Source organism: Gossypium arboreum, chromosome 1, assembly GCF_025698485.1.
Source record: "Gossypium arboreum isolate Shixiya-1 chromosome 1, ASM2569848v2, whole genome shotgun sequence".
Lineage (NCBI taxonomy): Eukaryota > Viridiplantae > Streptophyta > Magnoliopsida > Malvales > Malvaceae > Gossypium > Gossypium arboreum.
In genome coordinates, this window is record NC_069070.1 from 71,820,941 (window position 1) to 71,893,029 (window position 72,089).

The window sequence follows — 72,089 nt, forward strand, 5'->3', positions numbered from 1 at the left end:
GACCATCCTTTGTTGAAGGTCATGTACCTTCCGGTTTGTGTAAACTTGGATAGCCATGCGAAAATGGCTTATATACGTTTTAGCATAGAACTATAATCGTTTGTATGTTGACCCTTATGAGGTATGGAATTATTTTGAAACGATTAGCCATTGGAATGGTTAATCATGATCACGCTTTGTGCTATGTATGTAAAAAGGGCCAATTGAATCATGGAAAGTATGAAATAGGTAAAGCCTACTAAAGGCAGATGCTGACAGCAGCAGTGACGTGGATGTGAAAAATCACTAAAAATAGTAGGAATGGTATTAAATAGCAAATAAATTATGTAAGTGTACCTTGATGAATCTACTTTCATATGGAAGAAACGAAATGGTCATATGAGTTATAAGCTAACAGATTTTAAAGTTCTTGTGAAATAGGGCCAGAACGGTTTCTGGATCCCCTGTTCCAACTTTGGAAAATCATTGTAAATTAACCAGAGATAATTAGGAGTCATTCCATATATATGTAGATTCCTCTCTGAGTCTAGTTTCTATAGAAACAAACGGCATTAGTATTGAAGCCCTGTACAGGGAGATATCCAATTCGTAACGCACAAAGGTCAGTGTAGTCGATCCCTACAACAGGCGAGACTTTAACTAATAAACTGTACTAATTGGCTCGACCAAAAATTCTAGAAAAAAATATGTAGATGGACATATGAGTCTAGTTTCAGGAAAAATTTACGGAACTGATTTTCGAGTTGTAAAACTCAAGTTATGAATTTTGGAGCGACTAGTACTCAGATTGGCAGCTTGTCTGAAAATTGTCAATAAGTGGGTTGAAGTCTGTTAACACCTCGCGTTCGACTCGTGACGGTCTCGGGTTCGGGTGTTACAATTTTATTGGTATCGAGCTACGGTTTAGTCGATTCTAGGACTACCGTAATGCGTTTGGGTCTAGCTATACATGCCATTTTATGTGATTATATGATAGTGTGGTGATTTCGACGTTTGAACTTGTGTTTATTTATAGTAATGGATCCCGATCCCAACCGAAGCGATAGTGATGATGTGGAGAGTGTGGCGCTGCTCCAAGACAAGGGACAGCGCGGCGGACTCTCAACCTGTTGCTAGCAATCCGAATGACGAGGCTAGACAAGCCTTTTATAAGCGTGATGAATGATTGGTTCAACCAATACATTCGAACTAATACTACTGTTCCACAACCTCCATTCCCAACAAACACATTTCAAGACCTACAATGCCTCCGGTAATTGACCAAATAAGGTCGAATAAGCCCCATTGATAGAATCCAAAACATGGGGCTACTGAATTTAAAGCTACGGATAGTGATGATGCCGAGCAAGTCAATTTTGGTTGGACAACACGATCCGGGTACTCGATGAGCTATCTTGTACACCGATGAATGCCTAAAGTGTACCATCTCCTTGCTACGTGATTACGCCTACTATTGGTGGAGTACTCGACTTACATTGTGCCCTTGAACAAGTAACTTGGGAGTTCTTCCAAACCGAGTTTGGAAAAAGTATATCGATCGAGATTTATGGACCAAAAGCGAAAGGAATTTCTCGAACTTAAACAAGGTTCCATGTCGGTTCATCGACTATGAGCGAAATTCGTGAGGCTTAGCCGTCTGGCGAGAATGCATTTCTTGAAAGGCGTGATGTGTAAACGCTCGAAGATGGGTGAATGATGAGATAAAGGCTGTATGTTGGCATTTTGGAAATCGAGAGTTTGTGACTCTCGTCGAGCGGCGATGCAAAGCCGAGGAGTTTAGTATGGAGAAAAGGAAAGCGGAAGCGGGAGCAAGGAGTTTCGTAAGAGGTATCGGGAAGCCCTTCCAACATCATCAAAGAAACTTAGAGATGGCTTAGGCCGATCTAGAGACACCGGGCTTTTCTAGGCGAGATCGCGATCGACCCCTGTGACCACGAATCACTTGATCGCCGAGTGGGAATGATCGACGAGAGAGGACGGAGTGCCGAGATTGTGGCAAATGGCATTTTGGAAGTCTGTAGATTCCGTGACCGCTCTGTTACAAGTGTGGATCAGTTGACCACTTCATCAAAGATTGCCCGAGGTTGTGCGAGCAGAATGTAGATCGGAGTGGGAAACCGGGTACTACCACCGCTTCGAGGTAGACCATCCGGAAATACGGGCAAGGCTAGTGGTGGTCGAGAGGATCTAGAGATCTGCGACCAGATCCGAGGCTCGGCGCTCAGCTAGGACTTATGCTATCTGGCAGACGCGAGGATGCCTCCTCGCCGGATGTTATTACTGGTACTTTCACTCTCTTTGATACTAATGTGATTGCTTTGATTGACCCCGGTTCTACTCATTCTTATATATGCGAAACCTTAGCATCCAAGAAGACTTTGCCTATTGAGTCTCTTGAGTTCGTAATTCGGTGTCAAATCCTTTGGGTCGTTATGTTTGGTCGACAAAGTGTGTAAGAAATGCCCCTAGTAATTCGAGGTACATTTTCCCGGACTTGATGCTTTTGCCGTTCGATGAATTTGATGTTATTCTTGGGTTGGATTGGTTGACCGTGCATGATGCGGTTGTGAATTGCAAAAGCAAGACTATTGATTTGAGATGCAAACAACGAGATGATCCGAGTTGAGTCTACGAACTTGAAGGGTTGCCGGTGTAATATCATCAATGTTGGCCCGAAATATGTAAGAAAAGGGTGTGAAGCATACCTTGCGTATGTACTTGATGATAAGGAGTTAGGAATAGAACCCAAATCATCTGCGGTGGTTTGTGAATACCGGACGTTTTTCCGAAGAATTGCGGGTTTGCCACTGTTCGGAGATAGAGTTTGGCATTGAGCTTGTACAGGACCACACCGATTTCGATAGCTCCATATCGTATGGCACCAACGGAATTAAAGGAGTTGAAAGCTCGGTTGCAAGAGTTGATGGATAGAGGTTTTGCTCGCTTCGAGTTTTTCACCTTGGGGTGCACCGGTGTTGTTTGTGAAAAGAAGGGCGGAACCATGAGGTTGTGCATCGACTATCGTCGACTTAATAAAGTGACAATAAAGAACAAGTATCCGTTACCACGTATCGATGATTTGTTCGATCAAGCGAAGAACCTCGGTGTTCTCAAAAATAGATTTGAGATCGGGCTATTATCGCCATGAATCCGAGATTCGGACATACCCAAAACCGCCTTGAGCGAGATATGGTCACTACGAGTTCTTAGTGATGCCGTTTGGGCTCACTAATGCCTCGCGGTATTTATGGATTTGATGAATCGGATCTTGAGATCATATTTGGATCGGTTCGTAGTTGTGTTCATCGACGACATCTTGGTCTATTCAAGAGATGAGACCGAACATGCGAGCACCGAGATTAGTGTTGCAAATTTTACGGGATAAGCGGTTATATGCTAAGTTTAGCAAGTGTGAGTTACGGTTAAGAGGTTAGCTTCTTGGGTCACGTGGTATCTGCGACGGGTATTCGAGTCGACCCAAGCAAAATTTCAGCCATACTTAACTGGAAACCTCCAAGAAATATTACTGAGGTTCGGAGCTTTTTGGGACTTGCCGGTTACTACCGACGGTTTGTAAAAGGATTCTCGATGATAGCCACACCCATGACGAAACTGCTTCAGAAAGATGTCAAGTTTGAATGGACGGAAAAGTGTCAGAAAAGTTTTGACCAATTGAAAACTCATTTGACGGAAGCTCCAGTACTAGTACAGCCCGAATCTGGCAAAGAGTTTGTCATCTATAGTGACGCCTCCCTACTTGGGTTAGGTTGCGTATTGATGCAAGAAGGTCGAGTTGTGGCCTATCGTCGAGACAATTAAAGCCACATGAGAAAAATTATCCGACCCATGATCTCGAATTGGTCGCCATCGTATTCGCCTTAAAGATATGGCGACATTACTTATTTGGTGAGAAGTGCCATGTGTTCGGATCACAAAGTCTCAAATATTTGATGACTCAAAGAGACTTAAATCTGCGACAAAGACGTTGGCTCGGTTGTTAAAGGATTATGAGCTGGTCATTGACTATCACGGGAAAGGCTAATGTGGTTGCGGATGCCTTAAGCCGAAATCGCTTTTTTGCTTCTGACGATGAATGTACACTTGTCTATCCTACCCGACAATGTGTTAGTAGCCGAATTAAAGGCCAAACCATTGTTGACTCATCAAATTCGTGAAGCTCGAGAAAGTTGATGAGGAGTTGCGTGCAAAACGGGTGAGTGTGTTACGAACAAGGAATCGGAGTTTCAAATTGATGATGACGATTGTTTGAGGTTCGAAGTCGTTTGTGTGTTCCAAATAATTGAACTTATTTCGATAATTCGAGCGAAGCTCATTGTAGCCGAATGGCAATCCACCGGGAGTACGAAGATGTACAATGAGTTGAAGCGTCGGTTTTGGTGGCATGGTATGAAGCGAGACATCTCCGACTTTGTTGCAAGATGTTTAATATGTCAACAAGTGAAAGCGGAGCATCAAGTGCCTTGAGGTTACTTCACCGATCACGATACCCGAGTGGAAATGGGATCGAGTCACAATGGACTTTGTGTCCGGATTGCCGTTGTCGACAAGTAAGAAGGATGCAATTTGGGTTATTATTGATAGACTAACTAAGTCGGCTCACTTTATCCTCGTATGTATGGATTTTCATTGGATAAACTAGCTGAATTATGCGTTTCTCAGTTGTGAGATTACACGGGTACCGATTTACATTGTGTCGGATAGAGATCCGAGGTTCACCTCGCGATTTTGGAAGAAATTACAAGAAGCATTGGGCACCAAGTTGCATTTCAGACCGCCTTTCACCCCCAAACCGATGGTCAATCCGAGCGTATAATTCGAGATACTTGAGGATATGTTGAGATGTTGCATCCTCGAGTTCGGTGGTTCGTGGGAGCGGTACCTACCTTTGATTGAATTCGCACAACAATAGTTTTCAATCAAGTATTAAGATGGCGCTTTACGAGGCTTTGTACAGGCGTAAATGCCGTACACCATTGTTTTGGACCGAGCTCGGTGAGAACAAAATTTTGGAGTGGATTTGATTAAAGATCTTGAATGAAAGTAAAAGTAATCCGTGAAAATCGAAGATAGCCTCCGATCGTCGAAATCGTATGCGGATTTGAAGCGAAAGGACATTGAGTATCGGTGGGAGATAAAGTGTTTCTTAAAGTTTCGCCGTGGAAAAAGATACTCAGATTCTACCGTAAGGGCAAGTTGAGCCGAGATTCATTGGGCCGCATCTGAAATCTCCGAACGAGTTGGCCCGGGCGCGTATCGTTTGATCTTGCCCCCGAACTTGAAAAGATTCACAACGTCTTCCATGTTTCAATGCTTGACGCTATAGATCTGATCCGTCGCACGTAATTAGTCCATCGAGGTTGAAATTCAAGCCGATATGAGTTATGAAGAAGAACCGATTCGTATCCTAGCTCGTGAAATGAAAGAGTTGCGAAACAAAAGGGTTCCGCTAGTGAAAGTGTTATGGCTCAAACACGGATAGAAGAAGCTACTTGGGAACCCGAGAACTCTATGAAAGAGCAATATCCAAACCTATTTACGGTAAGATTTTCGGGACGAAAATTTCTAAAGTGGGGAGAGTTGTGACGCCTTAAAACGACCCTAGTCGAAATGTGGTTTCGGGACCACAAAACCAAGGCATAAAAATAATTTAATATTTATTTTATTGCCTATAATGTGTGTTAACTCATGTGTGATATTTTTATGCTTTGATTTAGAATTATAGATGTGAATTTCACTAGAAAGGACCTAGTAATAAACTTTGAAAGTATGAGGGAAATGTGTGATGACTAATTAAAGGATGCATGCAAAACAATGGACTTGCATGTCAAATTTCCCCCATAGCTAGTGGCCGCCATGACAAGGATTTATGGGCAAAAATCATGTCACGAAACATGTTTGGTAAATGGGTTATGATGGAAAGAATAAAATAAGGGTATGGAATAAACAATTAATGTTAGTAGATGAGAAACAAAAAAAAAAGTGTCCATCTTCCTCCATAGCTTGGCCGAATGTCCTAAAGGAAGAAAGAAAAATTTTGTTCATCTCTTTTCACTCTCTTGTTGGCGAAAATACTAAGGTTAAGGAAGGAGTTTTGCTTCATACTTGGTTTGGAAGAGGATTAGGAAGAGGTTGGCTAAACTTGCATCAAGATTAAGGTATGTTTGAGGTTCATGCATGTTTTTAGTTGCTAGCTTAATGTTCTTGTTAGCCCATGGTTCAAATCCTTGTTATGTCATGGGAATGAAATTCGGCCAAAGTGAATGTGGTGTTAATGCCATTGCATGTTAAATGACAAGCTTGAAAGTGATACATGTGATGGAGGATTGAAGATTCTTAGATTTTCTTTTAGCATTTTTTTTGAATGAGATACTAAGTTCTTTGTTTCACCATGACCAAATTGAAATGGTGTGGTGTTGTGGTATTCGGCCATGATATATCCATAAGTATAATTCATGCATGTTGCATGGTAAGTAAGATTTAAGCTTTGGAAATGTGTATATATTTGGATATAAGCCATTTGAGAATTCGGCCCTTGCACCTACATGAATATATGTTTGCACATGATGGATTGGTATGACATATATACTAATTCAAAGTGTATATTTGCTTGTGATGATGTGTTGATTATGAAGTAAATAAGAGATGTGCAATGAATTACGATATGTAATGTGTTAGTAGTAAAATGTATGCTGTTTTTTTGTGTGGTATTAAGTGTATATTCGCCACATGAGGGGTAATTAGTGTGCATGCATTCGGTTTGAGGCAAGCATATTGATGCCTATTCTTGGCTTAGAAAATTGGCTAAGAGGAATATTAACTAATGTGTTGAGTTCGATTTATGATTTCGTACATATGCAACTTTGATGCCTAATGTATATAAGGGCCAAGTACTTTGAACTTCACGTTGATGTTTGAATGTATTGAATTGCTTGTTGTGATGTAAAAATGTGCATGACCATTGTGTATTTGAGCTAAAGGATGGCCATATGACCATTTACACTCCTTGTCATATTCGGCCATAAGCTATCATGATGAGATTTTAATAAGTTAAATTTGTGTGAATTAGCTCAAGAGCAAAGGGGAGCTAAATCCGATAAAGGGAAGGAAAAAGTAGTTGAATAGCCGTCGAAATCGCTCGACAACATCCAAGGTAAGTCTTCGAGTGATGACCCTACTTGAATTATATCAAAATTATGCTCCTTGTTTGTGTGGCCATAGAGCCGAAATAGTAAAGGTTGATAGATATTTTGTGTTAGAGCTTTAGTAACGAAAATGAACTATGGACGTGTCTTGAATATTGATATATATGTAAGTGAACATTGGAGATATATCCGGGCTAAGACCCGAAGGCATTCGTGCGAGTTGATATATCCGGGCTAAGACCCGAAGGCATTCGTGCGAGTTGATATATCCGGGCTAAGACCAAGGCATTCGTATGCGAGTTGATATATCCGGGCTAAGACCCGAAGGCCTTTGTGCAAGTCACCAAATCCGGGTTATGACCCGAAGGCAATCGTGCGAGTCGCTATATCCGGTTAAATCCCGAAAGTATGTGATTCGGAAGTGAGCAATGTTGCTGTGAAAATTCCAGCAATGAGGTATGTTTGTATGTACTTGTACTAATTGAATTCTTACAAGTAAGTATGCGCTAAGTTGATAAACGAGCTACGGCCTTGGGCTAAGTTGTTCTTTTGTGTATGAACATAAGGGTCGGTGATGTGAAATAAGTATGAGTATGGGAATGTGAATTAGTAAAGTGGTTTAATTAGCCATGTGAATAAAATACCTTAGTCAAAGCTGATTTCATTGCTTGAGACTTACTAAGCATTAAAATGCTTACCCGTTGCTTTGGCTCTCTGTTTTATAGGTTTATTTCGTTAGCTATCGGATTCGGGATCAAAGAAGTCGAAGTCATCCACACTATCGAAGCCCCATTTTGGTACAAATTTTGGTTGAACTTTGAAATGGCATGTATAGGACCATCCTTTGTTGAAGGTCATGTACCTTCGGTTTGTGTAAACTTGGATAGCCATGCGAAAATGGCTTATATCGTTTTAGCATAGAACTATAATCGTTTGTATGTTGACCCTTATGAGGTATGGAATTATTTTGAAACGATTAGCCATTGGAATGGTTAATCATGATCACGCTTTGTGCTATGTATGTAAAAAGGGCCAATTGAATCATGGAAAGTATGAAATAGGTAAAGCCTACTAAAGGCAGATGCTGACAGCAGCAGTGACGTGGATGTGAAAAATCACTAAAAATAGTAGGAATGGTATTAAATAGCAAATAAATTATGTAAGTGTACCTTGATGAATCTACTTTCATATGGAAGAAACGAAATGGTCATATGAGTTATAAGCTAACAGATTTTAAAGTTCTTGTGAAATAGGGCCAGAACGGTTTCTGGATCCCCTGTTCCAACTTTGGAAAATCATTGTAAATTAACCAGAGATAATTAGGAGTCATTCCATATATGTGTAGATTCCTCTCTGAGTCTAGTTTCTATAGAAACAAACGGCATTAGTATTGAAGCCCTGTACAGGGAGATATCCAATTCGTAACGCACAAAGGTCAGTGTAGTCGATCCCTACAACAGGCGAGACTTTAACTAATAAACTGTACTAATTGGCTCGACCAAAATTCTAGAAAAAATATGTAGATGGACATATGAGTCTAGTTTCAGGAAAAATTTACGGAACTGATTTTCGAGTTGTAAAACTCAAGTTATGAATTTTGGAGCGACTAGTACTCAGATTGGCAGCTTGTCTGAAAATTGTCAATAAGTGGGTTGAAGTCTGTTAACACCTCGCGTTCGACTCCGGCGACGGTCTCGGGTTCGGGGTGTTACAATATTCATTTAGTTGCACCATTTAGAAGCATTCCATACCAATTTCATGCATAATCAAATTTGTTACCATAACTTCAAATTATACAATCATGACTATAGTTATCTTAAGCCATTTAGTCATCCTTTATCTTTTAGCATCTAGTCCATAATTTATCATACATTCACCAAGCAATAACATATCACATCATCAATGCATTAACACATACATGCATGAACAATTAGACATTACAACCTGATAATCAATTATGAGCCATATCATATGGCTATTACAAAATGGATCATTAACATCATAGACCTTTACAATTTGTCCAAATAGCATGACACATATCACAAAATAACCAAGTCCCTTGTACATGCCATACTCAAAATAACAATTTCACTATACCCAATATTCTTTTAATACTGTGATCGAATACTCCGACAACTTTCGATCCCCGAGCTAGCTTGGTAGAACTAAAAAGGATAGAAAGAAAAGGGGATAAGCATTAAAGCTTAGTAAGTCCACATGCAAATAATATGCAATAATAGTAAGCAATTAACATGCAAAGACATGATAACATATACATAGAGATAATTCATCATTTAAACTTTTTGACTTACTTATCATATGTGCACATATACTTTCTAATCATAAATCATTCTTTATCAAGGCATTATTCATAGGTTTAGCGTACATACCTATACTCATCATAGTATATCATATAACCATACATCTTTAACATGCCCTCCTCGGAACTTTCATCATATCCATTGCATTACCTGTTGAACACTCAGAATACTATTGGATACGCGGAAAACTTGCACATAACCACCACATATACATATGCAGCCAAAGCTACCTTATAACATATACTCACAAGCTTGCTCATAAAAGCTATCGGTCAAGGTGTAGCTATACGGGTTGCTCACACAAGCTATCAGGAATCTGACCAACTAAAGGATTGCCTAGCCATAGGCAAGACACACAAGACCATTGGCCGGAACCCAAGTACATGTATTGCATCCATAATAGACTCGGACCAACTCAACAAGCTCGGATGCTCGCATCCACAATGAACTCAGACCAATTCACCGAGCTCGGATGCATCATACATACCATGAACCCGAAGCAACTCAACGAGTTCAGATTTCTAAATTCCTAGTGACATGTCACTTGTATCCTAGACTATTCCTAAGGTTCAAACGTGATTTTCCTCACTTGCACAAGGCATACTTTGTTGTACTTGCTCGTGATGTCGTATGTAACGGCCATAATATCATTTATTCTTTCATAACAACCAATAAGCATGTAAGTCAAAATAACAATAATGTAACACCCCTTACCCGTGTTCTAAGCCGGAACAGGGTACAAGACATTACTGGAACATAATACATGCAAACGTACGTAATCATGACATAGAATATTTTTTTTAAAACATACATTTTCATGTCCTATAACATGAACATTATTAGTTAACATCAACGGGCATATACAAAATGAACTATTAAATTTTGAAGACCAACAGTTTAGGCCAATTTAATTATGACATATAACAAAAATAACCAAGTCATCTATACATGCCATAACTCCAAAATAATGTTTACAAAATACCAAAAAGTATTGATAGTGCGGATGAATCTCCGACGATCTCTGAATCCCGAGCTGGTCTAGTGACACTATAAAACAAGAGAGAGAAAAGAGAGTAAGCGTAAAGCTTAGTAAGTAAGTACGTAAGTGATATACAATTTATCAACATATTTCTCAAAATAAAACAATCATAATAGTACATAATCTCATGTTCAGGTCAAGCTATTTTCTTGAGTCACTGTCACAAAATCATTTATATCTAGAGTTATGAAACTCCAAATTTAAATCCGTTAATTTCTCCAAAACCTAGACTTATATAATTTCTTACCATAAAAATTTCAGAATTTTTAGTTTAGCCAATTAGTACAGTTTATTCATTAAAATTTTCCCTTTTTCACTGTCTAACAGTTCCGACCTCTTCTTACTAAAAATTAAATATCTCGTAGTATAGAACTCGGATAATGTTCCTGATTGTTTCTATTAAAATTAACTCATCAAGTATTCTAGAAATATAAATTATAGCCCATAATTATTTTTCTACAATATTTAAAAATTTTTCCAAATCAGAACAGGGGATCTCAAATTCATTCTGACACTGTCTCAAAAAAAATTATAATATCACATAATATAGAATTCTTTTGCTCCTCTTGTTTCTTTTATATGAAAACAGACTCATTAACCTTTAATTCCATAATTTATTTGAAATTTAATTCAAATTACATAATTTTTGGTGAATTTTCAAAGTTACACAACTACTGCTGCCCAACACTGTTTTACTACTAAAATTCACTCTTACATAATTTCACTTAATCCATTTTGTCTTATCGAAGTTCACTCAAATATCGAGCATATTGCTCAAAATTTCCTTAAACATATACCTGCACTTATTCATCATATAATCATGTTCACATGTATTTTTACTTAATCGATTTTCCCGTTGAACTCTTCGGAATAATAACTGATACTCAGTTGCCTGCACATGTTTTCACATTTGTAGCCAAAGCTATCTGGTACGCATAGTAGCCTACACTTAGTACTACAGATGCGACCAATTACCCGGTACATGTAGTAGCCTGCACTTAGTACTACACACGTGACCTAACCATATGATACACGTAGTAGCCTGCACTTAGTGCTACACACGTGATCGAAGTTATATGGTACGCATAGTAGCCTGCACTTAGTACTACACATGCGACCAATAATCCGGTACACGTAGTAGCTTTCACATTGTACTACACACGTGACCTCACAATAGATTATTTGTATCGTTTGTATTCCAAAGGCTCAACTGGGAAATTCCTCACTTTCCAACATGTTACAATTTATTCATAGTCCTTTTTCAATTTGCAATTTTCAACAAATAATTATTCTATAGGCAGCCACATTTCATATGATAACAAAATATAATAAAATAAAAAGAATCGATAAATTATTTACATACAAACTTACCTTGGTGCAAAATATAGAAATGTTACAATTTAGTCCAAAATCTTTTCTTTTCCCCGATCAAGATCGATTCTACGTCTTTCTTGATTATGGAGCTTGGAAGCTTGAAACAAACCCTAGCTATGAAAAACCCTTGAAATTTCGGCCTAATGAAGAAGATGAATAAATTTTTCCTTGATTTTTCCCTTTTTAATTCATTTATTAACTAAATGACCAAAATGCCCTTTTTACTAAACTTTCAATTTTTATCCATGTAAGCCTATTTTTGTCCAAAATCATAGAAATTGGTCACATTGCTATTTAAGGACTTATAATTAATATTCTAAAGCAATTTCATGCTAAAAGCTTCTAGAATGCAAGTTTTGCAACTTATTCAATTTAGTCCCTAATTTCGAATTGGACACTTTAGGCATAAAATTTCTTCACGAAATTTTCACACAATCATGCAACCACATCATAGACCTCAAAATAATTATAAAATAATTAGTTCTATCTCGGATTTGTAGTTTCAAAACCACTATTCTGTTGAGGCCCTAAATCGGGCTATCACAACTCTCCCCCCTTTAGGGATTTTCGTCCCCGAAAATCTTACCAGTAAAGAGGTTTGGGTACTATTTTCTCATGGCTTCCTCCGGTTCCTTGTAGCCTCTTCTACTCCGTGTCTATGCCACAATACTTTCACTAAGGCTATACTTTTATTTTTCAACTGTTTAACTTCCCGAGCCAAAATCTTTATTGGTTCCTCATCATAGGTCATATCCGGTCGAAGCTCAATCTCTGTCAGAGGAATCACATGTGAAGGATCAGAATGGTAACGTCGCAACATTGACACATGAAGCACATTATGAATCTTTTCCAACTCGGTTGGCAAAGCTAACCGATATGCCACTGGTCCAATTCTTTCAATAACCTCATACGGCCCAATGAAACGCGGATTTAACTTGCCTTTTCAGCCAAATCTTAGAATTTTCTTCCATGGAAATACTTTCAGAAACACTTTATCACCCACTTGGAACTCGATCTCTTTTCTTTTCAAATCTGCGTATGACTTTTGTCAATTTGAAGTAGCTTTCAGACAATCACGAATTACTTTCACTTTCTCTTCGGTTTCTCTAATCAAATCAACTCCGTGAATCTGTTTCTCACTAAGCTCGGTCCAATACAAAGGAGTCTGACACTTGCAACCATACAATGCTTCGTACGGTGCCATCTGTATACTCGATTGAAAACTTTTGTTATAGGCAAACTCGACCAAAGGTAGATATTTCTCCCAACTGCCCTCAAATTCTAAAACACAACATCAGAGCATATCTTCGAGTACCTGAATTACCCTTTCGGATTGACCGTCAGTTTATGGATGAAATGCGGTACTAAAATTCAATTTCGTACCCAAAGCTTCTTGCAACTTTTTCCAAAACCTCAAAGTAAATCTCGGATCTCTATCCGAAATAATAGACATAGGTACTCTGTGTAATCTCACAATTTCAGAAATATATAATTCAGCCAACTTATCAAGTGAGTAATCGGTACATACTAGTATAAAGTGAGCCAATTCTGTTAATCTATTAACCACAACCCAGACGGCATTTTTCTTTTTCGGATTCAGAGGCAAACCTGTCAAAAAATCCATCGTGATTCTATCCTATTTCCACTCGGGAACCATCATTGGTTGAAGTAAACCTGAAAGTACTTGGTGTTCAGCTTTCACTTCCTGACAAATTAAGCATCTCGATACAAACTCAGAAATATCTCTCCAATGTACTTTCTTCAAGTTGTTGTACATTTTCGTACTACCGGGATGAACTAACAAACAACCACTGTGTGCCTCATGTAAAATCTTTTGAATCAATTCAGCATCTTTCGGTACACATACTCATTCACGGAACATTAAGCAATCATCAGGTCCGATTCAAAAATCTGATTTACAACCCGATTCACACTGAGCTCGCTTGGCTTGCAATTCACTGTCATTCTTCTGAGCTTTACAAATTTGCTGAAGAAATAATGGCCTAGCCCTCAATGTAACACCCCGTACCCGAGACCGTGGCCGGAGTCGAACACGAGGTGCTAACAGACATAATATATTTATTTTCACAGTCCATTTAAAAAATTCCAGATAGCTGGCTAACTGTGTCACTGTCACCTTAAAAATCATATCTTGAGTTCCACAACTCGAAAATCAGTTTCGTGATTTTTCCCTGAAACTAGACTCATATATACATCTACAAATTGTTTTCTAGAATTTTTGGTAAGGCCAATTAGTACAGTTTATTAGTTAAATTCTCCCATGTTACAGGGATCAACTACACTGACCTTCGCGTATTACGACTTGGATATCTCCCTGTACAGGGCTTCAATACTGATGCCGTTTGTTTCTATAGAAACTAGGCTCAAATAGGAATCTATACATATATGGCATGAATCCTAATTATCTCTGGTTAATTTATAATGAATTTCCAAAGTCGGAACAGGGAATCCAGAAACCGTTCTGGCCCTGTTTGACAAAAACCTAAATATCTCTTAACATACAACTCATATGACCGTTTCGTTTCTTCCATATGAAAGTAGATTCATCAAGGTTCATTTACATAATTTATTCACTATTTAATTCCATTCCTCCTATTTTTAGTGATTTTTCACATCCACATCGCTGCTGCTGTCAGCATCTGCCTTTAAGGTAGACTTTACCTATTTCATAGTTTCCATGATTCAATTAGCCCTTTTTGCATACATAGCACAAAGTATAATCATGATTAACCATTCCAATGGCTAATTGTTTCCAAACATTTCCATACCTCTTAGTGATCAACATACAAAACGATTATAGTACTATGCTAAAAGCATTATATAAGCCATTTTCGCATGGCTATCCAAATTTACACAAAATCCATGGGTACATGACCAACAACAAAAGGGTAGTCCTATACATGCCATTTCAAAGTTCAACCAAAATTGTACCAAAAGGGGCTTTGATAGTGTGGGAGACTTGACTTCCAAAATCCCGAGTCCGATGGTGACGAGGCAAAATCTATAAACAGAGAAACAAAGAAACGGAGTAAGCAATTTATGCTTAGTAAGTTTTGAGCAAGGGATTCCATCACAACAAAAGCATAGCATTCATATAGCTAAACGGATAATTTCATATGCAAAAATTCTCAATATCATACTTACTTCACATTACCAACCCTTATGTTCATACACAAAAGATCTACTTAGCCAAAGGCCGGTAGCTCGTTTATCAACTGAGCGAATACTTATTTGTAAGGGCTCAACTAATTCAAAGCACATACGAAACATACCTCATTGTTGGGATTTCACAAGCGTATTAACTGAAATTTTTACAGCAAGTTCATTCATTCCCGAATCACGTACCTTCGGAGTTTAACCGGACATAGCTACTCGTTCAAATACCTTCGGGACATAGCCCGGTTATAGTAGCTCGCACAAATGCCTTTGGGACTTAACACGGATTTAGTAACTCGCACAAATGCCTTCGGATCTTAGTCCGGATTTAGTAACTCGCACAAATGCCTTCGGATCTTAGTCCGGATATAGCCACTCGCACAAATGCCTTCGGATCTTAGTCCGGATTTAGTCACTTAGCACAAAGCCTTCGGGACTTAGCCCGGACATCATTCGAAGAACCATGCACACATATATCAATAAATCATGACACTTCCATATTTCATTTTCATTACCAAAGCTCAACACAAGACACTTATCATATTTACAATTTCGGCTCAATAGCCACATACAAAGAGCATGATTTTGATTTACTTAAGACATAATCTAATCGAATCATAATTTAAGTTCCGTTACTCGAAAACTTACCTCGGATGTTGTCGAATGATTCCGATGGCTATTCGACCACTTTTTCCTTCCCTTTATCGGATTTAGTTCCCCTTTGCTCTTGAGCTTAATTTAACAAATAAATTGATTTAATCATTTGAGCATCGAAAGAGGAACTCAAGGTACTTAGCCCACATATATTCATTAGACATTAAAGTCACATATGTACGGAATCATGAATCAAACTCAACACATTAGTTAGTACTCTCCTTAGCGAATTTTCTAAGTCAAGATAAAGCCTTCAACATGCTTACCTATGGCGAACAACACATCAACCTATGTACTCATTCATGTCGCCGATTATGCATGTCTATGTTGAGGCCAATTATATACTCAATACCACACACAAATGACATACCTTTTACTAACTAATGCATTACATATTATAACTCAATACATTATCCATCATGTACTCCATAACCAAACACCATCATATGTAAGTATATACCTTGAGATATTGTATATGTCATACCAATACGTCATGTGCAAACATATATATATATATATATATATGTGCAAGAGCCGAATCTCAAAATTGATTATAACTAAACATGAACATAAATCCAAAACACAAATCTTACCTACCATGCAATAAGCATAAATCATACTTATGGATATACCATGGCCGAATACATCACAACACCATACCATTTCAATTTTGGTCATGGTTAAACAAAGAACTTAATGTCTCACTCAAAATGCTAAAAGAAAATCCAAGAGTCATCAATCCACCATCACATGTATCATTATCAAGCTTCATATTTAGCATGCAATGGCATTAACACAAAATCCACCTTGGCCGAATATCATCCCCATGACGTAGCAAAGATTTGAACCATGGGCTAATTAGAACTCAAGCTAGCAACTAAAAACATGCATGAATCTCATGGCACAACCTCAAACATACCTTAATCTAGATACGAGTATGGCCAAACCTCTTCCTAATCCTCTTCCAAACCAAACATGAGCAAGAACTCCTTCCTTCTTCCTTAGAATTTTCGGCCAAAAGAAATGAAAAAGGATGAACAAATTTTTTTTTCTCTTTTCTTCAACTCACGGCAATGGGGGGAAACACTCACACCATTCTTTTTTTTTTTCCCATTTCTTTATTACCCATACTCCTTATTTTATTTTTTTCCTAACATACACCATTGTCACAACATGTTTTATGACATGTTTTGCCCATCACTCTTTGTCATGGCGGCCACTAGCAATTAGGGGAAATTTGACATGCAAGTCCTCCCTTTTGATTACATGCACTATTAGGTCCTTATAGATTAGCCTATCACATTTCAAAAGTGTCACACAAGTCCTACTAACTGAATTCACATGCAATCGACTAAATCGAAGCTTGAAATTTTCACACATTCATAATTACATATTCTAGAAAATAAATATTACGTTCAAACATTTCGGTGACTCGGTTTAGCGGTCCCGAAACCACTTCCCGACTAGGGTCAATTTTGGGCTGTCACACTCAACTAGGCCAAAATCGAACCATCATCAGACATAGCCAAATTTGTACCCATAGCTCTCAAAGCAACTAAGGATTTTCTACTCAAGGCATCTGCGACTACATTCGCCTTCCCGGTATGATAGTCAATTATTAGCTCATAATCTTTTAATAGTTCAAGCCATCTCCGTTGTCGTAAATTCAAATCCTTTTGATTCATTATATATTTCACACTTTTATGATCAATAAAGATTGTGCATTTCTCACCATACAAATAATGATGTCAAATCTTCAGAGCAAAGACAATGGCGGCCAATTCTAGATCGTGCATCGGGTAATTCTTCTCATGCAGTTTCAACTATCTTGAGGCATAAGCTACGACTTTACCTTCTTGCATCAACACACATCCAAGACTAATTGATGACGCATCACTATAGATCACAAACTCTTTTTCGACTCGAGTTGCACTAACACTGGTGCTTCGGTCAATCGCGCTTTCAACTTCTCAAAACTTTGTTGACACTCTTCAGTCCAATCGAACTTAACATTCTTTTACAGCAACTTAGTCATAGGAGAGGCAATCATTGAAAATTCCTAGACAAAGTGTCAATAATATCCAAGTAAGCCCAAAAAGCTTCTAACCTCGGATATATCCTTTGAAGGTTTCCAATCAACAATCGTTGAAACTTTGCTCGGATCGACCCGAATACCATCACCCAAAACTATATACCCTAAAAATCTGACTTCATGAAGCCAAAATTCACTTTTATTGAATTTACCAAACAATTTCTTTTCTCTTAAAATCTGTAATACTGTTCTTAAGTGTTCAGCATGCTCGGACTCATCTCGAGAATAAATCAGAATATCATCTATGAACACAACCACAAACCTATCCAAGTACGGCTGAAAGATTCAGTTCATCAAATCCATAAAGATAGTTGGAGCATTAGTTAAATCGAAAGGCATCACAAGAAATTCATAGTGTCCAAACCTCGTCCTGAAAGTGGTTTTTGGCACATCCGACTCTTTAACTCTTAACTGATAGTAACCGGATCTCAAATCGATCTTTGAAAACACTGTCGTCCCTTTCAACTGGTCGAACAAATCTCAATTCTCAGCAACGGATACTTGTTCTTTATAGTCACCTTGTTGAGCTATTGATAATCAAGACAAAGTCTCATAGATCCGTCCTTTTTCTTTACAAACAACACGGGAGCACCTCAGGGATAGAAACTCGGTCTCACAAAACCCTTATCTATTAACTCTTGCAACTGAGCCTTTAATTCTTTCATTTCAGTCGGAGCCATTCTGTATGGAGAAATTGAAATTGGTGCAGTTCCAGGTAACAAATCAATGGTAAACTCTACCTCTCTGATCGAAGGCAACCTAGGCAATTCTTCTGGAAATACATCCGGGAATTCACAGACTACCGGCACTGATTCGAGCTTCGACTCAAACATCTTGGTATTCAATACATATGCAAAGTAAGCTTCACACCCCTTTCTTATATATCGCTGAGCAGACATGTGCGAAATCACCATAGGCAATTTATTTGATTCATCTATTTCAACCCAAAGAATTTCACCATTTTCACATTTCAACTCAAGGGTTTTCTGTTTGCAATTTACTTTGGCATCATGTAATGTCAACCAGTCCATACCCAGAATAACATCAAACTCATCAAATGGTAACAACATCAGATTAGCCGGAAAACAGTGACCTTGAATCATCAAAGGACAATTTTTTCAAACCCTATTTACTAACACATATTTGCCTAAAGGGTTTGACACTTTAATCACAAATTCAGTAAATTCTATAGGCAAGATCTTACTAGATACTAAATTTGCACAAACATAAGAATGAGTAGATCCAGGATCAATCAATGCAATAACAACAGTATCATAAAGAGAAAATGTACCGGTGATCACATCGGGAGATGACGCCTCTTCACGGGCACTTATGGCATAAGCTCTAGCAAGTGCTCTAGCTTCTGGTCTTCCAGTTGAATCCTTCATCACACTTCTACTGCTAGTTCCACTTCCAGTATTTCTCGGAGGTCTACCTCTATTAGCAGTACTAGTCTGTCTGACACTTTGAAATTTTTCTTCTTCAACCCTTTTTTGGGCAATCCTTAATATAATGTTCTCGATAACCACACTTGAAACAAGCCCAGCTAATCACCCAACACTCACCAAAATGTTGCTTGCCACAATGTTGACACTCGGGTCTATTAGATCTGACATTACCCACACTTGCCATTGAAGTAGCTTGAGCTTTAGAACCCGAATATGATCTCCCATGATCTCGGTGCGGATATCTAGCTGAAACAGTTAATCGAGGATTCATTTCTTTAGACTTCTTTGACTAGGATTAGAATGACTTACTCATTGGCCTCTTTCTTACATCTCTGGCTTCACTTACAGCTTTTCTCTTTTTTGTTGTCCAGTTCTTCGGCTTTACAAGCTCAATCGACCAATACTACAAACTCTTTCAACTCTAAGATCCCAACTAACAGCATGATGTCTTCATTTAACCCATCCTCGAACCTCTTACACATAATAGCTTCGGTAGACACACACTCCTGGGCATACTTTCTGAGTCTAACAAATTCACGTTCATATTCTACCACAGACGTTTTACCTTGCTTCAGCTCGAGGAACTCTTTTCGTTTTTGATCAATGAACCACTGGCTTATGTATTTCTTTCTAAACTCATCTTGGAAAAAATCTCATGTAACCCTTTCTTTTAGAACCACAGATACCAATGTCTTCCACCAATGATATGTTGAATCTCTCAGTAAAGATATAACACATTTTAAACATTCTTCGGGAGTGCAAGAGAGTTCATCAAATACCCTGATAGAATTCTCAAGCCAAAAATCTGCTTCCTCGGGATCATCATCTATACTAGACCTGAATTCTTCAGCCCCTTGCTTCCAAATTTTATTAGCTGGGGGCTTACTCAACTTACCATTTCGGCACCTTGAGGAACTGCGGGAACCGATTGGGGCATAGGAGGGGGTGAAGGAGGCCGAGCATTCAGATTTGCTCAAACAAATTCTGTATAATAATTACTCATCATACGGAGAAAGGCTTCCCGAGCCCCATCTCCCTGATCATGTGTCTCAGGCCTACTCTCAACTGGCGCAGTCTCTTGTGTGGGAGTCGGCACATTACTTTCTACATCATCAGCTATAGCTTAGTCGGGATCCATTTACTATATGAAAATACAATTTAAATTGTCAAGAGTCATCACACTATCACAATATATTTATGGCATGTATAGATAGACTTCCACACAGATCGTAGATCTGAGAATCGCCTAAACCTTAACTCTGATACCAATAAAAATGTAACACCCCTTACCAGTGTTCTAAGCCGGAACAGGGTACGAGACATTACCGGAACATAATACATGCAAATGTACGAAATCATGACATAGAATATTTTTTTTAAACATACATTTTCATGTCCTATAACCTGAACATTATTAGTTAACATCAACAGGAATATACAAAAGGAACTATTAAATTTTGAAGACCAACATTTTAGGCCAATTTAATTATGACATATAACAAAAATAACCAAGTCACCTATACATGCCATAACTCCAAAATAATGTTTACAAAATACCAAAAAGTATTGATAGTGCAGATGAATCTCCGACGATCTCCGAATCCCGAGCTTGCCTAGTGACATTATAAGACAAGAGAAAGAAAAGAGAGTAAGTGTAATGCTTAGTAAGTAAGTACGTAAGTGATATACAATTTATCAACATATTTTTCAAAATAAAACAATCATAATAGTACATAATCTCATGTTTAGGTCAAGTTGTTTTTTTGAGTCATTGTGACAAAATCATTTATATCTAGAGTTATGGAACTCCAAATTTAAATCCGTTAATTTTTAAAAAAACTACACTCATATAATTTCTTACCATAAAAATTTCAGAATCTTTGGTTTAGCCAATTAGTACAGTTTATTCATTAAAGTTTCCCCTGTTTCACTATCTGACAGTTCTGACCTCTTCTTACTAAAAATTAAATATTTCATAGTACAGAACTTGGATAATGTTTACGATTATTTCTATTAAAATTAGACTCATCAAATATTATAGGAATAAAAATTATAACCCATAATTATTTTTTTACAATTTGTAACAATTTTTCCAAATCAGAATAGGGGATCTCGAATTCATTCTAACACTATCTCACAAAAATTAGAATATCACATAATATAGAACTCTTTTGCTCCCCCTGTTTCTTTTATATGAAAATATACTCATTAAGATTTAATTCCATTAATTTATTTTAAATTTAATTCAACTTACATAATTTTTAGTGAATTTTCAAAGTCACATAATCGTCTTTGTCCAACACTGTTTTACTACTAAAATTCATTCTTACATAATTTTACTTAATCCATTTTGTCTTATCGAAGTTCACTCAAATATCGAGCATATTGCTCAAAATTTTCTTAAACTACACATGCACTTATTCATCATATAATCATGTTCACATGTATATTTACTTAATTGATTTTCCCTTTGAACTCTTCGGAATAATAACTGATACTCAGTTGCCTACATATATTTTCACACTTGTTGCCAAAGCTATCTGGTACACATAGTAGCCTGCACTTAGTACTACACATGTGACTAATTATCCGGTACACGTAGTAGCCTACACTTAGTACTACACACGTGACCTAACCATCTTATACACGTAGTAGCCTGCACTTAGTACTACACACGTGATCGAAGTTATCGAGTACACATAGTAGCCTGCACTTAGTACTACACATGCGACCAATAATCCGATACACGTAGTAGCTTGCACTTAGTACTACACACATGACCTCACAATAGATCATTCGTATCGTTTCTATTCCGAAGGCTCAACCGGGAAATTCCTCACTTTCCAACATGTTACAATTTATTCATAGTCCTTTTTCAATTTGTAATTTACAACAAATAATCATTCTATAGGCAGCCACATTTCATATGATAACAAAATATAATAAAATAAGAAGAATCGATAAATTATTTACGTACAAACTTACCTCGGTGCAAAATATAGAAATGTTGCAATAAAGTCCAAAATCTTTTCTTTTCCCCATCGAGGTCGATTCCACGTCTTTCTTGATTATGGAGCTTGGAAGCTTGAAACAAACCCTAGCTATGGAGAACCCTTGAAATTTCTGCCTAATGAAGAAGATGAGCAAATTTTTGCTTGATTTTTCATTTTTTAATTCATTTATTAACTAAATGACCAAAATGCCCTTTTTACTAAACTTTCAATTTTTATCCATGTAAGCCCATTTTTGTTCAAAATCATAGAAATTGGCCAAATTGCTATTTAAGGACTTATAATTAATATTCTAAAGTAATTTCATGATAAAAGCTTCTAGAATGAAAGTTTTGCAACTTATTCAATTGAGTCCCTAATTTCGAATTGGACACTTTAGGCATAAAATTTTTTCACGAAGTTTTCACCAAATCATGCAACCATATCATAAACCTTAAAATAATTATAAAATAATTAGTTCTATCTCAAATTTGTGGTTTCAAAACCACTATTCTATTTAGGCCCTAAATCAGGATATCACAAATAAAACATTTATCACATAATATCAAAACATTAAAAACATGCTACAACACCACATTATTTGCATATGCACATACCTCGGTACAAAATGATGGTAATCGAGTCTAATTGTCGTATACTTTTTTCTTTCCTCGATCAAGACCCGATTCACGTTTTTCTTGATCTATAATGCCAAATTTAACTTGTTTATTAATCACTTTATTCAAATCAATCCATAATTCATGCTTTGGTAAAATTACCTTTTTACCCCTAACTTTTCACTTACTTACGATTTAGTCACTAGGCTCGTAAAATGAAATGCATGCATTTTCTTTGTTACCCAAGCCTAGCCAAACCTACACGATGCTCATATTAGCCCACACTTTCCTTTATTTTACATTTTTACTACCCACTTTTACACTTTTACAAATAAGTCCCCGTTTTAGGTGTTTTCACTAAAAATCACCTAGTAAAAGATGTTTATCATGCATCAAACATTCATATTCCTCCATTAATCATAAAAATATATGCATGTTACACATGGGTAAAATTTCATACATGAACCCTAGCTCAAAATATAGTTAGAAATGGGTAGATCATGCTACAAAGACTTCAAAAATACAAAGAACATTAAAAACAGGGCTAGGGAGCACTTACAATCAAGCTTGAAATGTTGAAAAAAAACCCTAGCTATGGCTATTGAGAAATTCGGTTAGCACTTGAGAAGATGGACACATTTTTGCTTTGATTTTCCTTTTTTATTCTTTTAATTACCAAATAACCAAAATGCCCTTAAGGCCTTTCTTTCAAAATTTTCTTATGCATGTCCATTTTTGTCCAAAATTATAGAAATTGGTCAAATTGCTGATTAGGACCTTCTAATTTATAATCTAAAGCAATTTCATGCTTAAAGTTCTACTAGAATGCATGTTTTGCATCTTATTCAATTTGTCCCTAAAATTCAATTAGACATTTTACGCATAGAATTTCTTCCTAAAACTTTCACATAAGTATGCATTCATATTATAGACCTTATAAAAATCATAAAATAATTATTTCTATCTCAGATTTGTGGTCTCAAAACCACTGTTCTGACTAGGCCCGAATTCAGGATGTTACAATTTATGAGTATTTATTAGAGTCATATTAAAGTTTGGTTAAGAAATTTTAACGTTTAGGTAGTTAATTAAGTGTAAAGGGTTAAATCGTAAAAGTTACAAATGTTGATGTTTATTAGCTAAAAGTATTAAATAGCTATAGAAAAGTAGATAGGTGTACTTAATTGTTAAATATACCATATAGAGAAATAGTGGACAACCAGGGACATTGAATTGTTAGTTGTTAATTAAGTTATTACGGGTAAAATGGTAATTAGATAAAATAAAATAAAATAAACAAAAGATGAAACAAATCATCATCTTCGACATTTCTTTTACCCTAGAACTAAAACAACATAGCTAAGGGAGGAAAAGTTTCGGTCAAAACATTTTCATTTGCATGGTATGATATTTTGGCCCTCTTTAATAGTTTTTATGTTTTTGTTATCATTTTAGCTTAATCTAACTAACTCGGGGGTCAATTTGTAAAATTTTAAAAGTTTAAGGACTTTCCATGAATGAATTGGAAGTTTTTGTGAATTTAGTTGATAGATTATTAAGGTTGGTAGTTGAATATAAGTATTTTGTTAAGTGATTTTTGATGATGTTAGTGTTTAGGGATTAAATTGTTGAAATAGTAAATATCAATGTAAATTGTGTGAAATGAGGAAAAATATGGGTTGTTAAAAGACTAGGGAAGAATCGGCTAGCATGAATTTTAATTAAAAGTAGTTAAATTGCAAGTTTCGGGTTTAGGGACTAAATTGCATAAAAGGTCAAATATTAAGGGTAATTTTGTAAATTCATATTGACAAGGGTTATAAGTTGAATTAATTATTTTAAGATATTTGAATGGTTTAATCGAATGAACATTATTATTTAGAACAAGAAACGAACCAAACGGATCTAAATCGAAGAAAAGCTAAAGTGTCAGATTAGTTTTCGGCATCGTTTTTACAACTATTTTTGTTGAGGTAAGTTTGTATAAGGATGTAAATTCATTAAGTGATGTTTTACATGTATTTTTGATAAATATTATACTATGTATAGATCAAATTGATAGTTATTCAATATTTTTGTATTTTGGATTAAATCGTAATGTTAACTAAACCGAATGTTATAATTGAAAAATGTACATTTCATGTAAGTATGTTTGAATTGGTGTAACACCCCTTACCCATATCTGATGTCGGGGCAGGGTGCAAGGCATTACTAGACCAAAACATAAACATTATTACAAAACCGGGCCATAAAATTCATTCAATTCAAAACCATTTATACACAAGCATATTGCCCCTCATACGGACCCACGAGGCCCAAAATATACATTAGGAATGGATCGAGACTAAACCGAGAACTCTCAGAACTTTCGTAACAATTAAATTTTTTTTTCATCAAAACAAGGGTCACACACCCGTGTGGGTAACCCGTGTGATCACACACGCCCGTGTCCTTAGCCCAGGTAACTCTCTGTTTATGATGTCATCAACAAATTAGAGTCGTGTACACGCACGTGTGCTTAGGTCGTGTGGTGAATTAAATTCCAAAAATCAGGTGCAGACTTCATACGGCCTAGGCACACGCCCATGTCCTAAGGCCGTGTCCTTCACACAGCTGAGACACACGGCCGTGTCTTTTTATGTGTGTTTACTACTGGGCATTCTGTTTTCCATTAATTAGGGTGCAAGGGACACACGACCGAAACACACACCTATGGGGCAAACTGTGAATCACACATGGCCTAAACACATGCCCGTGTGTCTATCCCTGTGGACAACTTTGATGCCACTTTCCAAGCCTTTTGTCACCCATAATAACACATACACACTTATACATCTCAATGATAACTTACATGGCATAAATGAGAACTTACACATTCATAACCATGGCTCATGCATATTGATACGTGATATTCATGACAGGTTTTAAAGATTTATAATTAATCATTCTTGAAACTAACTATTATCATGATGAAGGCAAGTGCACCTATCGAACAGTAGTATAGCTTTAGCAAGACCAGATTGTCGAACCCAAATGTACCAAGAGTACTAGTAATTACTTTCTTTTTATTATCTAGCCTAAAAATTAAGGGATTTGTTTATCTAAACTAATTAACTAAACTAAGAGTGCACAGAGAGAAATTAGGGAAAAGCTTTTGGGAAAACTCGATTGATTAAGACAATACCCAAGGAAAAATCCACCTAGACCTCACTTGTTATTTGACTCTGAATCAGACAATTTATTCATTTGACTTGATTAGTAAAAATCCCTAAGTTATATTATTATCTCTCTTGAGACTAATAATGTCTAACCCTAGGTTGATTAATTGAAATATCTTTTTAATTAATGCCCTAGTGTTGCATTAACTCAATCTATGAATCCTTTTATTAGGTTTCACCCTAATCCAGCAAAATCTTGTAACCTTATCTCTAGGCGTGCAATCAACTCCACTTAATTATGAAAAATTTACTCTTAGACAGAGACTTTTGCCTGAATAAGCGCATTAACTTCAATCAATATCCTGGAATATTAAGACAAGAATTAAGAACACATAATTAAGAACAAGTCAAATATTTATAATGCAATTCAAATAATAATAACAAGATCCGTCTTAGGTTTCATTCCCCTTAGGTATTTAGGGGGTTTAGTTCATAATTATAAAAGAAAACATCTCAGAAGAATAATGAATACAAAACATAAAGAAAACCCAAAAGCCCTGAATGGAAATTGAAGGGAGATCTTCAATCTTGACGATGAATTCTGCTTCTAAGATGGATCAATCGGCTTCCCTTGAGTAATTCCTTGCCTCATACTCTGTGTTTGTGTTCTAAGTGCTTCCTCAGGTGTTTAAATAGGCTTTAGAATGCCTAAGAGCCCTCAAAAGTGGCCTTTTCCGAATAGGACTATACTTGGGCTCATCAGGGACATGCCCGTGTGGGATTGCTCCAGCCCGTGGTCAAGGATGTTAAATAGGCACGGACATATAGTCTACCCATGTAAGTCGTGCTTCGATCCTACCAAATGGACACGGCCGTGTGCTTACCCGTGTGAGGAAGTCTAGGCCGTGTTGATTTCCTATGTGGGTCCATTTTCTCTGTTTTCTACCCGTTTCTCGCTCTTTTTACTCTCCTGTGCTTACCTAAGTATAAAACATGAAATTAAACAATTAGGAGCATCGAATTCACCAAATCTAAGGAGAAACCATCCATAAATGTGCTAAGCATGGGATAAAAATATGTATAAATTACGGTTTATCAAATACCCCCACACTTAAGCGTTTGCTTGTCTTCAAGCAAAATCCTCAACTTACAATTAAAATAAATTCTTCTCAATTTATAATCCCTATCAATAATATCTCAAAATAATCCATAAGTAATCATACATTGAAAATTCAACTAAAAGTACATAAAAGTTTCAAACGTTCCAAGTTGAGCATTTTATCACGAAAAAATAGGTGTCCCCCCTCATCTAAGTAATACCTTTGATCAAAATATCATAGAGTTTAACATCCTCACTAAAGATTCACTCAAATCACTCAAGGTGTTTAAGGACATCAAATAAAGCACTCATTAATCAATATGAAAATTTATTACCATAGGCTTGCATGAAAATCAAATCTCCACCACTATATATTGAGATGATACATCAATCACAAAATGTCTTTAGAGGGTTGTAACGTGGCTTTGGTTAGGGGGTGTGGTCACAAGCCAAAAGAAAAGGTTTGAATCAAGATTGAATTGAAAAAAAAATCACCTAACTAGAAAAATAACTAATTATCAGTTGAATACAAATGAGCTTCTTCTCAGAATATGGAATTAACACTCAAGCTCAAAAACAACGAATTACTACTAATATGTATGTAAGTACTTTTTTTTAAGAACAAGTCAAATAACATAGAACTTAATTATTGCAACAAAGAATAAAACATAGCTAAGCAATTAATTCAAATCAAATCTTGACAAAAATAGGTATCAAATTAGGGGATTTCAACAATAATAGGTTATGGGTTAATATTGAGGGAAAATCAATTAATGGCTTGTTAGGCTTAAAAGGGTTCACTAAAGGTTAATTATGAAGGTAAACTTTTTTGGAGTGAGTGGGTTAAACCTAAGTGCCTTTATCATCTCGACATATCAAATCAAATGGTGTGATCTTGACATGCATAATCAGGCAAGTTCTAGAATAAAAAATAAATACTAACGCACTCATAATAAAAGTGAGCATGAAAGAAATAACATATGCTCTAAAGGCTCAAGATCTCACAAAAATTATGGCTTTTTGATGTTTAAACTTGTGAATTTCAACTCAAGATAATATCTAAACTTGGGGAAACAACCTAAAAATTTTTAATTCTCAAAAATCAACTTATCATGCTTGATTCCCTAATGTCTTAAAGTTTAAATGATCAATGCATAAATGCCTATGTTTTAATTCAAGACATATCAACAAAAATCATAACTTAATCAAAATTCATTCTAATAGTGGTATGAGAAGATCACATGAGAACAAGTCAAAATTTAGGGATTTCTGATAATGATATAAAAGACCCCCCACACTTAAGATGTACATTGTCCTCAATGTACAAAGTTAGATTCATGACGATATAGATATAAGATCATAAGGTAGGGAGAGAAGTGAAACTTCCTGAATGGTGAATGGACTCCTTGAATTGGAGTTATGGAGAATAATCGGCCAAGGCAATGATAAGATTAGAGAAGGATACTCCGGTAGTTGTAGAGGTTTATTAGTCCCTAATTCTTGCACCAAAAGAATATTATATCTGGTAGTAGCTATGGTCGTGGTCGAGCAAGACATGGCAGTCGTGGAGAACCTTCTCCAGTGGAGTTTTTAGTTCCTAAGTGATGATGAGCTTTGGAGCTCTTTACAATTGTGATAGAATTAGGAACTTTTTAGGAAATATAAAGAAGCATAATTACTAGTAAAGAATTAGCTGAATAAAAATTATAAAATCTCAAGATAAAATAGTATTAAAAGGAAATAAAAAGTAATTTCAAAATATAAAGATAAATAATAGGTGTTTATAAAGAAATTGGGCCACATGGCCGTGGGGCATGCCCGTGTGCCCTAATTTTTGCCCGTGTATTTTGCAATTTTTTAAATTTGGGCGCGTTTGGCATTCGGCCCACGCTCGTGTTCCTTAGGCGTGTGAGTGCACATGACCGTGTTGCATGGCCGTGTTCTGCTTCGTTCGTTTCTCCCACGAATGTGTACGGATGTCCACGCCCGTGGTATTTTATTAGACTTGAGCACGGTTGATAGGCACGGGTTTGTCGCACGCCCATGCTAAATTCTCAGTTTCAACCACAGTTTATAGACACGGGCATGTCGCATGCTCGTATTGGTTTGTCAGACTCGCCCACGGTCATATCGCACGGCTGTGGCAACTTATCGTATCCCGTGTTACGAAAAAATTTTACCCTATTTTCACATGGCCGTATCGCACGGCGTGTCTCCTCACGTGGTGTGAGCCCGACCAAAGGTACGCCTGTGTGCCCGGCCATGTGGATTAGAAAACCTATGTTCTAAAATTTTAAAGAAGTTAACATCGTTAGTGCTCGGGCTTCCTCCCGAGAAGCGCTTATTTATAGTCTAAGCTTGACTTACCTTTCTGTTGCATGGTCATGGTGGTGCGAGGAGTTTACACTCCTCATCTCTACTATCAGTTTTATCAACATAAGACGAGTACTGTTTACCTTAAAAGTGCCGAATTTGGGATGAATTACTTCAACTATACCGTATGGGAAAATAGTGAGTACCGTAAGAGGGATTGTTCCGTTAGGTTCAAAAGTGGCAATATGAGGGTCTGCAGCATCTAGTAGTACTTTTTCTCCAACCTTAAGTTGATTTGGTGAGATATTGGTTCTTCATGGCGTGATTTTGGTTTATTGTTTGTCCTCGATTTATGTGTCCTCCATTCATCTAGTTCCTCGATTTGTATCCTTCGTTCTTCATAGATAGGTCCTTTGTCGTTACTCGAACATGGCTCAGGTGTGTTCTCTGAACCTGTTTCCTACAAAGTAGGTTGCACCACATGGTCAGTTTTAATAGTATGATTTATACAACCACCTTCAATTTTCAATGTGTTATTTGAATTACGAGCTTGAAGGGTGATTGTTTCGTCTCCCACACGAAGTTTGAGTTTACCTGTACCAACATCAATTATAGTTTTGGCAGTTGCTAAAAAGGCCTTCCTAAAATTAAAGGCACGTTACTATCCTCCTCTATGTTTAGAACAACGAAATCAATTGGGAATATACAATTGTCAATTTTAACGAGTACGTCTTCAATAATACCTCTAGGAAATCTGATAGTTTTATCGGCCAATTGAATGCTCATCCTAGTTTGTTTGGGTTTCCCAAGACCTAGTTGTTTAAACATTTTATAAGGCATGACATTGATACTAGCCCCTAAATCAGCCAAAGCATTATTAACATCTAAGCTACCAATTAAACAAGGAATCGTAAAACTCCTTGGATCCTTCAATTTGTTGGCCAGCTTATTCTGTAGTATGGCTGAGCAAACTGTATTTAACTCCACATGCGACGCCTTATCTAACTTCCTCTTATTTGTTAAAAGCTCCTTTAAAAATTTTACTGCGTTTGGCATCTGCGAAAGAGCTTCAATAAACGGTAAGTTAATATGTAATTTATTTAAAAGTTTAAGGAATTTACCGAATTGTTCGTCTAAGTGGTCTTTCCTTGTCGCATTAGGGTATGGTACATGTGGTTTGTACTCTTTACTTGCCTGTTTTTGGTCATTGTGGTCCACCTCACCTTACTTACCACAGTTTCTTGCCTCGGTTCTGGTTTAGATGCAACTAACCCTTCCACATCTTGAATGGTAATTGCATTGAGTTGCTCCATTGGGTTAGATTTAGTGTTACTCAGTAGGCTACCTTGTGGGAGTTCAGATATCAATTTAGCGAGCTGGCCTATCTGAGCTTTGAGCCCTTCGATCGATGCTTGTTGATTCTTAAGTGCTGTCTCGGTATTCTAAAAATGAGTTTCTGACACCGAGAGAAATTTTGTTAGCACCTCCTCAAGGTTTGGCTTCTTTTCCTGCTGGTACAGTGGTTGTTCAAAGCCTGGAGGAGGTGGTGGTCTCTGATTTCCTTGGCCTCCGCATGAAAAATTTGGGTGGTTTCTCCAACCTGCATTGTAAGTGTTACTATAAGGATTATTTTGAGATCGAGGATTATTACCCATGTAATTTAACTGCTCGTTCTCCATGTTGTGGCCATAGGGTGGATGTTCTGAATTGCTTGATCCACCTCCACTTGCTTCACACTGCATTACTGGGTGAAACTGTGAAGAACCAAGAAAACCATCAATTTTTCTATTCAAAAGTTCTACCTGGTTAGAGAGCATGGTGACCAATTCGACATTAAAAACGCTAGCTGCTTTCGTCGGCTTTTTCCTCATGACTTGCCACTGATAATTATTCAGCGACATCTCTTCTATGAATTCATAAGCATCCTCAGGTGTCTTATTATTGATAGTTCCTCTAGCAGCTATGTCAATCATTTGTCTAGTCAAAGGATTTAGGCCATTGTGAAACGTTTGAACCTGTAGCCAGAGTGGTAACCCATGGTGAAGGCACCTTTTCAAAAGGTCCTTGTATCTCTCCCATGCATCGTAGAGTGTTTCTAAATCTATCTACACAAAAGAGGATATATCATTACATAATTTGGCTATTTTACCCGGTAGAAAATATTTTAATAAAGTTTTTTCGGTCATTTGTTCCCAAGTAGTGATTGACCCTCGTGGTAACGAGTTCAACCACTGTTTAGCTTTGTTCCTCAATGAAAAAGGGAATAACCGAAGACGAATGGCATCATCAGAAACATCATTGATTTTAAATGTATCGCAAAACTCTAGAAAATTTGCCAAGTGGTTGTTTGGATCCTCATCTTGCAAACCATCAAACTGAACAAATTGCTGTATCATTTGAATGGTGTTAGGGTTTAGTTCAAAATTATTTACAGCAACAGTAGGCCTAACTATGCTCGATTCAATTCCTGTTAAAGAAGGTTTAGCGTAATCATACATAGTACGCGGAGCAAGATTCTGATTTACTAGATCAGCAGCAATAATAGGAGATAGCGGATTTTCCTTGTTTTCAGCCATCTCCTCGGTTGTGGTTGAAGTATCATCCTCTTGCTCTTCCTTTGTGTATCTTAAGCTTCGCCTTATTTCTCTTCAGTTTCTGCAAACTATGCGATCGATCTCACTATCAAACAGTAATGGTCCCGACAGGTTTCTTCTAGTCATACACTATAAAAACCTACCAAGAGCGAATAAAAGAAAAATTGGAAAAGAAAATAAAAATTTAAATTGCAAATAAAGTAAGGTGGCTAAAGTAATAAAAATCGAGCCTTCCTAATATCTTAGTTCCAAGGCAACGGCGACAAAAACTTGATACGTGATATTCGTGATAGGTTTTAAAAATTTATAATTAATCATTCTTGAAACTAACTATTATCACGATGAAGGCAAGTGTACCTATCGAACAGTGGTATAGCTTTAGCAAGACCGGATTGTCGAACCAAAAGGAACCAAGAGTACGAGTAATTACTTTATTTTTATTATCTAGCCTAAAAATTAAGGGATTTGTTTATCTAAACTAATTAACTAAACTAAGAGTGCACAGAGAGAAATTGGGGTAAAGCTTTTGGGAAAACTCGATTGATTAAGACAATACCCAAGGAAAAATCCACCTAGACTTCACTTGTTATTTGACTCTAAATCAGACGATTTATTTATTTGACTTGATCCATAGAAATCCCTAAGTTATATTATTATCTCTCTCAAGACTAATAACGTCTAACCCTAGGTTGATTAATTGAAATATCTTTCTAATTAACGCCCTAGTGTTGCATTAACTTTTTTCTATGGATCCCCTTATTAGGTTTCACCCTAATCCGGCAAAATCTTGTCACCTTATCTAAAGGCGTGCAATCAACTACGCTTAATTATGACAAATTTACTCTTAGACAGAGACTTTTGGTCCTCTAAATAAGCACATTAACTTCAATCAATATCCTGGAATATTAAGATAAGAATTAAGAACATATAATTAAGAATAAGTTAAATATTTATCATACAATTCAAATAATAATAACAAGATCCTTCTTAGGTTTCATTCCCCTTAGGTATTTAGGGGGTTTAGTTCATAATTGTAAAAGAAAACTTCTCAGAAGAATAATGAATACAAAACATAAAGAAAACCCAAAACCCCTGAATGGAAATTGAAGGGAGATCTTCAGTCTTGACGATGAATCCTACTTTTGAGATGGATCAATCGGCTTCCCTTGAGTAATTCCTTGTCTCCTACTCCGTGTCTATGTTCTAAGTGCCTCCTCAGGTGTTCAAATAGGCTTTGGAATGCCTAAGAGCCCTCAAAAGTGTCCTTTTCTGAATAGATCTATACTTGGGCTTGTCAGGGACATGCCCGTGTATGATTGCTCTAGCCCGTGGTCAAGGCTGTTAAATAGGCACGGGCGTGTAGTCCACACGTGTAAGTCATGCTTCAATCCTGCCAAATGGGCACAGTCGTGTGGCTTACCCGTGTAAGGAAGTCCAGGCAATGTTGATTTCCCATGTGGGTCCATTTTCTCCGTTTTCGGCCCTTTTCTTGCTCTTTTTGCTCTCCTATGCTCACCTAAGTATAAAACATGAAATTATAAAATTAGGAGCATCAAATTCACCAAATCTAAGGAGAAACCATCCATAAATGTGCTAAGCATGGGATAAATATATGTATAAATTACAGTTTATCACATATCAACTTTTTATCAATTAGAACTTGTTAAGACTATTTTATTTAAACTAAGCTTACCAAATCACATGCAATTTACTTCCATTTCACATATTCTTGCCTTAGTTGTTATTATGCCATTTACTCACCATTCCATCATCAAACATCCATAATTGTATCCATAATTCATCCATGCCAAATGAATTTATCCATATCATGAGTGACCTTAGCACGTGCTTGCATATATGAATAGGATTACATCCCTATAATTAATATAAGCCACATTTCATGGCCATATACAAAATGAATCATCAAATCATTAAAAGCTAACACATTTGGCTAAACCAATATGACATATAAAAAAAAGACCAAGTCATTATACATGTCATGCTCAAAATGTTGAAACTAACTATACCCAAATATCCAATTGATAGTTGGTCAAGTCTCCGACGTCCTTTGATCCTCGAGCTAGCTTAGCGATATTATGAGAAAATGGAAAAGAGAAGGGAGAAAGCATAAAGCTTAGTAAATTCACATGCAAATAGATAGCAACATAATCATGAATATATATATACCATTGACACAACACATATATGTTATCATAAATTCATAGGCATAACTTACACATTTTAAATCTTACCAAAAGATCATCACATACTGAGTTCATTCATATGATTTTTTCATACATACCTGTACCAACTCATAATAAATTCTCTTGTTTTCCTCGGTCTCCCATGTAGCTTTTTCAACCCCATGTCTTTGCCATAATACTTTCACCAGGGCAATACTATTTTTCCTCAATTGTTTGACTTTTCGAGCCAAAATCTTAACCGACTCTTTGCCATAAATCATATCCGGTCGAATCTCAACCTCTATCGGTGAAATCACATGCAAAGGGTCTGATCGGCATTGGTGTAACATAGACACATGGAACACATCATGGATCTTTCCTAACTTAGATAGAGAAGCCAACTGATAAGCTACCGGCCTTATTCTTTTAATAATCTCATACAGTCCAATGAAGCGCAGACTTAATTTTCCTTTTCGGCCAAACCTCAAAACTTCCCTATACGGAGACACTTTTAGGAATACCTTATCACTGACTTGAAACTCGATCTCTTTTCGTTTCAAATCTGCTAGGATTTCTGTCTATCTGAAGTGGCTTTCAAATAATCACGTATTATCTTTACTTTTTCTTCAGTTTCTCTAACTAAATCAACTCTATCAATCTGATTCTCTCTAAGTTTGGTCCAATACAAGGGCGTTCGGTACTTACGCCCATACAATGCCTCATAAGGCGCCATTTTCAAACTTGACTGAAAACTGTTGTTGTAGGCAAATTCTACCAACGGTAAATACTTTTCCCAACTACCATGAAACTCAATAACACAACACCGTAGCATATCTTCAAGAATTTGAATTACCCGCTTAGACTGACCGTCAGTTTGTGGATGGAAAGCAGTACTAAAATTTAGCTTTGTACCCAAAGCTTCTTGTAACTTTTTCCAAAACCATGATGTGAACCTTGGGTCTTTATCTGATATAGTCGACAAAGGTACTCCGTGCAATCTCACTATTTCAAAATATACAATTCGGTTAACTTATCAAGTGAATAGTCGGTATGTGTAACACCCCGTACCCGAGACCGTCGCCGGAGTCGGACACGGGGGTTAACGGGCTTAATCCCCTTACTTTCACAGTCCAATTTAAAAATTTCCAGGCAGTTGGCTAACTGCGTCACTGTCATCTTAAAAATCATATCTTGAGTTCCAAAACTCGAAAATCAGTTTCGTAATTTTTCCCTGAAACTAGAATCATATGTCCATTTACAGATTTTTTTCTAGAATTTTTGGTCAGGCCAATTAGTACAGTTTATTAGTTAAATTCTCCCCTGTTACAGGGTACGACTACACTGACCTTCATGCATTACGATTTGGATATCTCCCTGTACAGGGATTCAATACTGATGTCGTTTATTTCTATAGAAACTAGACTCGAAAAGGAATCTGTACATATATTGCATGACTTCTAATTATCTCTGGTCAACTTAAAATGAATTTCCAAAATCGGAACAGGGACTCCAGAAACCGTTCTGGACCTGTCTCACAAAAACTTAAATATCTCTTAACATACTATTCATATGATCGTTTCGTTACTCTCCTATGAAAATAGACTCGTCAAGGTTCATTTACATAATTTATTCACTATTTAATTCCATTCCTACTATTTTTAGTGATTTTTCACATCCACATCACTGCAGCTGTCAGCATCTGTCTTTAAGGTAGGCTTTACCTATTTCATAGTTTCCATGCTTCAACTAGCCCTTTAACATAAATAGCACAAAATATGATCATGATTAACCATCCCAATGGCTAATCGTTTCCAAACATTTCCATACCTCTTAATGAACAACATGCAATGATTATAATACCATGCCCAAAGTATACTTAAGCCATTTTCGCATGGCTATCCAAATTTACACAAAACCGAAAGGTACATGACCTACAACAAAAGGGTAGTCCTATACATGCCATTTCAAAGTTCAACCAAAAATATACCAAAAGGAGCTTTGATAGTGTGGGCGACTTCGACTTCAAAATTCCGAGTCCGATGGTGACGAACCAAAATCTATAAAGCAGAGAATTAAAGAAACGGAGTAAGCATTTAATGCTTAGTAAGTTTTGAGCAAAGAGTTTAAGCAAATCGGAAGTATAGCATTCATATAACTAAACGGATAATTCCATATATACATATTCTCAAATCATTCCTACTTCACATTCCAGCCCCTATATTCATACATAAGAGATCATCTTAGCCAAATACCGGAGGCTCATTACTCGACTGAGCGAATAATATTCGAAGGGGATCGACTATTCCAATGCACATACGAAACATACCTCATTGTTGGGACTTTACAAGCGTATTAACTGAAATTTTTACAGCAAGATCGCTCATTCCCGAATCACGTACCTTCGGGATTTAACCGGATATAACCACTCACACAAGGCCTTCGGGTCTTAGCCCGGATATGATAACTAGCATAAATGCCTTCGGGACTTAGCCCGGATATAGTCGCTAGCACAAATGCCTTCGGGTTTTGGCCCGGATATAGTAACTCGCATAAATGCCTTGGATCTTAGCCGGATATAGTCACTTAACACAAAAGCCTTGGGACTTAGCCGGATATCATTGAATAACCATGCACATACATCAATAAATCATGACACATCCATGTTTCATTTTCATTACCAAAGCTCAAACACAAGACACTTATCACACTTACAAGTTTGACAATAGCCACATTCAAAGAGCATGATTTTGATTTGTTTGTGACATAATCTAATCGAATCATAATCTAGGTTCCATTGCTCGAAAACTTACCTCGGATGTAGTCGAACGGCTTCAACGGCTATTCGATCACTTTTTCCTTTCCCTTATCTAACTGTGGTCCCCTAAGCTCTTGAGCTAATTCAAACAAATTTAACTTATCAAAGTCTCATTTTGCTAGCTTATGGCCGAATATGACAAGGAGTTTGATAGGTCATATGGCCACCTTTTAGCTCAAATACACAATAATCATACGCATTTTTAATCACATCAACAATTTAATACAATTTATTCGAACATCAAAAGAGAAGCTCAAGGTACTTAGCCCATATATACATTAGACATTAGAGTCACATATGTACGAAATCACGAATCGAATTCAACATACTAGCTAATATTTCCCTTAGTCAATTTTCTAAGTCAAGCTAAAGCCATCAATAGGCTACCAATGGCCGAACATACACATCTATGCTAAGGCCGATTGCAACACTTAATACATTCTACAAGTATGGTCACTTGTGTTGACTAAACACCATTTGTTTCAAGTTCAAAACTTGGCTAATACACATATATACACTATTAAAGCATCCTCGCCCTTTACACTAATTCAACACATGCATTACCCATAATATACCAAATTACATTCGGCCTTAGCACACAACTTGCTAGCCGATTCTTCTCCATCTAGCAACTAATGCACATACGAGCTCATTTGTTAGACTCTACTTCATCTAACAACAACCTTATTTCTCTTCTATATCCTACCATGGCGAATGCATCACAACACCTTACCATTTCAATTTTGGTCATGGTTGAACAAGGAACTTAATGTCTCACTTAAGGATGCTAAAAAGGAGATTCAAGAGTTATCAATCCACCATCACATGCATCATTAACAAGCTTCACATTTAGCATGCAATGATATCAACACAAAATCCACCTTGGTGAATACCATCCCCATGACATAGCAAAGATTTGAACCATGGGCTAATAAGAACATCAAGCTAGCAACTAAAAAAACATGCATGAATATCATGGCACAACATCAAACATACCTTAATCTTGATACAAGTATGGCCGAACCTCTTCCTAATCCTCTTCTAAACCAAACATGGAGCAAGAACTCCTTCTTTCTTCCTTAGAATTTTCGGCCAAAAGAAATGAAAAGGATGAACACACTTTTTTTTGTTTCCTTTCCTCAACTCACGGCAATGGGGGATCACACACCTTCTTTCCTTTTTCCATTTCTTTATTACCCATACTCCTTATTTTATTTATTCCAACATAACCCATTTACACAACATGTTTTATGACATGTTTTGCGCATCACCCTTTGTCATGGCCGGCCACTAGGCTTTAATTTAGGGAAATTTGACATGCAAGCCCATCATTTTCACAACATTCATTAATAGGCCACTTTACATTTGCCTAGCACATTTCTAAATTTTCTCACATAAGTCCTATTTGATAAAATTCACTTACAAATAACAAAATTCAAACATGAAATTTTCACACATGCGTAAGTACATATAATGAGCATCCACTATGACGGCTAATTATTTTTATGACTCGGTTTAGTGGTCCCGAAACCACTTTTCGACTAGGGTCAATTTAGGCTGTCACAACTCTCCCCCACTTAAGAAATTTTCGTCCCCGAAAATCTTACCGGTAAATAGGTTTGGGTATCGCTCTTTCATAGAGTTCTCGGGTTCCCAAGTAGCTTCTTCTATCCCGTGTTTGAGCCATAACACTTTCACTAGCGGAACCCTTTTGTTTCGCAACTCTTTCACTTCACGTGCTAGGATACGAATCGGTTCTTCTTCATAACTCATATTGGCTTGAATTTCAACCTCTGATGGACTAATTACGTGCGATGGATCAGATCTATAACGTCGAAGCATCGAAACATGAAAGACGTCGTGAATCTTTTCAAGTTCATGGGGCAAAATCAAACGATACGCAACTGGACTGACTCGTTCGGATATCTCATATGGCCCGATGAATCTCGGACTCAGTTTGCCCTTACGGCCAAATCGGAGTATCTTTCTCCAAGGTGAAACTTTAAGCAACACTTTATCTCCTACCTAATATTCAATGTCTTTTCGTTTCAAATCCGCGTACGATTTCTGATGATCTGCGGCTGCCTTTAGACTTTCACGGATTACTTTTACTTTCTGTTCAGCATCTTTAATCAAATCAACTCCGAAAATTTTACCTTCACCGAGTTTGGTCCAAAACAATGGTGTACGGCATTTACGCCCGTACAAGGCCTCGTAAGGTGCCATCTTAATGCTTGATTGAAAACTATTATTGTAGGCGAATTCAATCAAAGGTAAATACCGTTCCCATGAACCACTAAACTCAAGGATGCAGCATCTCAACATATCCTCGAGTATTTGAATTATCCGCTCGGATTGAAAATCGGTTTGGGGGTAAAAAGCGGTGCTAAAATGCAACTTGGTACCCAAAGCTTCTTGCAAATTCTTCCAAAATCGTGAGGTAAATCTCGGATCTCTATCCGACATAATAGAAATTGGTACCCCGTGTAATCTCACAATCTGAGAAACATATAATTCAGCTAGTTTATCTAATGAAAAATCCGTACGTACGGGGATAAAATGAGCCGACTTAGTTAGTCTATCAACAACAACCCAAATCGTATCCTTCTTACTTGCCGACACTGGCAACCCAGATACAAAATCCATCGTGACTTGATCCCATTTCCATTCAAGTACCATGATCGGTTGAAGTAAACCCGTAGGCACTTGATGTTCCGCCTTCACTTGCTGACATACTAAGCACTTCGAGACAAAATCGGAAATGTCTCGTTTCATACCATTCCACCAAAAGCGACGTCTCGGATCGTTGTACATTTTCGTACTCGTGGTGAATTGACATTCGGCTACAATGAGCTTCGTTCGAATCATCGAAATGAGTTCGAATTTCTTGGAACACACAACCGATTTCGTACCTCAAACAATCGTCATCATCAATTTGAAACTCGATTCCACATTGAACACATTCAGCCCGTTTTGCAACCAACTCATCGTCGACTTTCTGAGCTTCACGAATTTGATGAATCAATAATGGTTTGGCCTTTAATTCAGCTATTAACACATTGTCGGGTAGAACAGACAATTGTACATTCATCGCTAAGCAAACAGTGACTTCCGGCTTAAGGCGTCCGCAACCACATTAGCCTTTCCCGGGTGATAATCAATGACCAGCTCATAATCTTTCAACAACTCAAGCCAACGCCTTTGTCGTAGATTCAAGTCTCTTTGAGTCATCAAATATTTGAGACTTTTGTGATCCGAAAATACATGGCACTTCTCACCAAATAAGTAATGTCGCCATATTTTCAAAGCGAGTACGATGGCGACTAATTCGAGATCATGGGTGGGATAATTTTTCTCATGTGGCTTTAATTGTCTCGACGCATAGGCCACAAATCGACCTTCTTGCATCAATACGCAACCTAACCCAAGTAGGAGGCGTCACTATAGATGACAAACTCTTTGCCCGATTAATTTGCACTAAAATTGAGCTTCCGTCAAATAAGTTTTCAGTTGATCAAAACTTTTCTAACATTTTTCCATCCATTTGAACTTAACATCTTTTTGAAGTAGCTTCGTCATGAGTGTGGCTATCATCGAGAATCCTTTTACAAACCATCGGTAGTAACCGGTAAGTCCCAAAAAGCTCTGAACCTCAGTAATATTTCTCGGAGGCTTCCAGTTAAGTATGGCCAAAATTTTGCTCGGGTCAACTCGAATACCCGATACAGATACCACATGACCCAAGAAGCTAACCTCTCTTAACCAGAACTCACACTTACTGAACTTAGCATATAGCTGCTCATCCCGTAAAATTTGCAACACTAACCTCAGGTGCTCAGCATGTTCGGTCTCATCTCTTGAATAAACCAAGATGTCATCAATAAACATAACTACGAACCGGTCCAAATACTGTCTGAAGATCCGATTCATCAAATCCATAAATACCGTAGGGGCATTAGTGAGCCCAAACGGCATCACTAAGAACTCGTAGTGGTCGTATCTCGCTCGAAAGCGGTTTTGGGTATATCCGAATCTCGAATTACAATCGGTAATACCGATCTCAAATCTATCTTTGAAAACACCGAGGCTTCCTTTAGTTGATCAAACAAATCATCAATACGCTGATAACGGATATTTATTCTTTATCATCACTTTATTCGGTGACGATAGTCAATGCACAACCTCATGGTTACGTCCTTCTTTTCACAAACAATCTTTGGTGCACCCCAAGGTGAGAAACTTGGTCGGCGAAACCTCTATCCGTCAACTCTTGCAACTGAGCTTTCAATTCTTTTAACTCGGTTGGTGCCATACGATACGGAGCTATCGAAATTGGCGTAGTCCCAGGTACAAGCTCAATACCAAACTCTACTTCCCGAACAAGTGGTAAACCCGGTAATTCTTCGGGAAAAACATTCGGGTATTCACAAATCACCGGCACAGATTCGGGTTTCTCTTCCAATTCCTTGTCATCAAGTACATACGCAAGGTATGCTTCTTACCCCTTTCTTACATATTTCTGGGCCAACATTGCTGATATTACAGCTGGCAACCCCTTTAAGTCCGTAGACTCAACTCGAATTATCTCGTTATTTGCGTACCTCAAATCAATAGTCTTGCTTTTGCAATTCACAACCGCATCATGCACGGTCAACCAATCCAAACCAAGAATAACATCAAATTCATCGAACGGCAAAAGCATCAAGTCTGCCGGAAAACGAAACCTCAATTACTAGGGACATTTCTTACACACTTTGTCGACAAGCACATAACGACCCAAGGGATTTGACACCCGAATTACAAACTCGGTAGACTCAATAGGCAAAGTCTTACTAGATGCTAAGGTTTCACATATATAAGAATGAGTAGAACCAGGGTCAATCAAAGCAATCACATTAGTATCAAAGAGAGTAAAAGTACAGTAATAACATCCGGCGAGGAAGCATCCTCGCGTCTTGCCGTATAGCATAAGTCCTAGCTGGAGCACGAGCCTCAGATCTGGACATAGCATCCCTAGATCCTCTCTGACCACCACTAGCATTGCCCGTATTTCTAGATGGTCTACCTCGGGTAGTGGTAGCACCCGGTTTCCCACTCTGATTTGCATTCTGTTCAGACAACCTCGGGCAATCTTTGATAAAGTGGTCAACTGACCTGCACTTGTAACAGGAGCGGTCATGGAACCGACAACTCCCCGAATGCCATTTACCACAATACTGGCATTCCGCTCTGTCTCGACGGTCATTTCCAACACTGGCGATCGAAGTGACTCGTGCACTCACAGGGGGTCGATCGCGATCTCGTCTAGATAAGCCCGAAGTGTCCCTAGACCGACCCAAGACATCTCTAAATTTCTGCGATGACTGTGGGAAGGGTTTCCCCGAAGATCTCTTACGAAACTCCCTTGCTCCCACCTCAGCTTTTCTTTTCTCCATACTGAGCTCCTCGGCCTTGCAAGCTCGCTCAACAAGTACCACAAATTCTCGGATTTCCAAGATGCCAACATACAGCTTTATATCATCATTTAGTCCATCCTCGAAACATTTACACATTACGACTTCTGAGGAAATGCATTCTCGTGCGTACCGGCTAAGCCTCACAAATTTTCGTTCATAGTCGGTAACCGACATGGAACCTTGTTTGAGTTCAAGAAATTCCTTCCGTTTTTGGTCAATGAATCTCTGACTGATATACTTTTTTCGAAACTCGGTTTGGAAGAACTCCCAAGTTACTTGCTCTCTAGGCACAATGTGAAGTCAACGTATTCCACCAATAGTAGGCAAAATCACGTAGCAAGGAGATAGTACACTTTAGGCACTCATCGGGTGTGCAAGATAGCTCATCGAGTACCCGAATAGTGTTGTCCAACCAAAATTCAGCTTGCTCGGCATCATCGCTATCCGTAGCCTTAAATTGATAGCCGTGTTTTGAATTCATCAACTGGGGCTTATTTGACCTTATTTGGTCGATTCTTGGGAGGTATTGTAGGTCTTGAGGTTGTGTTTGTCGGGAATGGAGGTTGTGGAACAGTCGTATTAGTTCGAATGTATTGGTTGAAACAATCATTCATCACGCTATAGAAAGCTTGTCTAGCTTCCTCATTCGGATTACTAGAATTAGGTTGAGAATCATTGGCATGTCCCTTGTAAAGGGAGCAGCGCTACACTCTCAAGATCATTAGCTACCGCTTCGGTCAGGATCGGGATCCATTACTATAAATAAACACATTTGCAAATGTCGAATCACCACACTATCAAATAATCACATAAAATGGCATGTATAGCTAGACCCAAACACATTACGGTAGTCCTAGAATCGACTAAACCATAGCTCGATACCAATAAAATTGTAACACCCGTGCAGGAGACTGTCGCCGAGTCGGACACGGGGTTAACGGCTTAATCCTTACTTTCACAAAGTCAATTTAAAATTTCCGAGCGGTTGGCTAAGCTCACACTTTACCTTAAAATCATATCTTGAGTTCCAAAACTTGAAAATCGGTTTCGTAATTTTTCCCTGAAACTAGAATCATATTCCATTTACAGATTTTTTTCTAGAATTTTTGGTGTGCCAATTAGTAAAATTTATTAGTTAAAGTCTCCCCTGTTACAGGGTGCGACTACACTGACCTTCAAGCATTACGATTTGGATATCTCCCTGTACAGGGCTTCAATACTGATGCCGTTTGTTTCTACAGAAACTAGACTCGAAAAGGAATCTGTACATATATGGCATGACTTCTAATTATCTCTGGTAAATTTATAATGAATTTCCAAAGTCAGAACAGGGACTCCAGAAACCGTTCTGGCCCTATCTCACGAAAACTTAAATATCTCTTAACATACTGTTCATATGATCGTTTCGTTACTCTCCTATGAAAATAGACTCGTCAAGGTTCATTTACATGATTTATTCACTATTTAATTCCATTCCTACTATTTTTAGTGATTTTTCACATCCACGTCACTGCAGCTGTCAGCATCTGTCTTTAAGGTAGGCTTTACCTATTTCATAGTTTCCATGCTTCAACTAGCCCTTTAACATAAATAGCACAAAATATGATCATGATTAACCATCCCAATGGCTAATCGTTTCCAAACATTTCCATACCTCTTAATGAACAGCATACAATGATTATAATACCATGCCCAAAGTATACTTAAGCCATTTTCGCATGGCTATCCAAATTTACACAAAACCGAAAGGTACATGACCTACAACAAAAGGGTAGTCCTATACATGCCATTTCAAAGTTCAACCAAAAATATACCAAAAGGAGCTTTGATAGTGTGGGCGACTTGACTTCAAAATTCGAGTTCGATGGTGACGAACCAAAATCTATAAAACAGAGAATTAAAGAAACGGAGTAAGCATTTAATGCTTAGTAAGTTTTGAGCAAAGAGTTTAAGCAAATCGGAAGTATAGCATTCATATAACTAAACGGATAATTCCATATATACATATTTTCAAATCATTCCTACTTCACATTCCAGCCCTATATTCATACATAAGGGATCATCTTAGCCAAATACGGAGGCTCATTACTCGATCGGCGAATATTATTCAAGGGATTGACTATTCCAATGCACATATGAAACATACCTCATTGTTGGGACTTTACAAGCGTATTAACTGAAATTTTTACAGCAAGATCGCTCATTCTGAATCACGTACCTTGGATTTAACGGATATAACCACTCGCACAAGGCCTTGGTCTTAGCCGGATATGATCACTAGCATAAATGCCTTCGGACTTAGCCGGATATAGTCGCTAGCACAAATGCCTTCGGTTTTGGCCGAATATAGTAACTTCGCATAAATGCCTTCGGATCTTAGTCGGATATAGTCACTTAACACAAAAGCCTTGGGACTTAGCCGGATATCATTCGAATAACCATGCACATACATCAATAAATCATGACACATCCATGTTTTATTTTCATTACCAAAGCTCAAACACAAGACACTTATCACACTTACAAGTTTGACTTAATAGCCACATTCAAAGAGCATGATTTTGATTTGTTTGTGACATAATCTAATCGAATCATAATCTAGGTTCCATTGCTCAAAACTTAACTCGGATGTTGTCGAACGGCTTCAACGGCTATTCGATCACTTTTGCTTTCCTTATCCAATTGTGGTCCCCTAAGCTCTTGAGCTAATTCAAACAAATTTAACTTATCAAAGTCTCATTTTGCTAGCTTATGGCGAATATGACAAGGAGTTTGATAGGTCATATGGCCACCTTTTAGCTCAAATACACAATGATCATACGTAGTTTTAATCACATCAACAATTTAATACAATTCATTCGAACATCAAAAGAAAAGCTCAAGGTACTTAGCCCATATATACATTAGACATTAGAGTCACATATGTACGAAATCACGAATCGAATTCAACATACTAGCTAATATTTCCCCTTAGCCGAAGTTTCTAAGTCAAGCTAAAGCCATCAATAGGCTACCAATGGCCGAACATACACATCTATGCTAAGGCCGATTGCAACACTTAATACATTCTACAAGTATGGTCACTTGTGTTGACTAAACACCATTTGTTTCAAGTTCAAAACTTGGCTAATACACATATATACACTATTAAAGCATCCTCTCCCTTTACACTAATTCAACACATGCATTACCCATAATATACCAAATTACATTCGGCCTTAGCACACAACTTGCTAGCCGATTCTTCTCCATCTAGCAACTAATGCACATACGATGTGACAGCCTTAAAACGACCCTAGTCGAAATGTGGTTTCGGGACCACAAAACCAAGGCATAAAAATAATTTAATATTTATTTTATTGCCTATAATGTGTGTTAACTCATGTGTGATATTTTTTATGCTTTGATTTAGAATTATAGATGTGAATTTCACTAGAAAGGACCTAGTAATAAACTTTGAAAGTATGAGGGGAAAATGTGTGATGACTAATTAAAGGATGCATGCAAAACAATGGACTTGCATGTCAAATTTCCCCATAGTTAGTGGCCGCCATGACAAGGATTTATGGGCAAAAATCATGTCATGAAACATGTTTGGTAAATGGGTTATGATGGAAAGAATAAAATAAGGGTATGGAATAAACAATTAATGTTAGTAGATGAGAAACAAAAAAAAGTGTCCATCTTCTTCCTCCATAGCTTGGCCGAATGTCCAAAAGGAAGAAAGAAAAATTTGTTCATCTCTTTTCACTCTCTTGTTGGCCGAAAATACTAAGGATAAGGAAGGAGTTTTGCTTCATACTTGGTTTGGAAGAGGATTAGGAAGAGGTTGGCTAAACTTGCATCAAGATTAAGGTATGTTTGAGGTTCATGCATGTTTTAGTTGCTAGCTTAATGTTCTTGTTAGCCCATGGTTCAAATCCTTGTTATGTCATGGGAATGAAATTCGCCAAAGTGAATGTGGTGTTAATGCCATTGCATGTTAAATAACAAGCTTGAAAGTGATACATGTGATGGAGGATTGAAGATTCTTAGATTTTCTTTTAGCATTCTTTTTTTAATGAGATACTAAGTTCTTTGTTTCACCATGACCAAATTGAAATGGTGTGGTGTTGTGGTATTCGCCATGATATATCCATAAGTATAATTCATGCATGTTGCATGGTGAGTAAGATTTAAGCTTTGGAAATGTGTATATATTTGGATATAAGCCACTTGAGAATTCGCCCTTGCACTTACATGAATATATGTTTGCACATGATGGATTGGTATGACATATATACTAATTCAAAGTGTATATTTGCTTGTGATGATGTGTTGATTATGAAGTAAATAAGAGATGTGCAATGAATTATGATATGTAATGTGTTAGTAGTAAAATGTATGCTGTTTTTTTGTGGTATTAAGTGTATATTCGGCCACATGAGGGTAATTAGTGTGCATGCATTCGGTTTGAGGCAAGCATATTGATGCCTATTCTTGGCTTAGAAAATTCGCTAAGAGGAATATTAACTAATGTGTTGAGTTCGATTTATGATTTAGTACATATGCAACTTTGATGCCTAATGTATATAAGGGCCAAGTACTTTGAACTTCACGTTGATGTTTGAATGTATTGAATTGCTTGTTGTGATGTAAAATGTGCATGACCATTGTGTATTTGAGCTAAAGGATGGCCATATGACCATTTACACTCCTTGTCATATTCGCCATAAGCTATCATGATGAGATTTTAATAAGTTAAATTTGTGTGAATTAGCTCAAGAGCAAAGGGAGCTAAATCCGATAAAGGGAAGGAAAAGTAGTTGAATAGTCGTTAAATCGCTCGACAACATCCGAGGTAAGTCTTGAGTGATGACCCTACTTGAATTATATCAAAATTATGCTCCTTGTTTGTGTGGCCATTGAGCCGAAATAGTAAAGGTTGATAGATATTTTGTGTTAGAGCTTTAGTAACGAAAATGAACTATGGACGTGTCTTGAATATTGATATATATGTAAGTGAACATTGGAAATATATCGGGCTAAGACCAAGGCATTCGTATGAGTTGATATATCCGGGCTAAGACCAAGGCATTCGTATGAAGTTGATATATCCGGCTAAGACCAAGGCATTCGTATGCGAGTTGATATATCCGGCTAAGACCCAAGGCATTCGTATGAGTTGATATATCCGGCTAAGACCAAGGCCTTTGTGCAAGTCACCAAATCCGGATTATGACCAAGGAAATCGTATGAGTCGCTATATCCGGTTAAATCCCGAAGGTATGTGATTCGGAAATGAGCAATCTTGCTGTGAAAATTTCAGCTTATACACTTGTGAAAATTCCAGCAATGAGGTATGTTTGTATGTGCTTGTACTAATTGAATTCTTACAAGTAAGTATGCGCCAAGTTGATAAACGAGCTACCGGCCTTGGGCCAAGTTGTTCCTTTGTGTATGAACATAAGGGTCGGTGATGTGAAATAAGTATGAGTATGGGAATGTGAATTAGTAAAGTGGTTTAATTAGCCATGTGAATAAAATACCTTAGTCAAAGCTGATTTCATTGCTTGAGACTTACTAAGCATTAAAATGCTTACCCCGTTGCTTTGGCTCTCTGTTTTATAGGTTTCGCTCGTTAGCTGTCGGATTCGGGATCAAAGAAGTCAAGTCATCCACACTATCGAAGCCCCATTTTGGTACAAATTTTGGTTGAACTTTGAAATGGCATGTATAGGACCATCCTTTGTTGAAGGTCATGTACCTTCCGGTTTGTGTAAACTTAGATAGCCATGCGAAAATGGCTTATATACGTTTTTAGCATAGAACTATAATCGTTTGTATGTTGACCCTTATGAGGTATGGAATTATTTTGAAACGATTAGCCATTGGAATGGTTAATCATGATCACGCTTTGTGCTATGTATGTAAAAAGGGCCAATTGAATCATGGAAAGTATGAAATAGGTAAAGCCTACTAAAGGCAGATGCTGACAGCAGCAGTGACGTGGATGTGAAAAATCACTAAAAATAGTAGGAATGGTATTAAATAGCAAATAAATTATGTAAGTGTACCTTGATGAATCTACTTTCATATGGAAGAAACGAAATGGTCATATGAGTTATAAGTTAACAGATTTTAAAGTTCTTGTGGAATAGGGCCAGAACGGTTTCTGGATCCCTGTTCCAACTTTGGAAAATCATTGTAAATTAACCAGAGATAATTAGGAGTCATTCCATATATGTGTAGATTCCTCTCTGAGTCTAGTTTCTACAGAAACAAACGGTATTAGTATTGAAGCCCTGTACAGGAGATATCCAATTCGTAACGCACAAAGGTCAGTGTAGTCGATCCCTACAACAGGCGAGACTTTAACTAATAAACTGTACTAATTGGCTCGACCAAAATTCTAGAAAAATTTATGTAGATGGACATATGAGTCTAGTTTCAGGAAAAATTTACGGAACTGATTTTCGAGTTGTAAAACTTAAGTTATGAATTTTGGAGCGACTAGTGCTCAGATTGGCAGCTTGTCTGAAAATTGTCAATAAGTGGGTTGAAGTTCAGTTAACACCTCGCGTTCGACTCGTGACGGTCTCGGGTTCGGGTGTTACAATTTTATTGGTATCAGAGCTACGGTTTAGTCGATTCTAGGACTACCGTAATGCGTTTGGGGTCTAGCTATACATGCCATTTTATGTGATTATATGATAGTGTGGTGATTTCGACGCTTGAACTTGTGTTTATTTATAGTAATGGATCCCGATCCCAACCGAGTGATAGCTGATGATGTGGAGAGTGTGGCGCTGCTCCCGCACAAGGGACAGCGCCAAGCGGACTCTCAACCTGTTGCTAGTAATCCGAATGACGAGGCTAGACAAGCCTTTTATAGCGTGATGAATGATTGGTTCAACCAATACATTCGAACTAATACTACTGTTCCACAACCTCCATTCCCAACAAACACAGCCCAAGACCTACAATGCCTCCGGTAATTGACCAAATAAGGTCGAATAAGCCCCATTGATAGAATCCAAAACATGGGGCTACTGAATTTAAAGCTACGGATAGTGATGATGCCGAGCAAGTCGAATTTTGGTTGGACAACACGATCCCGTACTCGATGAGCTATCTTGTACACCCGATGAATGCCTAAAGTGTACCATCTCCTTGCTACGTGATTTCGCCTACTATTGGTGGAGTACTCGACTTGTGCCCCGCGAACAAGTAACTTGGGAGTTCTTTCAAACCGAGTTTGGAAAAAGTATATCATCGAGATTTATGGACCAAAAACGAAAGGAATTTCTCGAACTTAAACAAGGTTCCATGTCGGTTCGACTATGAACGAAAATTCGTGAGGCTTAGCCAGACGCGAGAATGCATTTCTTCGTAAGTCGATGATGTAAACGCTCAAGATGGACTGAATGATGAGATAAAGTCGTATGTTGGCATTTTGGAAATCGAGAGTTTGTGACTCTCGTCGAGCGATGCAAAGCCGAGGAGCTTAGTATGGAAAAAGGAAAGCGGAAGCGGGAGCAAGGGAGTTTCAGAAGAGGTATTCGGGAAGCCCTTCCAACAATCATCAAAGAAACTTAGAGATGGCTTAGGCCGATCTAGAGACACTTCGGCTTTTCTAGACGAGATCGCGATCGACCCCTGTGACCACACGAATCACTTCGATCGCCAAGAGTGGGAATGATCGACGAGAGAGGACTGAGTGCCGTGATTGTGGCAAATGGCATTTTGGAAGTGTAGATTCCGTGACCGCTCTGTTACAAGTGTGGATCGTTGACCACTTCATTAAAGATTGCCCGAGGTTGTCCGAATGAATGTAGATCGGAGTGGGAAACCGGTACTACCACCGCTCGAGGTAGACCATCCGGAAATACGGCAAGGCTAGTGGTGGTCGAGAGGATCTAGAGATGTCTGCGACCAGATCCGAGGCTCGCGCCCAGCTAGGACTTATGCTATACGTGCACGTGAGGATGCCTCCTCGCCGGATGTTATTACTGGTACTTTCACTCTCTTTGATACTAATGTGATTGCTTTGATTGACCCCGGTTCTACTCATTCTTATATATGCGAAACCTTAGCATCCAAGAAGACTTTGCCTATTGAGTCTCTCGAGTTCGTAATTCGGTGTCAAATCCTTTGGGTCGTTATGTGCTGGTCGACAAAGTGTGTAAGAAATGCCCCTAGTAATTCGAGGTACTGTTTTCCGGCGGACTTGATGCTTTTGCCGCTCGATGAATTTGATGTTATTCTTGGGTTGGATTGGTTGACCGTGCATGATGCGGTTGTGAATTGCAAAAGCAAGACTATTGATTTGAGATGCTAAACAACGAGATGATCCGAGTTGAGTCTACGAACTTGAAGGGTTGCCGGTGTAATATCATCAATGTTGGCCCGTAAATATGTAAGAAAAGGGTGTGAAGCATACCTTGCGTATGTACTTGATGATAAGGAGTTAGAATAGAACCCAAATCTTGGGTGGTTTGTGAATACAGGCTTTTCCCAAGAATTGCCGGGTTTGCCACTGTTCGGAGATAGAGTTTGGCATTGAGCTTGTACCAGGACCACACCGATTTCGATAGCTCCATATCGTATGGCACCAACGGAATTAAAGGAGTTGAAAGCTCGGTTGCAAGAGTTGATGGATAGAGGTTTTGCTCGCCTTGAGTTTTTCACCTTGGGGTGCACCAGTGTTGTTTGTGAAAAGAAGGACGGAACCATGAGGTTGTGCATCGACTATCGCCGACTTAATAAAGTGACAATAAAGAACAAGTATCCGTTACCACGTATCGATGATTTGTTCGATCAATGAAGGAGCCTCGGTGTTCTCAAAAATAGATTTGAGATCGGGCTATTATCGATTCATGAATCCGAGATTCGGACATACCCAAAACCGCCTTCGAGCGAGATATGGTCACTACGAGTTCTTAGTGATGCCGTTTGGGCTCACTAATGCCCTCGCGGTATTTATGGATTTGATGAATCGGATCTTGGATCATATTTGGATCGGTTCGTAGTTGTGTTCATCGACGACATCTTGGTCTATTCAAGAGATGAGACCGAACATGCGAGCACCCGAGATTAGTGTTGCAAATTTTACGGGATAAGCGGTTATATGCTAAGTTTAGCAAGTGTGAGTTCGGTTAAGAGAGGTTAGCTTCTTGGGTCACGTGGTATCTCAGACGGTATTCGAGTCGACCCAAGCAAAATTTCAGCCATACTTAATCGGAAACCTCCAAGAAATATTACCGAGGTTCGAGCTTTTTGGGACTTGGTTACTACCGACGGTTTGTAAAAGGATTCTCGATGATAGCCACACCCATGACTTAAACCGCTTCGTAAAGATGTCAAGTTTGAATGGACGGAAAAGTGTCGGAAAAGTTTTGACCAATTGAAAACTCATTTGACGGAAGCTCCAAGATTAGTACGTACCGAATCGGCAAAGAGTTTGTCATCTATAGTGACGCCTCCCTACTTGGGTTAGGTTGCGTATTGATGCAAGAAGGTCGAGTTGTGGCCTATGCGTCGAGACAATTAAAGCCACATGAGAAAAATTATCCGACCCATGATCTCGAATTGGTCGCCATCGTATTCGCCTTTAAAGATATGGCGACATTACTTATTTGGTGAGAAGTGCCATGTGTATTCGGATCACAAAAGTCTCAAATATTTGATGACTCAAAGAGACTTAAATCTGCGACAAAGACGTTGGCTCGAGTTGTTAAAGGATTATGAGCTGGTCATTGACTATCACCCGGAAAGGCTAATGTGGTTGCGGATGCCTTAAGCCGGAAATCACCGCTTGTTTTACTGACGATGAATGTACACTTGTCTATCCTACCCGACAATGTGTTAGTAGCCAATTAAAGGCCAAACCATTGTTGACTCATCAAATTCGTGAAGCTCGTAAAATTGATGAGGAGTTGCGTGCAAAACGGGCCGAGTGTGTTCGAACAAGGAATCGGAGTTTCAAATTGATGATGACGATTGTTTGAGGTTCGAAGTCGTTTGTGTGTTCCAAAGAATTGAACTTATTTCGATAATTCGAACGAAGCTCATTGTAGCCGAATGGCAATCCACCCGGGAGTACGAAGATGTACAATGAGTTGAAACGTCGGTTTTGGTGGCATGGTATGAAACGAGACATCTCCGACTTTGTTGCAAGATGTTTAATATGTCAACAAGTGAAAGCGGAGCATCAAGTGCCTTCGTGGTTACTTCACCGATCACGATACCCGAGTGGAAATGGGATCGAGTCACAATGGACTTTGTGTCCGGACCGCCGTGGTCGCAAGTAAGAAGGATGCAATTTGGGTTATTATTGATAGATCGACTAAGTCGGCTCACTTTATCCTCGTGCGTATGGATTTTTCATTGGATAAACTAGCTGAATTGTACGCTTCTCGATTGTGAGATTACACGGGTACCGATTTTACATTGTGTCGGATAGAGATCCGAGGTTCACCTCGCGATTTTGGAAGAAATTACAAGAAGCATTGGGCACCAAGTTGCATTTCAAAGACCGCCTTTCACCCCCAAACCGATGGTCAATCCGAGCGATAATTCAGATACTTGAGGATATGTTGAGATGTTGCATCCTCGAGTTCGAGTGGTTCGTGGAACGGTACCTACCTTTGATTGAATTCGCCACAACAATAGTTTTCAATCAAGTATTAAGATGGCGCCTTACGAGGCTTTGTACGGGCGTAAATGCCGTACACCATTGTTTTGGACCGAGCTCGGTGAGAACAAAATTTTTGGAGTGGATTTGATTAAAGATGCGAATGAAAGTAAAAGTAATCCGTGAAAATCAAGATAGCCTCCGATCGTCGAAATCGATGCGGATCTCAAACGAAAGGACATTGAGTATCGTGGGAGATAAAGTGTTTCTTAAAGTTTCGCCGTGGAAAGAGATACTGATTCTACCGTAAGGGCAAGTTGAGCCGAGATTCATTGGGCCGCATTGAAATCTCCGAACGAGTTGGCCCGATTATGTATCGCTTGATCTTGCCCCTGAACTTGAAAAGATTCACAACGTCTTCCATGTTTCAATGCTTCGACGCTATAGATCTGATCCGTCGCACGTAATTAGTCCATCAGAGGTTGAAATTCAAGCCGATATGAGATATGAAGAAGAACCGATTCGTATCCTAGCTCGTGAAATGAAAGAGTTGCGAAACAAAAGGGTTCCGCTAGTGAAAGTGTTATGGCTCAAACACGGATAGAAGAAGCTACTTGGGAACCCGAGAACTCTATGAAAGAGCAATATCCAAACCTATTTACGGTAAGATTTTCGGGACGAAAATTTCTAAAGTGGGGAGAGTTGTGATGCCTTAAAACGACCCTAGTCGAAATGTGGTTTCGGGACCACAAAACCAAGGCATAAAAATAATTTAATATTTATTTTATTGCCTATAATGTGTGTTAACTCATGTGTGATATTTTTATGCTTTGATTTAGAATTATAGATGTGAATTTCACTAGAAAGGACCTAGTAATAAACTTTGAAAGTATGAGGGAAAATGTGTGATGACTAATTAAAGGATGCATGCAAAACAATGGACTTGCATGTCAAATTTCCCCCATAGCTAGTGGCCGCCATGACAAGGATTTATGGGCAAAAATCATGTCATGAAACATGTTTGGTAAATGGGTTATGATGGAAAGAATAAAATAAGGGTATGGAATAAACAATTAATGTTAGTAGATGAGAAACAAAAAAAGTGTCCATCTTCTTCCTCCATAGCTTGGCCGAATGTCCAAAAGGAAGAAAGAAAAATTTGTTCATCTCTTTTCACTCTCTTGTTGGTCGAAAATACTAAGGATAAGGAAGGAGTTTTGCTTCATACTTGGTTTGGAAGAGGATTAGGAAGAGGTTGGCTAAACTTGCATCAAGATTAAGGTATGTTTGAGGTTCATGCATGTTTTAGTTGCTAGCTTAATGTTCTTGTTAGCCCATGGTTCAAATCCTTGTTATGTCATGGGAATGAAATTCGCCAAAGTGAATGTGGTGTTAATGCCATTGCATGTTAAATAACAAGCTTGAAAGTGATACATGTGATGGAGGATTGAAGATTCTTAGATTTTCTTTTAGCATTCTTTTTTTAATGAGATACTAAGTTCTTTGTTTCACCATGACCAAATTGAAATGGTGTGGTGTTGTGGTATTCGCCATGATATATCCATAAGTATAATTCATGCATGTTGCATGGTGAGTAAGATTTAAGCTTTGGAAATGTGTATATATTTGGATATAAGCCACTTGAGAATTCGCCCTTGCACTTACATGAATATATGTTTGCACATGATGGATTGGTATGACATATATACTAATTCAAAGTGTATATTTGCTTGTGATGATGTGTTGATTATGAAGTAAATAAGAGATGTGCAATGAATTATGATATGTAATGTGTTAGTAGTAAAATGTATGCTGTTTTTTTGTGGTATTAAGTGTATATTCGCCACATGAGGGTAATTAGTGTGCATGCATTCGGTTTGAGGCAAGCATATTGATGCCTATTCTTGGCTTAGAAAATTCGCTAAGAGGAATATTAACTAATGTGTTGAGTTCGATTTATGATTTAGTACATATGCAACTTTGATGCCTAATGTATATAAGGGCCAAGTACTTTGAACTTCACGTTGATGTTTGAATGTATTGAATTGCTTGTTGTGATGTAAAATGTGCATGACCATTGTGTATTTGAGCTAAAGGATGGCCATATGACCATTTACACTCCTTGTCATATTCGCCATAAGCTATCATGATGAGATTTTAATAAGTTAAATTTGTGTGAATTAGCTCAAGAGCAAAGGGAGCTAAATCCGATAAAGGGAAGGAAAAGTAGTTGAATAGTCGTCGAAATCGCCGACAACATCCGAGGTAAGTCTTCGAGTGATGACCCTACTTGAATTATATCAAAATTATGCTCCTTGTTTGTGTGGCCATTGAGCCGAAATAGTAAAGGTTGATAGATATTTTGTGTTAGAGCTTTAGTAACGAAAATGAACTATGGACGTGTCTTGAATATTGATATATATGTAAGTGAACATTGGAAATATATCGGGCTAAGACCAAGGCATTCGTATGAGTTGATATATCCGGCTAAGACCAAGGCATTCGTGCGAGTTGATATATCCGGGCTAAGACCAAGGCATTCGTAAGCGAGTTGATATATCCGGCTAAGACCAAGGCATTCGTATGAAGTTGATATATCCGGCTAAGACCAAGGCCTTTGTGCAAGTCACCAATCCGGATTATGACCAAGGAAATCGTATGAGTCGCTATATCCGGTTAAATCTCAAGGTATGTGATTCGAAATGAGCAATCTTGCTGTGAAAATTTCAGCTTATACACTTGTGAAAATTCCAGCAATGAGGTATGTTTGTATGTGCTTGTACTAATTGAATTCTTACAAGTAAGTATGCGCCAAGTTGATAAACGAGCTACGGCCTTGGGCCAAGTTGTTCCTTTGTGTATGAACATAAGGGTCGGTGATGTGAAATAAGTATGAGTATGGGAATGTGAATTAGTAAAGTGGTTTAATTAGCCATGTGAATAAAATACCTTAGTCAAAGCTGATTTCATTGCTTGAGACTTACTAAGCATTAAAATGCTTACCCCGTTGCTTTGGCTCTCTGTTTTATAGGTTTCGCTCGTTAGCTGTCGGATTCGGGATCAAAGAAGTCGAAGTCATCCACACTATCGAAGCCCCATTTTGGTACAAATTTTGGTTGAACTTTGAAATGGCATGTATAGGACCATCCTTTGTTGAAGGTCATGTACCTTCCGGTTTGTGTAAACTTAGATAGCCATGCGAAAATGGCTTATATACGTTTTTAGCATAGAACTATAATCGTTTGTATGTTGACCCTTATGAGGTATGGAATTATTTTGAAACGATTAGCCATTGGAATGGTTAATCATGATCACGCTTTGTGCTATGTATGTAAAAGGGCCAATTGAATCATGGAAAGTATGAAATAGGTAAAGCCTACTAAAGGCAGATGCTGACAGCAGCAGTGACGTGGATGTGAAAAATCACTAAAAATAGTAGGAATGGTATTAAATAGCAAATAAATTATGTAAGTGTACCTTGATGAATCTACTTTCATATGGAAGAAACGAAATGGTCATATGAGTTATAAGTTAACAGATTTTAAAGTTCTTGTGGAATAGGGCCAGAACGGTTTCTGGATCCCCTGTTCCAACTTTGGAAAATCATTGTAAATTAACCAGAGATAATTAGGAGTCATTCCATATATGTGTAGATTCCTCTCTGAGTCTAGTTTCTACAGAAACAAACGGTATTAGTATTGAAGCCCTGTACAGGGAGATATCCAATTCGTAACGCACAAAGGTCAGTGTAGTCGATCCCTACAACAGGCGAGACTTTAACTAATAAACTGTACTAATTGGCTCGACCAAAAATTCTAGAAAAATTTATGTAGATGGACATATGAGTCTAGTTTCAGGAAAAATTTACGGAACTGATTTTCGAGTTGTAAAACTTAAGTTATGAATTTTGGAGCGACTAGTGCTCAGATTGGCAGCTTGTCTGAAAATTGTCAATAAGTGGGTTGAAGTCTGTTAACACCTCGCGTTCGACTCCGGCGACGGTCTCGGGTTCGGGGTGTTACATACGAGCTCATTTGTTAGACTCTACTTCATCTAACAACAACCTTATTTCTCTTCTATATCCTACCATGGCCGAATGCATCACAACACCTTACCATTTCAATTTTGGTCATGGTTGAACAAGGAACTTAATGTCTCACTCAAGGATGCTAAAAAGGAGATTCTAGAGTTATCAATCCACCATCACATGCATCATTAATAGGCTTCACATTTAGCATGCAATGATATCAACACAAAATCCACCTTGGCCGAATACCATCCCCATGACATAGCAAAGATTTGAACCATTGGCTAATAAGAACATCAAGCTAGCAACTAAAAAAAACATGCATGAATCTCATGGCACAACATCAAACATACCTTAATCTTGATACAGGTATGGCTGAACCTCTTCCTAATCCTCTTCTAAACCAAACATGGAGCAAGAACTCCTTCTTTCTTCCTTAGAATTTTAGGCCAAAAGAAATGAAAAGGATGAACACACTTTTTTTTTTTGTTTCCTTTCCCTCAACTCACGGCAATGGGGGGGGGATCACACACCTTCTTTCCTTTTTCCATTTCTTTATTACCCATACTCCTTATTTTATTTATTCCAACATAACCTATTTACACAACATGTTTTATGACATGTTTTGCCCATCACCCTTTGTCTTGGCCGGCCACTAGGCTTTAATTTAGGGAAATTTGACATGCAAGCCCATCATTTTCACAACATGCATTAATAGGCCACTTTACATTTGCCTAGCACATTTCTAAATTTTCTCACATAAGTCCTATTTGATAAAATTCACTTACAAATAACAAAATTCAAACATGAAATTTTCACACATGCATATGTACATATAATGAGCATCCACTATGACGGCTAATTATTTTTATGACTCGGTTTAGTGGTCCCGAAACCACTTTCCGACTAGGGTCAATTTAGGCTGTCACAGTATGTACCGGTATAAAATGAGCTAATTTCGTAAGCCTATCAACTACAACCCAAACAACATCTTTCTTTGTTGGTATCAAGGGCAAACCTGTCACAAAGTCTATAGTGATTTTGTCCCATTTCCACTCGGGAACCATCACAAGTTGGAGTAAACCGGAAGGTACTTGATATTCAGCTTTTACTTGTTGACAAATTAGGCATCTCGTAACGAACTCAAAAATATCTCTTTTCATACTCGGCCACCAATACAATTTCTTCAAGTTATTGTATATTTTCGTACTACCCGGATGTATAGACAAACAACCACTATGTGCCTCATGCAAAATCTTCTATATCAACTCTGTATTTTTAGGAATACAAATCTTATCTCGGAACATTAAGCAACTATCAGAACCATCCAAAAATTTGATTCAATACTCGATTCACATTGGACTCTTTTGGCTTATAAATCACTATCATTTTTCTGAGCTTCGCAAATCTCTTTGAGAAACATCGGTCTAGCTCTCAACTCAACTAGAATAGAGCCATCATCTGATAAAGCCAACCATGAATTCATAGCCCTCAATGGAAACAAGGATTTCCTACTCAAGGCATCGGCGACCACGTTCGCCTTTCCCAGGTGATAGTCAATCACTAGCTCTATTCTTTTATCAACTCTAACCATCTCTATTGTCGTAGGTTCAAATCCTTTTGAGTTATCAAGTACTTTAGACTTTTATGGTCAGTATACACACAACATTTCTCACCAGACAATTGATGTCTCCAAATCTTCAACGCAAATACAATGGCAGCCAATTCCAAATCGTGTGTCAGATAATTCTTCTCATGCGGTTTCAGCTGTCTCGAGGCATAAGCTATCACCTTGCCTTCTTGTATAAGTACACAACCCAATCCATTAAGGATGCATCACTATAAACCAAAAATTCTTTTCCTGGTTCAGGTTGTACTAAAATTGGAGCCTCAGCCAACAATGCCTTTAGTTTCTCAAAACTCTGTTGGCATTTTTTCGTCCATTCAAACTTGACATCTTTTTGTAATAATCTCGTCATCGGAGTAGCAATCATGGAAAATATTTTAACAATCCGTCTGTAATAACTGGCTAAGCCTAGAAAGCTTCTAACCTCTAACACATTCGTTGGCAATTTCCATTCAACAATAGCTGATATCTTACTCAGGTCAACTCTAATACCATCACCCGAAATAATGTGACCTAAAAATCCAACTTCTCTAAGCCAAAAGTCGCTTTTACTAAACTTAGCATACAACTGCTTGTCTCTCAAAATTTGCAAAACCATTCTCAAGTGCTCGGCATGCTCGATCTCATCACGAGAATAAATCAGTATATTGTCAATAAAAACAACCACAAATTTATCTAGGTATAGTTGAAAAATATGGTTCATTAAATCCATAAATACCGCAGGAACCTTCATTAAACCAAATGGCATGACCAAAAATTCATAGTAACCATACCTCGTCTGAAAAGCAGTTTTTGGCACATCCGAGTCTTTAACTCTCAACTAGTAGTAACCAGACCTCAAGCCTATCTTTGAAAATACTATGGCTCCCTTCAATTGGCCAAACAAGTCATTGATTCTTGGTAAGGGGAACTTGTTCTTTATGGTTACCTTATTGAGCTGCCGGTAGTCTATACACAATCTCATTGAACCATCATTCTTCTTCACAAATAGAACCGATGCTTCCCACGGGGAATAACTAGGTCTTGCAAACCTTTATCCGTTAACTCTTGTAACTGAACTTTCAACTCCTTTAATTCTGTCAGAGCCATCCTACACGGAGCAATCGAAATAAGTGTAGTACTAGGAATTAACTCAATACCAAACTCAACTTCCCTAATTGGAGGCAATCTAGGCAACTCTTCTGGAAACACATCTGGATACTCACATACTACCGGCATTGACTTAATTTTTTAACTCAGACTCTTTTTTATTCAGTACAAAAGAAAGATAAGCATTATGCCCCTTTCTTACACATTTTTGAGCAGTCATAGAAGAAATCACTACAGGCAAGATATCTGATTCATCCAGTTCAACATGAAGAATATCACCACTTTCACATTTCAATTCAATGATTTTCCTTCCACAGTTTACTACTACATCATGCATGGTCAACCAATCCATACCAAGTATTATATCAAATTCATTAAATGGAAAAAGCATGAGATTAGCTAGAAAACAATGACCTCTAATCATTAAAGGACAATTCTTACATACTTTGTCAACTATCACATACTTGCTTAGAGGGTTTGACACTTTTATCACAAATTCCATAGACTCAATGGGCATATTCATGCCAGACACCAATTTCACACAAACATACGAATGGTAGATCCCGGATCAATCAAAGCAATAACAGAAGTATCATAGAGAAAAAAAGTACCCGTAATCACACCAGAGGATGAAGGCTCTTCGCGAGCGCGAATGGCATAAGTCCTCGCACGTGCTCTACCTTCGGGCCTCACAGCTGGATCTCTAGGTGCACTCTTGCTACTTGCTCTATGTAACACCCCGAACCCGAGACCGTCGCCGGAGTCGAACACGAGGTGTTAACAGACTTCAACCCACTTATTGAGAGTTTCCAGACAAGCTGCCAATCTGTGTACTAGTCGCTCCAAAATTCATAACTTGAGTTTTACAACTCGAAAATCAGTTTTGCAATTTTTCCCTGAAACTAAACTCATATTTCCATCTACATATTTTTTTCTAGAATTTTTAGTCAAGCCAATTAGTACAGTTTATTAGTTAAAGTCTCCCCTGTTGCAGGGATCGACTACACTGACCTTTGTTCATTACGAATTGGACATCTCCCTGTACAGGGCTTCAATACTGATGCCGTTTGTTTCTATAGAAACTAGACTCAGAGAGGAATCTACACATATATGGCATGACTCCTAATTATCTCTGGTTAATTTACAATGATTTTCCAAAGTCGGGACAGGGGATCTAGAAACCGTTCTGGCCCTGTTTCACAAGAACTTTAATATCTGTTAACTTATAACTCATATGACCATTTCGTTTCTTCTATATAAAAGTAGATTCATCAAGGTACATTTACATAATTTATTTACTATTTAATACCATTCCTACTATTTTTAGTGATTTTTCAATCTCACGTTACTGCTGCTGCCAGCACCTGTCACTAAAGCAACTATGCCTATTTCATGATTTCCCTTTGATCTAACTAGTGATTCATCATACATGTCACAAATCATGATCATGACTAGCCATACCAGAGGCTAATCATTATCCAACATCTCCCTACTACACTATTGCCATAACATGCATTTTAACACCAAAATAATCAACCATGGCATAAGGCATGGAAATCGAATTACCAAGACTTGTGACTTAACATTTGAGAACTAAATCCAACCGAGCATTTATGCCATTTTCGCATGGCTAAAAGTTTACATACCAAAGTTCAACAAAGCATATTAGCCTATACATGCCAAAATGTTCTCCTAAACCGACTACACAAAAAATACCAAAAGTTGCTAGCGGTGTGATGACTCCAATGACGATCACGAGCACGCAAAAAGGACGAGTCCGAGAAACCTAAAATGGCGACAAGCAAACACCGGTGAGTATATAACTCAGTAAGCCATAAGCACTATATTGCCGTTCAGTAATAATATACCATAAAAGAAAATAATTAATGCGGATTAAAATCCTCCATCCACACCCCAAACGGTACTATAATTCTTTAGGCATTTCGGTTTGGTCACATACCAAGCCCTACTTGATATTTCATACATTACGCCATATGACATTGCATGCATTTACTTTCGAGCATAATCACCACATAGATCAAGACTTACCAAACCAAAATTCCAAATATAAATAAAATGTCCATTCCTCATGAGCTCAAGGTGTTTATTCGTACCGCTGTCCATGATTGACTCGGTAAGGCCGCGCACATAGAACATGTACGTTTATTAGAGGATGTGCAATAAGCCCGCACACTTAGTGCTTAATAGTCGAACTCGCACACTTAGTGCTATATAATCAAACTTGCACACTTAGTGCTGTATAATTTGAACCCGCACACTTAGTGCCAATTTGTGATTATAAATGTTTACACCCGCACACTTAGTGCCGAAACCGATCATTCAATACATCTCACCTCCTTTCTTTCAATTCAATATTTTATCACCACATACATACATGTTTATATATATATTCTACCATTCCATTCAGCATCATTACTTGGACATTACGACCCTTTAAATTAGTACAAAATAAGTGCTTAATGACTTACCTTATATCGGATGAAATGATTCCCAATCTACTACTCGATTATCTTTGCTTTGCCTTTGCTTGGTTCTCCTCTTTGATGTCTTGATCTAAAATGAATACATTTAGTAGTTTAATCTTCTTGCTGGATTTTTATGTGTATAACTTAATGGTTTTCACCCCATTTCACAACTATCTTTGTTCAAAATATCAAAATCTCAACCAACATTTGTTTAATGCTTCAAGACCGAATGCATGGTCACCATTAAGCTAATCTAGTCTCAAGTATTTTAATCCTAACATACAACATCATGAATCAACTCAACCTTATAAGCCAATATTACTCCTACAACCGATTGTAAGGTGTTAACAAAGAAAATATATTTTTTACAAACATATACACCCATATGGCCGATTTTACCAAATCAAATTTAACCTTACTTATCTCAAATTTTCATTTCATACTATCATCCCCATGACATAGCAAGGTTTTGAATCATGGACTAATTAGAACTAAAACTAGCAACTAAGAACATGCATGAATCTCATGGCACCATATTAAACATACCTTAATCTAGCTACAAGGATGGCCAACCTATTCCAAACCAACCATGAGCAAGGACCCTTTCTTCTCCCTTGAGATTTTCGGCCAAAAGGATGAAAAAAAGATGAACAAAGCTTTTTTTTTGTTTTTCTTTTCTCGGTTGCACGGCAATGGGGAGGGAGGGAAAGCCTTCACACACACACTTTTTTTTTATTACTCATGCACCTTATTTTATTTATTTCAACATAAAACACTCACCCAACATGTTTCATGACATGTCTTGCCCATGCTTCCTTGTCATGGCCGCCACTAGCACTTGGGGGATTTTGACATGCAAGTCCTCCTTTTGACTACATGTACTATTAGGTCCTTATAGATTAGCCTATCATTTTCAAAAGTGACATACAAGTCCTACTAACTGAATTCACATGCAATCGACTAAACGAAGCTTGAAATTTTCACACATTCGTAAATACATATTCTAGACAATAAATATTATGTTCAAACATTTCGGTGACTCGGTTTAGTGGTCCCAAACCACTTCCCGACTAGGGTCAATTTTGGCTGTCACAACTCTCCCCACTTAAGGAATTTTTGTCCCCGAAAATCTTACCTGTAAATGCAGTTTGGGTAACGCTCTTTCATAGAATTCTCGGGTTCCCAAGTAGCTTCTTCCATCCCGTGTTTGAGCCATAACACTTTTACTAACGGAACCCTTTTGTTTCGCAACTCCTTCACTTCACGAGCTAGGATACGAATCGGTTCTTCTTCATAACTCATATCGGCTTGAATTTCAATCTCGGAGGGGTTTATTACATGCGAAGGATCGGATCGGTAATGTCGAAGCATCGAAACATGGAAAACGTTGTGGATCCTTTCGAGTTCAGGGGGTAAAAGCAACCTATACGCTACTGGGCCGACTCGTTCGGAGATCTCATATGGCCCAATGAATCTCAGACTCAATTTGCCCTTACGGCCAAATCTGAGTATCTTTTTCCAGGGTGATACCTTAAGAAACACTTTGTCTCCCACCTGATACTCAATATCTCTTCGTTTTAAATCCGCGTACGACTTCTGACGATTCGAAGCAGCCTTCAAACTTTCACGAATTACTCGAACTTTTGCTCAAGATCTCTAATCAAATCCACCCGAAAATTTTGCTTTCACCGAGCTCGGTCCAAAACAATGGTGTACGGCATTTACGACCATACAAAGCCTCGTAAGGCGCCATCTTAATGCTTGACTGAAAACTATTGTTGTGTTTAATTCAATCAAGGGTAAATCATCGTTCCCATGAACCATTAAACTCGAGGATGCAACATCTCAACATATCCTCAAGTATCTGAATTATCCGCTCGGATTGACCATCGGTTTGGGGATGAAAAGCGGTGCTAAAATGCGACTTGGTACCCAAAGCTTCTTGCAATTTCTTCCAAAATCGTAAGGTGAATCTCGGATCTCGTCAGGCACAATAGAAATAGGTACCCCATGTAATCTCACAACTGAGAAACATACAATTCAGCTAGCTTATCCAATGAAAAATCCGACGACGGGGATAAAGTGAGCCGACTTAGTCAATCTATCAACGACGACCCAAATTGCATCTTTCTTGCTTGCCGACACCGGCAAGCCGGATACAAAATCCATCGTGACTCGTTCCCATTTCCATTCGGTATCATGATTGGTCAAGCAAACCCGTGGGCACTTGATGTTCCGCCTTTACTTGCGACATACTAAGCACTTGAAACAAAGTTGGAAATGTCTCGTTTCATACCATGCCACCAAAAGCGGTGTCTCGTGTCATTGTACATTTTCGTACTCCGGGTGGATTGACATTCGACGATCGTGAGCCTCGTTCAAAATCATCGAAACAAGTTCTCAATTCCTTGGAATACATAATCGACCCTTGAACGTCAAGCAATCATGGTCGTCAATCTGAAATTCGATTCCTTGTTCGAACACACTCATCCCGCTTTTGCAACCAACTCATCGTCGACTTTCTCGAGCTTCACGAATTTGACGTATCAATAATGGTTTGGCTTTAAATTCAGCTACTAACACATTGTCGGGTAGAACGGATAAGTGTACATTCATCGCTTCATAACGCAAATAGTGATTTACGACTTAAGGCATCCGCAACCACATTAGCCTTTCCGGGTGATAGTCAATGACCAACTCATAATCCTTTAACAGCTCGAGCCAACATCTTTGTCGCAGATTTAAGTCTCTTTGAGTCATCAAATATTTGAGACTTTGTGATCCGAATACACATGGCACTTCTCACCAAATAAGTAATGTCGCCATATCTTTAAGGCGAATACGATGGCGACCAATTCGAGATCATGGGTCGGATAATTTTTCTCATGTGGCTTTAATTGTCTCGACGATAGGCCACAACTCGCCTTCTTGCATCAATACGCAACCCAACCCAAGTAGGGATGCGTCACTATAAATGACAAACTCTTTGCCCGATTCGGGTTGCACTAGAATTGGGGCTTCATCAAATAAGCTTTCGGTTGATCGAAACTTTTCGACATTTCTCCGTCCATTCGAACTTAACATCCTTTTGGAGTAGCCGTCATTGGCGTGGCTATCGTTGAGAAACCTTTTACAAATCGTCGGTAATAACCGGCAAGCCCCAAAAATCTCCTAACTTCGGTAACATTCCTTGGTGGTTTCCAATCGACTATGGCCGAAATTTTGTTCGGGTCCACCCGACACCCGATGCGGACACCACGTGCCCCAAAAGCTAACCTTTTTCAACCAAAATTCACATTTATTGAACTTTGTGATAATCGCTTATCTCGTAAGATTTGCAACACTAGCCTCGGTGTTCAAAGATGTTCGTTTCATCTCTCGAATAGACCAAAATGTCATCGATAAATACAACTACGAACCGATCCAAGTATGGCTGAAAATTCTATTCATTAAATCCATAAACACCGCAGGGCATTAGTGAGCCCAAACGGCATCACCAAGAATTCAGAGTGACCGTACCTCGCTCTAAAAGCGGTTTTGGGTATGTTCGATTCTCGGACCCTCAACCGATAGTACCCGACCTCAAATCTATCTTTGAAAACACCGAGGCTCCCTTTAATTGATCAAACAAATCGTCAATTCGTGGCAATGGATATTTATTCTTTATCGTCACTTTATTGAGTTGACGATAGTCGATGCACAACCTCATGCTTCCGTCCTTCTTTTCACAAACAATACCGTGCGCCCATGGAGAAAAAACTCGGTCGAGCGAAACCTCTATCCGTCAATTCTTGCAATTGGACCTTCAATTCCTTTAACTCCGTTAATGCCATACGACACGGAGCTATTGAGATCGGCGTAGTACCCAGACAACTTCGATGCGAATTCCACTTCTCGAACCGGTGGCAATCCCGTAACTCCTCCGGAAAAACATCCGAATACTCACAAACCACTCGGTACCGATTCGAGTTTCTTTTCCGTCTCTTTACTTTCAAACACATACGCAAGGTATGTTTCACACCCTTTTCACATATCTCTCGAGCGGTCATAGAAGATATTATCGGCACTCCTTTTAAATCAAGAGACTCGACTCGGACTACCTCATTATTTGCACTCCTCAAATCAATGGTTTTCCTTTTGCGATCCACCAACGCATCATGTACTGTTAGCCAATCCATACCAAGAATAACATCAAATTCATCAAATGGTAGAAGCATCGATCGGTAGGAAAATAGGGTTCTCGAATTATTAGGGGGCATCTCTTGCACACTTTATCAACGAGTACGTATTGACCCAAAGGGTTTGACACTCGAATTACGAACTCGAAGAGACTCAACAGGTAGAGTCTTACTGGATGCTAAAGTTTCACATACATATGAATGAGTAGAGCCGGGGTCAATCAATGCAATCACACTAGTATCAAAGAGAGTAAAAGTACCAGTGATAACGTCAGGGGAGGATGCCTCCTCTCGTGCGCGGATGGCATATGCTCTAGCAGGAGAACGGGTCTCGGATCGAACAGCCGTATCAGTGGCTCCTCTCTGATTACCACCCCTACCTCCTGAAATCCTCGGGGGTCTACCTCTAGCTGTCGCCCCACTCGATCTTGCACCTTGCATCTTATTCTTCTCATCTAGCTCCGTACAATCTCTAATGAAGTGGTCCTTCAACCACATCCGTAATGAGTCTTGTTAACAGACTTACCCCAATATTCACCTAGGTGTCGTCTTCCACATTGGGGGCATTCTGTCTCTCTTGACAATTATTGCCCACACTAGCCACCAAGTAGCTCTGGAGTCCGTCGATGGTCGTGTTTCTAATGGAAATTCCCTGATCGTCCTCGTTTTATTATTGTCCTCCCTGAACTTCTTTACAGTCGAGAATGGAGCTTTACCCATCGATCTCTTACGATAGTCTTTAGCTTCAAATTCAGCCTTCTTCTTCTCCTTTCCAAGTTCTTCCGCCTTGCAGGCTCGTTCGACCAATCACAAACTCCTTTATCTCCAAAATACCCACTAGTAGTTTTAAATCTTCATTCAATCCTTCTTCAAATCTTTTGCACATAGCAACCTCATCGGCCACACACTCCCGAGCATACCGACTAAGTCTTACGAACTCATGTTCAGATTCGTAATTGTCATACGGCCTTGCTTGAGTTCCAAGAATTCCTTACGCTTTTGATCGATGAACCGTTGACTAATATACTTCTTTCGAAATTCTATTTGAAAGAAATCCCAAGTAACTCGCTCGTTTGGGACTATGGAGATCAAAGTCCTCCACCAATAGTAAGTGAGTCTCGCCACAAGGATATAGCACACTTTAGACATTCATCGGTGTGCATGATAGTTCATCAAACACCGAATGGTGTTATCAAGCCGAACTTCGGCTCTTTCGGCATCATCAAGAACTATGGCCTTAAACTCCTCAGCCCCGCTTTCTAATCAAGTCTACAGGTGGCTTACTCGGCCTCATAGGATCATGAATCGATGGCATTACCGCCCTTGGGTGGATTATTTAAATTCGGGAATTGTTGGACAGCCGGATTGGTTCGGGCGATTATGCTACCACTCATTCATCATGGTAAAGAAGGCTTGTTTTGCCTCCTCACCTTGATTATTCGCAGATGACTGAGGTTCAACAGGCGGCGTCCCTTGTGCAGGAGCAGCCGCTACACTTTCAACGTCATCCGCCAAGGTTCTCTCTACACCGGGATCCATTTACTAATCAAAACAAAAATTTTAACCGTCAGAAGTCATCACACATTTAAACATTAACATTAAGGCATGTATAGCTAGACTCATACGCGCTATGGTAGTCCTAGAACCGACTAAACCATAGCTCTGATACCAATAAAAATGTAACACCCCGAACCCGAGACTGTCGCCGGAGTCGAACACGAGGTGTTAACAGACTTCAACCCACTTATTGAGAGTTTCCAGACAAGCTGCCAATTTGTGTACTAGTCGCTCCAAAATTCATAACTTGAGTTTTACAACTCGAAAATCAGTTTTGCAATTTTTCCCTGAAACTAGACTCATATTTTCATCTACATATTTTTTTCTAGAATTTTTGGTCAAGCCAATTAGTACAGTTTATTAGTTAAAGTCTCCCCTGTTGCAGGGATCGACTACACTGACCTTTGTGCATTACGAATTGGATATCTCCCTGTACAGGGCTTCAATACTGATGCCGTTTGTTTCTATAGAAACTAGACTCAGAGAGGAATCTACACATATATGGAATGACTCCTAATTATCTCTGGTTAATTTACAATGATTTTCCAAATTCGGAACAGGGGATCCAGAAACCGTTCTGGCCCTGTTTCACAAGAACTTTAATATCTGTTAACTTATAACTCATATGACCATTTCGTTTCTTCTATATAAAAGTAGATTCATCAAGGTACATTTACATAATTTATTTACTATTTAATACCATTCCTACTATTTTTAGTGATTTTTCAATCTCACGTTACTGCTGCTGCCAGCACCTGTCACTAAAGCAACTATGCCTATTTCATGATTTCCTTTGATCTAACTAGTGATTCATCATACATGTCACAAATCATGATCATGACTAGCCATACCAGAGGCTAATCATTATCCAACATCTCCCTACTACACTATTGCCATAACATGCATTTTAACACCAAAATAATCAACCATGGCATAAGGCATGGAAATCGAATTACCAAGACTTGTGACTTAACATTTGAGAACTAAATCCAACCGAGCATTTATGCCATTTTCGCATGGCTAAAAGTTTACATACCAAAGTTCAACAAAGCATATTAGCCTATACATGCCAAAATGTTCTCCTAAACCGACTACACAAAAAATACCAAAAGTTGCTAGCCGGTGTGATGACTCCAATGACGATCACGAGCACGCAAAAAGGACGAGTCCGAGAAACCTAAAATGGCGACAAGCAAACACCGGGTGAGTATATAACTCAGTAAGCCATAAGCACTATATTGCCGTTCAGTAATAATATACCATAAAAGAAAATAATTAATGCGGGATTAAAATCCTCCATCCGCACCCCAAACGGTACTATAATTCTTTAGGCATTTCGGTTTGGTCACATACCAAGCCCTACTTGATATTTCATACATTACGCCATATGACATTGCATGCATTTACTTTCGAGCATAATCACCACATAGATCAAGACTTACCAAACCAAAATTCCAAATATAAATAAAATGTCCATTCCTCATGAGCTCAAGGTGTTTACTCGCATCGCTGTCCATGATTGACTCGGTAAGGCGCGCACATAGAACATGTACGCTTATTAGAGGATGTGCAATAAGCCCGCACACTTAGTGCTTAATAGTCGAACTCGCACACTTAGTGCTATATAATCAAACTTGCACACTTAGTGCTGTATAATTTGAACCCGCACACTTAGTGCCAATTTGTGATTATAAATGTTTACACCCGCACACTTAGTGCCGAAACCGATCATTCAATACATCTCACCTCCTTTCTTTCAATTCAATATTTTTATCACCACATACATACATGTTTATATATATATTCTACCATTCCATTCAGCATCATTACTTGGACATTACGACCCTTTAAATTAGTACAAAATAAGTGCTTAATGACTTACCTTATATCGGATGAAATGATTCCCAATCTACTACTCGATTATCTTTGCTTTGCCTTTGCTTGGTTCTCCTCTTTGATGTCTTGATCTAAAATGAATACATTTAGTAGTTTAATCTTCTTGCTGGATTTTTATGTGTATAACTTAATGGTTTTCACCCCATTTCACAACTATCTTTGTTCAAAATATCAAAATCTCAACCAACATTTGTTTAATGCTTCAAGACCGAATGCATGGTCACCATTAAGCTAATCTAGTCTCAAGTATTTTAATCCTAACATACAACATCATGAATCAACTCAACCTTATAAGCCAATATTACTCCTACAACCGATTGTAAGGAGTTAACAAAGAAAATATATTTTTACAAACATATACACCCATATGGCCGATTTTACCAAATCAAATTTAACCTTACTTATCTCAAATTTTCATTTCATACTATCATCCCCATGACATAGCAAGGTTTTGAATCATGGACTAATTAGAACTAAAACTAGCAACTAAGAACATGCATGAATCTCATGGCACCATATTAAACATACCTTAATCTAGCTACAAGGATGGCCAACCTATTCCAAACCAACCATGAGCAAGGACCCTTTCTTCTCCCTTGAGATTTTCGGTTAAAAGGATGAAAAAAAAGATGAACAAAGCTTTTTTTTGTTTTTCTTTCTCACTTGCACGGCAATGGGGAGGGAGGGAAAGCCTTCACACACACACTTTTTTTTTATTACTCATGCACCTTATTTTATTTATTTCAACATAAAACACTCACCCAACATGTTTCATGACATGTCTTGCCCATGCTTCCTTGTCATGGCGGCCACTAGCACTTGGGGGATTTTGACATGCAAGTCCTCCTTTTGACTACATGTACTATTAGGTCCTTATAGATTAGCCTATCATTTTCAAAAGTGACATACAAGTCCTACTAACTCAATTCACATGCAATCGACTAAACCAAGCTTGAAATTTTCACACATTCGTAAATACATATTCTAGACAATAAATATTACGTTCAAACATTTCGGTGACTCGGTTTAGTGGTCCCGAAACCACTTCCCGACTAGGGTCAATTTTAGGCTGTCACACTCTATTTCCCTGATTTCTCTGTGGCCTTCATCTAGAAGCAGTATTACCAGATCTCGCACTTTGAAATTTCTCCTTTTCAACCATCTAAAGACAATCCTTGATAAAATGATCATGTGAATACACTTGGAAACATGCCCGGTTATTCATCCAACATTCACTAGGGTGACGTCTGCCACAATGTTGACACTCAGGTCTATTAGGTCGAGCATTACCCACACTCGCTATCGAAGCAGTTTGAGCCTTATGACCCAAATACTATTTTCTATGGTTTCTGTTCGAAAACCCAGTTGAAACACTCGATCAAGCATTAATATTTCTCAGTTTCTTAGATGATGACTGAAATGATTTACCCATCTATCTCTTCTTCGAATCTCGAGACTCTAACTCAGCTTTTCTTTTCCATTTAGCCAATTCCTCGGCCTTACAAGCTCTTTCTATGAGCACAACAAATTCTCTCAGTTCAAGGACACCCACCAACAATCAGATGTATTTGTTTAACCCATCTTCAAATCTTTGCACATGATGGCCTCAGTTGATACACATTCTCTAGCGTATTTGCTCAGTCTCACAAATTCACGCTTATATTTTGTTATCGTTATTCGGCCCTATTTTAACTCGAGGAATTCCTTTCTTTTCTGATCAATAAATCTCTGGCTAATGTACTTCTTACAGAATTCTTCTTGGAATAATTCCCAATTAATTCTCTCCTTTGGTACCACCAACACAAGGTTGTTCCACCACTGATAAGTCAAGTCTTGCAAGAGCGATACAACACATTCATGCATTCCTCAGGTGTGCATGATAACTCATGAAATACCCTAATGGTATTCTCGAGCCAAAACTCTGCCCTCTCAGGGTCATCATCTATACTAGCTCGGAGCTCTTCGGCCCCTTGCTTTCAAATTTTATCCACTGGAGGTCTATTCAACCTTATAAAATCCATACCTTGAGGTGCTACAGGAACAGGTTGAGGAATACGTGGGGGTGGAGGGGGTTGAGCATTTGGGTTCATTCGAATGAACTCCATAGACTAGGCATCCATC

General features: G+C 38.2%; 1 long non-coding RNA gene and 1 other non-coding gene across 2 annotated transcripts; both read left to right on the forward strand.

Annotated features, from left to right (window-relative positions):
- The first annotated feature begins 6,905 nt into the window (after positions 1-6,905).
- LOC128280764 (uncharacterized) lies at positions 6,906-56,422 on the forward strand. The gene is made up of 2 exons (XR_008270904.1): positions 6,906-7,171; positions 56,140-56,422. It is a non-coding gene; the product is annotated as an uncharacterized LOC128280764 (long non-coding RNA).
- On the forward strand, positions 31,477-31,583 carry LOC128281592 (small nucleolar RNA R71). The gene has a single exon (XR_008271839.1). It is a non-coding gene; the product is annotated as a small nucleolar RNA R71 (small nucleolar RNA).
- Positions 56,423-72,089: the final 15,667 nt, after the last annotated feature.